The 71,200-nt window shown below is 49.3% G+C and overlaps 2 long non-coding RNA genes across 3 annotated transcripts in view; both read right to left on the bottom strand.

The window, feature by feature from the left end:
- LOC309608280 overlaps positions 1 to 14,106 on the bottom strand; it is an 18,134-nt gene extending 4,028 nt beyond the window's left edge. Inside the window, exons 1-2 of the long non-coding RNA XR_014232780.1 lie at positions 9,224 to 14,106; positions 1 to 2,617 (exon numbers count right to left, since the gene is read on the bottom strand). The exon at positions 1 to 2,617 is cut by the window's left edge and continues 4,028 nt beyond it. This is a non-coding gene — a long non-coding RNA (uncharacterized lncRNA). The remainder of the gene's footprint in view (positions 2,618 to 9,223) is intronic.
- Positions 14,107 to 52,604: 38,498 nt separating this feature from the next.
- LOC309607513 lies at positions 52,605 to 67,285 on the bottom strand. Of its 2 annotated transcripts, XR_014232433.1 has the most exons (3): positions 66,604 to 67,285; positions 55,033 to 55,202; positions 52,605 to 53,249 (listed from the first exon to the last, which is right to left on the bottom strand). It is a non-coding gene; the product is annotated as an uncharacterized lncRNA (long non-coding RNA). The 2 variants fall into 2 exon arrangements; XR_014232434.1 differs by lacking the exons at positions 52,605 to 53,249; positions 55,033 to 55,202 and adding an exon at positions 64,531 to 64,873.
- Between the last annotated feature and the right edge of the window lie 3,915 nt (positions 67,286 to 71,200).

The raw sequence follows: 71,200 nt of genomic DNA, 5'->3' as shown, positions 1-71,200 counted from the left end.
GGGAAGTCTGGAAGCCCCCAAGGAGCATGGGTAAATGCAGGGCATTGTGAAAAGGCCTGGCTGGTAGGAGCACGGCCAAGAGTGCCTGTGTGCATCTTGAGGTCAGGGAAAGGGTGTTGGAGGGGCAGTTTTTAGGGTTGGAGGCAGAGGATCTAAAGCTCTAAAGCAGGGGTTCTCCATCCTGGCTGCAACTTGGAATGGCGTGGGTAACTTTAAAAAATGCCAACGCTTGGGCTCTCCCCCAATCCACTAAGATTCTCCCTGGGCCAAGGCCTGGGAATCAGTACTTTTTAAAAGGCCCCAGGTGATTGTACTGGGCAGTCAGGGCTGAGCGCCACTGTCCAGAGGTAGGGTGGGGACAGGTTTGCTTGTCTTGCTCAGAAATGGAACCGCAGCCCTGTAGGAAGGTGCCTCTCTCCCCTCCCTCACTGGACTCAGACTCCTGAAAGGAAAGTCTTCTAACATCAGGCAGGGGAAGAAGAGAGCTGCCAAAATGTTCCTTTGTCGGTATTTTTTTCCTTTGTTCATTGTTCCTTTTCTGCCAGGGCGGTCCACTTCTCCCTTGACCTTTGGCACCCTGGGGCCTGAGACCAGCTGTGCTGACAGCTGGCAGGAAATTTCTCAGCCTCTGGAGGCTCCAGAGACAGGGCTGATGCCAACCTCTGTTCCTGATTACTTACCAGGTATAAGGAGGCCCATCTCCACCCAGAAGTGCTCCCCGGCCTCGCTCAGTGCACAACTTCCTCCTCCAGACAGCATGTCCCGCCTTGTGCCCCAGAGCCCCTCAGACCAGTTGCTGGCAGAACGCATGCCTGTAAAATTGACTAATACTGTACACCCTGCATTTGGTTTTTATTCAACAGGTATATCCTGGTTCTCCCATTTGTCAGACCCTGCCACCCTGGGACAACGTCCCTTTTCTCCTTCTGCCGAAGCTTCCCTGGGCGATTTGCCTTCTCTCATCACTCTGAACATGTTCCAGGATGCAGACTCATTTTACTACCAGCCTACAGTGAATTTGCTGCAGGAACAGTTGTGGAGCGCGTTCAAAAGCCAAGGAGGAGTTTTGTCTGCATTTGCTGTCGGGGGTGGCACACAGCAGTATCTCAGTATCCGGGGCCTCCTCTGGAATTTAGTCACTGGTCTTGCCTGTGGCAGGGAGGGGGCAAGGCTTTAGTTCTGAGGCACTGCCACTGATTCTGCCCTCTTGGGTTGCACCTCTTTCTCAGTTTGGGTTTCCAGGTTTTGAAAGGTCTTTGTCCCTGCATTTATCCATTCACTCATTCATTTAACACATATACTGAGTGTCTACCTCCTATGCGTCTGCCCAGTGCTATGAGCTGGGCATGCAGAGGCAAATGGGTCAGATACTCAAGGAGTTTACAGTCTAGTGGGGGCTGTGACATGGTGAAACCAGCACTAACTACCTGTGTGCAGTTTGGTTACCTTACGTCTTGAGTGAAGGTCACCCCCAATGGAAACTAGGACAGTGGCTTTTCAAACTGGGTTCTTTGGAGCTTCTGCAGTCACTGCAGAAGACAAGGGACTGCGGAGTGAGTGGGCTTTGGTCCTCTCCTTCTTCAACTCTGATGGGTTCTCTTGTATCTATTTTATACACTGGAGTTTTGTATGAGGTCTTGTGATGGTTAAGATTATGTATCAGCTTGGCTGGACCACAGTGCCCTGATATTTGCTCAAACGTTCTGCATGTTTCTGTGAGAGTATTTTTTGGATGAGATTAACATTGAAATTGGTAGACTTTGAGTAAAGCAGATTGTCCTCCATAATGTGGGTGGGCCTCATCCAATCAGTTGAAGGCCTTACTAGAACAAAGACTGACCTTCCCCGAGCACCCAAGCAAGAAGGAATTTAGCCAAGAGAAGGCCTTCAAACTTGAATTGAATCTCCATCCTGAGGGCCTACCCTGCAGATTTTGGAAATGCCAGCTTCCATAATCATGTGAGCCAGTTCCTTAAAACAAATCTTTCTCTCTCTCTCTCTTCCACTAGTTTGCGATGCCAGGTGTCCTTGTCCTGGCTCTAACCCACTGCCCTGCCTCAGCTCTGATATCCTTCCTGGTTCCACCTGTCTCCCTGGTTTCGGCCTTGGTTGTCTGGGTCCTGACTTAATAGCAACTGCAATTTAAATGTGTCTAGAGATTTACTGTTTTCAAAGTGTGTTGCAGACATGATCTCATTTAAGTTTCATACTACCTTTTTACAGATGAGAATGTTGAAGTTAGGATGCTTTAAATGGCTTGCCCAAGGTCGCACAGTTAGTAAAGAGCAGACACAGGGGTTAAATGTCTTTGGACTCAAAAATCCCAGGTACTTCCCTCTATACCATGCTGTCAGCCATTTGATCTGTTACACCAGAGAACGCAAGTCATTTAATATTTTTCCAGCAGAAGGGAGCTGGAGATTCCACCCCCAGGGAGAATGACTTGCTCCCTGATTTCCAGAATGAGCAGGTGAAAGACCCTTGCAGTAGTGAAAGGTGACCTCAGGCGAACTGCAGCAGCTGCTTTTCAAGCTGGCACCCTCTGGAGTTGGTCATGTTTTCTGGCTCTCGCTGGCAGAGTGTCCATGATTCATGGCAATGTGGGGACTTTACGAGCCTGTGATAAAACAGTAATCATCAGCTGTGAGGTTGACACAAGATTATGGAGCTGCACAGTTGAATTGAGTTACTGCACTTTCCCGGGGGCTGTTCATGCGAGGGCAGTGTTGATCTAAGAGGTATCAGTGGGTGTAGGGCTCAGGGTGGAACCTCACCCAGATACTTTTCCTGGAACGGGAATGGGGGTGGGGGGCGGCCAGGGTTGACCAGATCTTGCCTCTGACTCTCTGACTCTGCTCGTGACTTCAGGAGCCGTGTGTGTTGCTGCTGTGTGCGTGTGAGTGTGCAGAGGGGACCTCAGGCGCAGAGGGTTGAGTTAGCCATCCTCCTCAGTTCACGGAGATGCTGCCTTGCTCTCACAGGCCACATCCAACCTGTCGGCAAATCCTTCAAACCACACCCAGACTCAGTGGGCTCCCTTCTCACCAGCCACTCTGCTACCACTGGTCAGAGCCGCTTCATCACTCTTTGCCTTACCTCCTATCAGGCCTCTCCACTCACTCCTCATTCCCACAGTCTACTCTCAACACAACAGCAAAGGTGATCCTGTTAAAAGTTCAGTCTCCTTTCTGCTCAAAATCCTGCCATGGCTCCCCATTTCCCTGAGCGGGAAAGCCGAAGTCCTCACAGTGGCCTGCAGGGCCTGGCGTGATAGGGTCCCCGTCACTTCCTGGCCCTCCTCTCCTGGCACTCGTCCCCTCCACTCACCCGTGGCCACGGTGGCCTCCTTGCTGTTCTCAAACACATTAAGCCCACCACCCCGCTTCCAGGGCTCTGCACAGTCTGTTCCCTCTGCTTGAAAGCTCTTCCCCCAGATTTCCACGGGGCTTGTCCTGCACCTCCTGTGCTCCATGAGGCCGACCCTGCCTACTTCACTTAAAGTTGAGACACCCTCTCCACTCCACCGCATCTCCCTTACACTGTCTAATTTTTCTCTTTTCCCATGGTTATTTTTCAGCTTCTAACACACCAGAAAATGTATTTATTATACTAATTATTATCTATCTCCCTAATAGAATGTAATCTCCAAGAAAGCAGGGATCATTTTTGTTTGGCCACTGATATATATCAAGTGTAGAGTAGGTGCTCAATTAATGTTTGTGGAATGAATAAACAGGGGCTGTGTTTTTCTGTCAGATCAGGGACTCTTCAAGGGCTGGAACTGTATCGTCTCCATTAGATTGGAAGACCCCCTAAGGCAGAGACAGTGTCTTCCCCTCGAAGAATCTCCCTACTCCATTATACTTACTTCCCTTGGCCCTGCCCTAGATCTAAGACTTTGCAAACCACAGTCAGAGAGTGGGGTGAAGGGAGGCAAGGCTCCTGCAGGTGGGGCGTGGAGGTCCAGCCGTGAACACTGGATCCCTGGGCACTTCTCCTTGTTGAGATGATGCTCTCCACCAGCCTGCGGGCCTAATGTGCTAGGTGTGTGGCTCATGTGTCCCTCACCCCTCTGACCTCTCTTGACTTCCAGGTGGGCCAGGTCTAAAGCCTGGATCCCTGCTTAGTTTCTCTCCCCTGGTTTTCTGTAGTCCTATCTAGCAACCAGCACATTCTCAGAGAAGTCTTCCATCCCAGTCAGTGACTGGGGACTCCAGTTCCTGTCTACCCCATCCACCCTGCCCTTCTTCCTCCCTAACCCTGGCTGGGTCCTACTTCCTTCCACTCTGTTCACCCAAAGGTCAACGCCTCCCATGGCCAGCTCTCAAACACTGCCTGCAAATCGCTTGATGTGGGAATTGATGTCCCTCAGCTGCCTCATCCTTGCCAGTCCCTGGTGTCAAACCCATCTGAACCCAAGGAGGCCATGTGGCACGGTGGAAGGAGAGCACTGAAGGGCTGGCTATGGAAATGCACCTCCCAGATCTCTGGCTGTGGGGAGCATGCATGACCCACGGCTCCTGCCTGAAATCACCGTGTTCCCATCTGGTGTCTGAGCATGGCAGGCCTACTCCTGAGATGTGGGACCCCTCTGATGGGCCACTTTGGCTCAAGGACTCTGGCAGCCTTGCTGGACCCTTTCCCGACTGTACTGCAGCCTAAGATGCTCCCACGCAACCTTCTTTCCTGGCTGCTCTGGTTCACTCCAGGGTCAGACCTGCACCTGGGCCGGGTCGGGCAGCTCTCCCAGCCTCCCCCAGCGGTCTCTGCATGCTTCCCATTACAGGCACTGCCCTTCATAAATCTCGTGCACGTTTAGTCCCATCTTGGAGTCTGCCTCTTGGAGGACCCAGTCTAACAGCCATTGGAGCCAGGCAGACCTGGTCTCAAATTGTGACTTCTCAGAGCTGTAGCTTCTGCACCTATAAATTGAAGCAAATAATTCCAACTGCACGAGCTGATGGTGGGAGGATTAACTGTGATCTGAGCTGGGTCCTCTTGACCCTAGTGGCCTGTCTGGTCCTGGCTCATTCACCACTTGGGGTTCTCATTCACCCTGGGCCAGAGTCTATGGAATCCCAGCCATGCAGGTCCTGAGGACAGTGAATCTCCCCCAGGCCCCTGAGCTTTGGCTGTGGCGTCCACTCAGGACCGCAGCCCATCAGCTCGTTGCTGCTTAAGCAGAAGCAGCACGTTTGCCCACATTGCTGCCCCACCCCCTCCCACTAATGGGTGTTTTAGAGGAGCTTTTCCACTCGAAGGCTTTTTTTTTAAATCCTAAAAAGGGAAATTGCTTGCTTAATTTAATTTGTTTAATATTCCTGTTAAAAAATGAGGTTCAATTAAGATACCCAGAAAAACCATAATGTTCATTTAACAGAAGAATGGAATTTGAGTTCCACAAATACATTTTTTTTCCCTTCTTCAGTTTTTTTTTTTAATGCAAATCCAGCTAAGTGAATTACTGATCTTTATTAGATGCTTTAATTACAGGTTGTTAATGGAAATATTACCGAAATTAAACTCAAGTGTGTTCACCAAGGAAAAAGCTTTATGTGTCGCTTTTTAAAATAACCACATTTCAAGACTTTGTGGATACGGTCAATTGAAAAAGCAGCTGAGAAATTAGCCCCTTAATTGTGATAGAGTGACAGGCTTTCTATGTAAAGCTGGTTTCTCTGAGGCTTGTGGGGAAGAGATGCCACCCTCATAAGACAAAGACTTCACATATATGGACCAAGTCTGCACGCATGCGTGGGCGGGTCCCAAACCTTCAGGGTGAGTCAGCTCTACAAACATCTCCGCAAGCCCTCTATGCATAAGGGCACAAATGCAACGCAAACACATATACTCTGTAAACTCTGCTGACTTTGTAGATTCTCTAGGTGAAAATTCAGAATCTCTCCACGCATTGATGCATCAAAACCTCCCCACCTTTCCTCTCCTTGAACACACCTTGACATGTCACATATGCACGAGCGGGCTTTGGTGAAGCCATCCAGGCGCTTTCAGGAGTTTCCTCTGCGTTCAGGGATGCCCACTTCCCAAGGGATTGGTGAGGGTGTGCTCCGTAGCCCTTTTCCTTTCTGCTTCCCTCTGGGAGTCTCTTTCAAAGTGGCAACTCGCACAGCCCAATAGCTATCTGGGAAACAATGAGTTTACTCCAGGGTGAGGCCTCTTAGGAAATGAACTAAGCACCATATACTACTGGGTCTCCTATCTGAAGCCAGCTTGACTCACTTGCCGTGAACTTGGGTCTTTTTTTCGCTCTGACTAGCTGACCAGCTCACTCTTCACCCTGTCCCTAGGGGCCGTCCTGCCCTTTCAAATTGGGCTTCAAGTATGACTTGTAAATTTCTAAGGCAAACTACCTTGGACGGGGCTGCCTGAGTGGCTGTTACAGAAGATGCTTGTATTAGGTTTGCCGAAAAGTTTGTTTGGGTTTTTTCCGTAAGGAGTTAGAGAAAAACCCGAACGAACTTTTTGGCCAACCCAATAGTCTGATGATTTTCAAGCCAGCAGGCCTGGCCTGGAATGCCTGTGCCCCCGCTTACTGTCAGTGTGGCCTTGGGAAGATCGTTAACCTCCCTGAACCCCGGTTTCCTTAGCTCTAAGGGGGGGATGATTACAACTCTCCATCTCTCTGAGTTCTCTCCCTCAGCTCGTAAATCTGCTCAGTGCTCTCCTTTCCTAAAAGTATTCTTCTTTGACCCAATACTCTACCGTCTTTCTTTCCTTTCCCTCTTTTTCCTAAAAGTTTAGTCTGCCTTCCTATGCCCATGTCCTCACTTCCCACTCTCTCCTCATCAGTCAGTGTTCTAGTAACAAGTAACAGAACGCACTCTAGCTAGTTTAAGCAGAAAAGAGATAAATGAAGGGGTCCCAAGGACCTTCCAGAAGCTCTGGGAAGGCCAGAGAAAACCTGGATCCTGCACACGGGGAGCAGTACCCACAGCCCACCACTGTCTACACTGGAGGCTCTGCTAACCCCAGCTGCCGTGTCCCTGATGATTGATTCTGGAAGCTGAAAAGTCTGGAACTGCCGACCCCAAAGCCGTCCTCACCTGAAAATGGATTCCATGTAATACCTGTTTCCACCCCTTGTTCCCTCCTTCATCCAGCGGCTCCCTGGTGTGACTGATTGGTGGAGCCTGGGTCACATGACTGTACCCCAGCTGCAAGGGAGGCTGGGAAAGAGAGGCTTCTGGTCCACGGGTGAGAAATTGACCACTCACAGGAAGGACGTTCAGGGGATGCTGGCAGGCAAGACAAACACTCGCCACATGCTCCCCCGCTGGAGGCCCCTGGGTCTCCAGCCTCTTCTGTTGCTCCACTGAAGAGCTCTGGGGAGACCTCCATGCTGGGCATCTCTCTGTCCCTCCATATTCACTGTCTACCCTCCTCCAGAGGCTGACCTGGAGGACCTGCATCTGTCCATTGCCTCACTTGCCTACAGTTGGGTGTTTCCAACAGGGAGCCTTGGTTGCAGACTGAAAGAGGAAGTGAAGTCAGGGAATATCTCCCCAGCTCCTTATCTGTGGGGTCTCAACAGGCTTGCTGTGACCCTTTGCCCACTTCACAAGCCTGTCAGATAGCCCTCTCCACTCAGCCCTCCCCGCCTTCAGGTTTGTTAACCTCTCTCTCTTCTTGGTCCCTCTCCTCAGGGTGGTACCCACTCATGCTGTTCCCTATTATGCCTCCCAGGGCCCAGCATCCTCCTTGAGGCTCTCCCTACATCACGCCCACTGTTGTCAAAACCCTTTATTAAACTGTCCTGAAGTCACCAAACTTAAGAGTGCCATCTGTCTCCTGCCAGGACCCTGTAAAACCGCCACAGTGACCTCCACTTTGCCAAGGCCAGTGGACACTTTTCAGTCTTGATCTTCCTCAACCTCTTGTATGCCTTTGACGTTGGCGCTGCTTCTTCCTTGATACCCTCTGTTCCCTTGGATTCCATCTTTCTGGCTGTGTCTGCTTAGTCTCCTTCTGAGTGTCTCCTCTTCTGTCCATCTCCTGAGCATGGCTGTTCCCCGGGGGTTCTGTTTATGGATTTTTCCCTCTTTTCTCTTGACATGATCTCCATAGTTGAGCTCACCCACTCTCTTGGTTTTAACCCCATCTCTTTGCTGATGTCTCCCAATGTTATACCTCAGTATTTCACCTGAGTTTGATTCCAGGTCTCTACTGGAAGCATCCATCTGGATGTCACTTTAAGAATCATCAACTCAAAAAAGCCCATACTGATTCATCATCCGCTCTCACTGTTCAGTCACCCAAGTCAGCAGCCATCAGGCTCTTCCTTCTTGCGCCTTGGGATTTTCCATCTCTTTCCCTACTTAATCGTTTCTGGACCCAATCCTGTCTTCTCCAACCCTACTACCTGTGTCTTGATCTGAGACCTCATCATATCCTGGGTGAAATATAGCAGTCTCCTCCTTCCCAGCCTCCTAGGCTTCCATCTTACCCAGTGAAAGCCACTGTCCTCCTTTTAGCCAAGGTTATGTTTGTAAAATGTGAACTGACTATGTTAGACTCTGCTGCCAGCCCTTCAGTCTTCTGAAGGATTGAGTCCAAGCTCCTTAGCCAGGCCCACAAAACCTTTTATGGCTTCATTCCTGCCTACCTCTTCAGCCTCATCACATGCCACTCCCTGTGTCCAAGGCCATGCTCTAATAAATCGATTGGCTTATAATTTCAAACACAAAACGTCCTGTTCCCCATGACCTTGCTTATGTGATTTCCTCTAACCCGGGGTGCCATTCCCCCTTTCTTCCCCTATCACCTCCTCAGCCTTCAAGTCTTGACTCCTGTGTCCTTTCCTCCCAGGCTGATGTTCCAAGTGTGGGGACCATGCATTCTGACTTTTTTCTTTGTGTCTATCACTCCCACCAGACTATAATCTTCCTAATGGCAAGGATCGTCCCTTAATCATTTCTAACACTTTGTGTCTGGCACATAAATGTTTATCGATCTGAATTGAGTGAGTCGAAAGTATTGGATCAGCTGGGTCGCAGAGTCTCTAAAAGCCCCAATACCCTGAAGTTCTTGGGGACAGGATCTACAAGGAGACTTTTCTGCTCGTACCCAAAGGTGGTCTGGGCTTCCCAGAGGGGGTCCTGGGAAATCAAAGAACCCCAAAGCCCCTCCCCTCCAATGAAGAGCTCTTAGGGCTGCAGACAGTAGCACACACCTCTTAGAAAAGAGTCAAGTTCTTACCACTGACCTGGCAATTAACTCCAGCCAGAGTTAGACCTGCTGACACTGCCCATCTTCTTGGTGCTCTGTCTCTCTAGGAATGTTCTTAGTTTTTCTCCTTGGAAATTTTACATGTTTTCAAGGTTGGAGGAGGCCATAAAGCATTAAGATCCAGAGCAAGGGCTTAGGAGTCAGGCCCAGCTTAAAATCTTCATACCAGCATTGTGACCTTGGCAGTTCCCTGAAGCCCCTGAGCGGTTTCCTCATCTCTAAGATGGGGGTGATGATGATAATACCCAGATCATGGGTTGGTTGTAAGGATTAAATGAGACTGAGATGGACGTCATGCACTTAGCTCATAGCCTGGCACAGAGGCTCTCACGAAGGCTTAGTCCAAATCTTGCCTCCTCTGAGAAATCGCTGGTGACTCAGAACCAGCCCACAAATAGTTTCCCTCTTCTGAAGGGTGTGATTCGAGTCCCAAACACTCATCCTGGCATTTAACCATTCACCACTTCTGCGTGTACATCACCCCCACGTGCTAACCATGTCTATCTATGTTGTCTGTCTTGTCTCCCCCACTAGATTTTAAACCACTAGAGGACAAAGATCAGGAAGCAAATACAGGCACACCTCAGAGATGCTGCGGGTTCAGTTCCAGACCACCACAATAAAGCAAATACTTCAATAAAGCGAGTCACGTCAAGTTTTTAGTTCCCCAGTGCCTATAAAAGTTATGATTATACTATACTGTAGTCTATTGAGTGTGCAATAGCGCTGTGTCTAAAAAACAATGTATGTGCCTTAATTGAAAAATATTTCATTGCTAAAAAATGCCAACCATCATCTGACAATGCAAGGTTGCCACAAATATTCAATTTGTAAAAAACTGAACATCTGCTAAGTGCAATAAATCAAAGCACAATAAAACGAGGTATGCCTGTACTTTATTGAGACATTGCATGTACGAAGGTGGGTGCCTCCCCTTCTCTCCTTTAATCAAACATCTTTCGGTACCCAGTTCAAGGCTGGGGTGGGCAGGGCTGCTTATTGAGGAGACCTGAGCGTCTTGAACTGGGTGCGGGAGGGAGGTGCAGGGGAAGGAGGAGGGACACCCTACAGTGTCCATTTGTGGGGATGTTAACTCATCCTCTTCTGTTAACACTGGGTAAGCAGGGTGGCCTCCTACTTCTGGCATCTGAAAAATGATGCCCTGATAGAGCCCAGCTCCCAGAGAGGAGGCGCCAGCAGCTAACCGTTTATCCCAGAATGGTGCCGAGAAAATGCTGGCAGTTTAATGAGTTGGGATCCAGGGAGCTAAAGATAGGTAGGTCCTCTTTGGAGAAAACCAGAATCTGGGGAGGCCTCCACCAACACCTGCGTGTGGGTGCAGGCACGAGCCCCTGTGTGTTTCTGCCGTACTAGGTCCTAACTCGAGCTGGAGGGGGACACTTAATAAGCCTCCCTCATTGGAACGGGTGTTCCCCCACCCCTACCCGGGCTGATAAAATCCGAGCCTGGAGGAAAGCGGGGGTCTGTTTCAGCAAGAGAGATGGGAGGAGGGGTCAACACCTGCCCACGTGGCCACATGGACTTGTGCTCCCACTGTCCCTGGGCCAGAGGCAGTGCCCTCCTATTCTTCCTGATGCCCCTTTCTGGCTTGGACCCAGGGGGACAGGGCGGAGCTTGGAAGCTCAACCTCCTCCACATCCTCCCGAAGCTTAGGGCTCCTCCTGCTCTGGGTGGTGGGTCATCAGAGCCCCCATTCCCCCAACAGTCACAGCTGCGCTTGTGACACCGGCGGCGGACAGAGCCTGCCACGCACCTTAACTGGATGTGAAAAGTTAATTCAGGTATAAACGTGAAGACTTAATGAGAGGAGAGCGCTGTGGATTAATTATGCCCCTTTTTGCCAAGGTAACGGCAGGCTCTCCTGCAGCCCGCCCCCGCCACCCCTTGGCCCTGGCCCTTCCCCCCCGCGCCTTCTTTGGTAAAAGGCCGGCATGTGTTTTCCCTGCCTAAGTGGTGATAGTGACCGAGGACAGGGACAGGACTGGGGCAGAAGAAGCGAGTATTAATTATGGCGTTTGGAAGAAGAAATCTGCAGGGTAGGTGTACGGGGATGTATGCATGTGCTGTACTCTGGCGGCAGGGAGTCAGGCCCCTCCCCTGTAGCTCTGCAAACCTTCCGGTCTTCTTCTTTGACCTCAGCTGTGCGCCGAGGGGATTTAAAGAGCTCTAAGACATGCTCCTACCCTCAAGATGCTGAAGAACAATTGCGACTTGTGAATATCATCATCATTAACTTACTGAGCACATCCTATGGCAAGGCACTGTACTAAAGGCACGCTGGATTATTTAATTGCATCTTGTTAGTAATCCTAGGGAGGAGGTTTTCTCGTCCCCATTTTACAGCTGAGGAAATAGAGGCCCGAAGAGGTAATAGTAAACTGTCCATGGTTGCACAGCTAGAAATGAGCAAAACTGGGCTTTGATCCCTGTTCTTTCTGATTCTGAGCTGTTGTGCTGCCCCCCCATTAGCTGCCCTTTAGAAAGGCACAGCCCTAGGGATGGAAATAACCAGCCCCACATCTTAGACAGGAGTGTGTAATTCTGCACTGCAAATGGCATGTGATGCTTGGAAATTCTAAGTAGGAAGATTGCAGCAGGCTCGGGTGGGCAGGAAGCACGTCCTGCTTTGAGGTAGTTTATTAAAAATCTTGGAGCTGGCTTCCTTATTTCCCCACCTCCAGGGTCAGCGAAGTTTTCCTCCTCACCCTCTCCATCATGAGCCCATCCTAGGAATTCACATTTCTTCTGTGATAGAAGAAGGTGGTCCAGGCAGTTCCCAGCACCTGCGGAAGGAGTCGTCAACCAATAAGCTGTTTTCCCACCCAGGTGGGGTGCCCCATCATAGGTGACATGACTGTCATGCCATGATTGAGCAGAAATGAACTCCATGCCCTCTGTCCCCCTCCCAGAACTGATGGAACAGAGATAAGGCCCACGAGCCTGACTGGCTCTGCAGGCTGTGTCGGGGGGCCCAAGCTTCTGTGTCTGTTAGAATAGGAATTCTCCAGGGGCTGTCAAATCAAAGGAATTTTCTCTCCACAGCTGCATTTGTGTGCTTTGCTTTTATCCAAAGAGCATCCAGGGCTGGCTGCCGCTGGTCAGACACTGCATGGACGTTTCAAGGGCAGCTGCCACAGTCACCAAAGTGACCTTCTAAACTGAAGAGCCACAGACTGCACAGGGAGGTGGGGGGAGGGCAGCTGGTGGGGGTCAGGGGCTCAGAGAGGTCCAGAGACAAGCTCAAGGTCACAGAGTAAATCAGGAAGAGCAAACCCCCAAATCTGCATTTCTGGGTTCCCAGGGCAGGCCTTGCTCCTCAGAGCTCCTGCTGACCTCCACACTTGCCCTCCCTGGGTGTGACTTCAGCCCAAAGAGCCTGAGAGCAGGACGGGGGAGCAGGGGGCCTCCCCTGCGACAGTGAATGTGTCCAGTACTGATCACCTAGGCTTGCTGAGTGCTTACTAGGTGCCCAGCGCTGGGCAAAGTGAATGCTCTCTCTTAGTCCACACGACAACTTCGTGAATAGATTACTGACATCATCTCCATTTTAAAGATGTGGAAACTGAGGCTTAGAAAGATAGGTTGACTTGCTCAAGACGACCCAGCTAGTAAGTGGCAGGACCTATACTGGGAATGTGAGGAGAAGAGGGTGCATGTGGGAAGGGGTAGATCAGGTTTCATCCAAAAAATATTTCTGGGGCAGCAACTGTGTGCCAGGCAGCCCACTGATCCACTGGGGACACAGCAGTGAACAAGACAGACAGGGTCCCAGCCTCGTGGTGTCCACAGTTTAATGGGGCGGTTGAGTGTGTCTCCCACGAGACCCACATGCGTTTTGTCCAGCTCCGAGTTCCCACAGCACCGGTTCTGCGCTCGGCTGCAAGACAGGCTGACCTGGGGAGTTACTGGAATCAGCAATGCCAAGACCTCACTCCAGACCAATGGAACCCGACCTCTGGGGAGGAGTCTGGGCGTCTGTATGTTCCACAAACTCTCCGGGTGATTGTAACTGACCACAGGTGAAGGACCGCCACTGAACAGCAACTATGACAGCACTTGGACAAAGCCAGCCCGGAACATGTGTCTTAAAGAAAGGAATCTGGGGAGAGTGGTGACCATCAAGAGTCCACCTTTGGAGGAGCAGTGCCCCTCCGGGGGGCAGGAGTGGAAGGCAGAAAGCACTGCTGGGGGAACCCCAGACACACGCCCTCAAGGCTGACGCAGATGACAGAATAGTGGTGGTAGAGTGACAGGTTAATAGGAATTATCTCAAGGTTCCTGGTTGTCATCTGCCTGGCAAGATTTTATTTATTTATTCCAATTTCTAAAGAGGGGCTTTTTGCTAGAGTGCCTTGAGATTTAGGTGTAAAATTTAAAGCACTAATTAAAATACATAAAACATGGCATGGAGCAATTAGAGTGGCAGGAAGTGGCACGGAGAAACCTCATCAGTCCTGAGTGTTTGTGAAGTGGGAAGAGTCCAATTTCCTGGGCAGTAAATGCCTTGTCCCAAATATTGAAGGTCAAGAGTAAAGGGGCAGGGCTTCCCTGGTGGCGCAGTGGTTGAGAATCTACCTGCCAACGCAGGGGACACGGGTTCGAGCCCTGGTCTGGGAAGACCCCACATGCTGCAGAGCAACTAGGCCCGTGAGCCACAACTACTGAGCCTGCGCGTCTGGAGCCTGTGCTCCGCAACAAGAGAGGCCGCGATAATGAGAGGCCCGCGCACCGCGATGAAGAGTGGCCCCCGCTCGCCGCAACTGGAGAAAGCCCTCGCACAGAAACGAAGACCCAACACAGCCAAAAATAGATAAATAAATAAATTAATTAAAAAAAAAAAAAGAGTAAAGGGGCAGTGGGTGTCAGAGCCCTCACCCCATCCCCTGTCTCCAAGTTGGATGTTAATAGATGGTCTATTATCACATGGAGCCCCTGTCTGAGGGGAAACACAGCCCTGCCTTCAGGGAGCCCCAGTCTAAGGGTATTACTGAACCAAACTTGGGTCTGTGTGGGGCTCCACGCAAGGATTGAAGGCTCTAGGCCACCTTCAATAACAGTAAAGTGAGAATAATAATACCTACTGGAGCAGACATTAGCAGCTAATATTGCTTGAGTGCTTCCCATGTGCCACGTGCTATGTGCTTCACATCACAGTGACCCTGTACTGCTGATGCTATCATTATCCTCTTTTTAAGATGAGGAAACTAAGACTTAGGGAGATTTTGGGGAGGGGGGAGCACTTTCCAAGGTCACCAGCCAGTGAGTACCATCGCTGGCAAGTGGCATCTCAGAGGTGTGTGGACACTGCGCTTTTATGGGGAACTTTTCCAAGGAGGCTGGTTTGCAGAGAGGGGGGCGGAGCAGATGCACAGAGAGAGACCAAGAGATGAGAAAGAGAAAGGTTTCTGGGTGCCTTTCCAGGCCTCTTGAGACCTCCCCTCTCTACCTGATGGAGGATCCAAGCTCTTCAGCCGTGTCTTTGTAATAAAACCCCTCTACTTAAGCTAACTTGGTGGGTTTCTGATGCTTACAGCGAATTATTCCTTAAAATACTTGCCCTGACTTCCCTGTAAAGTTTTTAGGATCAAATCAGATCATGTATTTGAAAGGGCTCAGTGACCTGGAAGGAACTGCAGCAATTAGGAAATATCTGGAAAACAGTTCTAAGCTTAAATATAATCAATGGATTGCTGCAAGGCGAACTCGGAGGCAGGAGGACTTACTGCGGGGAGAGTTTAATTAAAGGAGCTCTACAGAGGCAGTGGTTGTACACAGAGATTTGCGGAAGGTTTATGATCTGGATGGCAAGAGAGAGAAGGAAGACCCTTCAGGCAGGGGAAACAGCATGAGTAACTGTGTGAAGAAGGTGTGCGTATGGGGGTTGGGGGGATGGTGGGATGGCAAGGGGGCTACTGGGGCTGCTGTCTAGCAGGGATAAATTGGGGAACTCCTGTGAGTGGATGTTTTCTGTATATGCTGGGCACTAGGAAGTCTTTGGAGGTTAAAGACAAAAGGAATCTGATGGATTGGTTGGAGGTGGGAAGGGAGAGACTAATAAAGGAGCCAGTGTAGTTTCGGGGAGTCTGGAAAAGCATCCAGAAAGAGAGCTTTCATGAATGAAGAGTAACCAGGATTAAGTCACAGGTTGGACGTGAGTCACTCATTCATTCACTCAACAAGCTTTGATGAGCACCTACTATGCTGACACTGTTCCAAGCAGAGGTGATTTGGCGGGAATGAAAAAGGTGTGGCTCCTGCCTTCTCGCAGCTTGCAGTCTGGTTAGGGGGATAGACATTCATACAACAATGATACTAATCATTATGAGATTACAAACGGTGAGGAGAACCTGCTACAGGGGCTTGACCAAATTGGGAAGAGGATGGAGGTGCAACAGGGAAGGCTTCCCAGAGAAAGTGAGGCTTTCCCTGAGATGCAAAGCCTGAGTAGTTTTCTAGGTGGAGAGTAAGTGGAGAGACACTCCAAGTTGTGAGAACAAAGGCCCCGAAGTGGTTGGAACACAGAGAGAGCAAGGGTTGGGGAGCGCCTTGGTGAGGGAAGGGGCTGGGAAGGCAGGTGGGGCCTTCCAGGCCTTATGAAAGATTTTGGTCTTTATCCTAAAAGCAGTAGGAAGCCACGGGAGCCTGTGAGCAGGGAGGAACATGATTGGATTTGTGATTTTTGAAGTTCTCTCTGCATGAAATGTGGGAAACAGACAGGAGGGGATCAAAAGAGAGTTCTGGGAAGCTGGTTAAGAGGCTTTGGCCGTAAGCATTGGAAACCAACCCTGATTATCTCAGGCACAAACAGGCTGATTGGAACTAGTTAGGGGACTCACAGAATCGAGGAGAGGCTCTGGGGACCTTGGTGATGGGTTCGGGTTTAAGCCCCCAAGGCTCTATTTCCCCTTCTCGTCCTGTCCTCAGGGCTTTCACATGCAGGGGACATGGCTGACAGCTGGTTGGGGATCAAATCTTTACATTTACTACCAGGAAAAAGAGAAAAGTCAGGAAAGGCTCTGATTGGGTGACTTGCGTGCATCGGGGTCTAATTGCTGCGACTTGGAGACACACTGGAGCAGGAGTCCTGGGGTTGACAGCCCTACAAAAAGCAGGTGGAGTCTGGGAAGAGCAAATCCCTAAAGGAAGTGGTGAAGGACAGAGAGATCTGCTGCCAGAAAACGGCGGAACAGAGGTGGTACGGACTGAAGGGGAAATAGATGCTTACTGCAGATGCTATTGCAATTATCTGGATGCGGAAAAGCCCCAAGCATAGTTTTATCTTTGAAGGCGGATGGGAAGTAAAGGAAGGGAACTTGGAATTTTTAAGTTACCATGTGCCAAATAGTTAGGTCATTTTCCTTGTCGTCTCAAGAGCCCCGTGATCTAAGACATTTCACAGATGGGAAAACTGAGGCTCAAGAGAGGTAGGGCTGCTTGCCTGAGATCACACAGGCATTTGGTGACACAGCTGAGTTGATCCCAGGACTTTTGGGTTGATCCACCCATACCTTCTTATATCCCATGTGTAGTCTTCCTGGGAAGTGAGTTTGGGAGAAGAAGATAACATTGGGCGTCGACCCTGACTTTTTAATCATGGGGAGGCCAAACAAAGAGATCAACTTTGGAGACAGCTTGAAATCCAGGCTGCCAGAGAAAGCGAGGGGTTCAGGCCAGATGTGGAGGTGAGAGGGCATCTCTGAAGACCCCAAGGCACATGGGTCTCCCTTTAACATGGGTGTCTGTGGGCCTTCTCTCTCAGTTCTCTTCCCTTCCCCTCTGGATGTGCATACCTGACTGGTCCATCCTTTGCTGATCTTCTAATTAACAAAGAGCCAATTGTTTGATTTATTTTTTTAAATTCATATTTTAGGAAAGGAAGCAGATGATTTTGCACGGGTTTGTCTGATTGCTGGATTAGCAGGCACCTTCCGATTTCTTAATCCTTATTTAATTTCTAGATCAGCCTGGTTCAGCTCAACACAGCCTGCACCTAGGAAATTCAGGAGAAAAGCTGCGTTTTCAGGAGTTAAGCACTGGCATTGTATTTATTCTTCAATGTGACCAGATGGTGCCTGCGTCTGTAATGAGAGGGACAGGCTCACAAGAAAGTGAGCTGCCAGGTACAGAACTCAAAAAGCAGAGTCTGAATCTTGGAAATAATGCCTTGGAGAGATGAAGCGGGGCATGGGCTCAGGAATGGAGCCAGGATGAGAGTGAGTGGATTAAGTGCCCCGAGACCTGGGATCCCCAAGTTGAAGCAGAAACTCACATCACATCCAGGGTCCAGGCAGGAAACAAATGTCACATTCAAATTGGGTAATGTGAAAGAGAGTTTAATAAAGGGTCCATTTAGAGGTGAGGACAGAGTGCAGAGAAACCACAAGGGATGATGCAGTATCCGGGGCTAGTGACAGCAGGGTCCTCCCCACTCCTAGATCTGAAGGGTCAGCGGGCGGTCACAGTCACCGGGACCCAGAGGCAGAGCTAGCCGTGTGGAGAAGATGGCCTGCCAGGAACTGTGACCCCACTGGGTGGAGCCTAAGGAATGAGCACCCCGATCTCATTTTCTCCCTCCCCTGATGTCTTGCTGGTGTTCTTCACTGACCAGACCCAACTGGAAGCCAGAGGCGGGGGTCCCATTGAAGGGTCCCACATAGAGCAGCCTCTTGGGGTGCAGACAGGGGAGGTAGGTGGGGAGCAGAAACAGAGGGGCAACAGAAGATGCCCAGCACGGCTGTGTGCCGTCATCCTCTTGGCCTCTCTTTGTCTACACTTGGTTCTAGACTGTGAGGAGCAATGGATGGCTGGGGTGAGCAACTACATCAGCCCCAGTCTCTGCTGTCTGAGCCTGGCCTCCCTGTTTCCTGCCCTTTCCTGGTCAGCCACGTCTTCATGGCCTTTCCTTCTTTCCTTACCTTCATCAAAGCTTATTTGTGTCTTGGGGCTTATTAAGTAAGCGGAACTAGTCTGACAGATTGAACCTGGTTTAAATGTGTTTCTCCTTCATGTTCATACAGAGAAGAAGCAATGCGCAGCCTCTCAGACCTGCCTCAGACCTCAGAGGAGTTTGGACGAAACTCCTCTGAGGATGGGGAGAATCCAATGTTTCAGTTGCATCAGGCCTGCCCCATCTTGGCTCTCATCTTTTCCAGGATCTGGACATGCTACTCCCTCACTCTTGACTCTTTCACAGTTTAGTGGATTCTTGTCCTTCCCTGCCCCTTTCTTCCACGAAGCCTTCCCTGATTACCCCACCTGCATCATTTGCCTCTGTTCTGCAGCCCCTCATCATTCACAGGTTCAGGTTGTTCCCAGATATGGCTCCGGCAGTGTGGGTTCTAGGCCCCCTGGACCGTGATGACTCCCAAGGACAGTCTCTTGGGAATCTCCCCCAGCTCTCCCTCTACTATCTGTACCAGCTCAGCCAACGTCTCTGGGAAACGTGTGTAGTTGGGGGAAGGCAGGATGATCTGTAGAATCATCTACCCAGACTCCAGAGAAACACTGCTGAGAAGTTAAGTGTAATATATACCCATGGCTCTGGGAACAGAGAGAGAGCATTGAACCAGGGTCCTGTTCTTCAGATTTTGGAAACTGAGGTTGTTAGACTTGGAAGGAAGCAAAGAAATCACCTAGCCCCATGCTTTGCACTAATTTTTAGCTACAGTATCTTTTATTTACCACAAACATAACCTTTTATTTCCCACAAACCTTCCAATAGAGAACAGGTAAACAGCAGCTGCTTTGATTGAAGAGGTGTAGGGATTGGGGCTCCACTCACAGAGCCTTGGATGGTCCTGAGGCCCAAGAATCAAGGACTCCACATGACACAGGACAAAACCCTGAGCTTGTCCAACCCCGTGTGAACACTGAGGCTGCAGAGGGGGTGCCTCGCTTGAGCCGGTTACTGGCAAAGGAGAGGCTGGACTTCCCAGGCTGATGTCCTTTCCCTCTCAACGTCCTCACAAGTCACTGCCCCAGGGTCAAGATTGTCTCCCTCAGTCATTATTGGCTGGCCCTCTTCCCTGCCCATCAGACATGCCCCGAGAAGCCAGGTCTGTGGGGTGCAGAGCACAGCCCGTGAAGCTGGGCCAGGCCGGTGGGCAGTGCTGGACATCTGGCATCTCTTGACTTACCCCAGCCCATTCAACCCCCAACTGCCAAGCAATCCAGTTGCCAGGTGCCCCAGGGCTTTGGGGTCACAAAGGGCTTGGACCAGTTCCTCTCCCGTCCTTAGATGGGCACCTTCCTCCCTCCCTCCTCCCGGGAGCTTCATGGTGACCTGGTTGCTTGCTTGGGCCCCTCTGCTCTCCCGCTGCTCCTGTGTGAAGTTCCATTAGCATGCGGGGCCCGTGCTGGCTGGCTCCTCATATTATTTGCACAGGTTAAGTATTCCTGATAAGGCTTCTCAAATCAGATCGCTGAAATGAACTTAATTAGAACTCGGAATATACTCGAGGTAGAGATAAAAGGCAGCGCATCCAGGTCTCTGAAGCAACAAACTGGGGGTGGGGAAAGGAGCATGGGAGAGAAAAAAGGAACAGGCGAGGGAACCTGGTCCCACGGCACGATGAAACCCTTTCTTGTGCAGAAAAGGAGGAGACCGGAGCTGCGCTGTGCTCTTCACACAACCTTCTTCCGTCAGCAGACTCGGCCTCAGACCGTCTCCCTACAACGTGGGTGGAGAGTCCATACCTGGGGCACAAGCAGCCCAGGTGTGAGGGGAGGCGCTGGGCTGCGTGGCAGGAGGAGGAAAGGGAATTCGATCTTTACTACAATTCGGAAGGACCAACAATCTCCGTCTCCTTCCAGCGCTCATGATTTCCTCCAGTTTGGGGGAGGGAGTGCGGTCATTAGACGTGGCGGACTTACACGGGGATGAGAGGGTGGGGCAAGGAATTCTCTTGAATTCTTTCAGATTCTCAAGTTAGGTCTATCCTGTACACTATAATCTTAGTGGAAGGAATATACATTATTTTCTGTAGGATTCATTAAAGTTGTTTTCATTTTGAATTAAAAACACACAGTTTCTGAATATTTAGTCTGAAATGGCCCTGTGCAAAAAGAAAGGTTCTTCACCAGTCTTATAATTTGAAAACCAAGAAAATGGACCAAGGAAGGCTGTGCCTTTCCCAGGCCCACTGGCTGGTTAGAAAAATCCATTCATTCTGCAGGACCTTCATGGGCAGGGGCTCTGGCCAGGCACTGTGCTGGGTGTGGGTGTGCTTTGGTCAGCCCAAATGGACATGACCCTGCTGACATGGAGCTGTCAGTCTCATGGGGCTGGGACATGAGTGGAATAGTCGCACTATGACAGAAAAAGGTGTGTTTCTCTAAGAATTAAAGCAGTGGCGCTAGTGGAGGTGGGTGATGGAGAGAGAAAGAACCCAGAGAAAGGATGCTTGAGCTGAGGTCTGAGACATTATCTGGGAGAAAAAAAGGAAGGAGAGCCTCTCAGAGGAGACAGCATATGCAAAGGTCCTGTGGTCCGAGGTGGTACGTGATGGCTTTGAGGAAGTGAAAGGAGGACCTTATGGCCACAGTGTGGAGAGTGAGATGTGGAATGGAGAGAAACGAGGCTGCAAAGGTGGGCAGGGAGAGGCCACCGGGTCTAATATGCATGTGAGTCAAGAGTGGAATCCAAGTCTTTCTCATTTTTTCTTCATAATATCCAAAATTGTATTATGAAAAAAAGTTAAACATACAGATAAAATGCACAGTGGAGGCCACATACCCACCACTTTGATTCTACTCTAGCATTTTGCTCCATTTGTTTTTTTCACATACCTTTCCACTTATTCATCCCTTATCCATCTTTTTTTTTTGATAACTGTTAATATTTTATTATATATGCCTTAGTTTTTTCTAATGGAAAAAAATAAAACTTTACAGATAAAATTCTATTTGAGCCCTAACCCCAGTCACAATCTCCTTCTACTTTAGCCAGTGGGGAGCCCCAGTATGAGATCAGAGGGAGGGAGGAAAGAGAGGATGATATTGCTTTATCCATCTTTTAATCCACCTTATTTTTATGCACTTCAAAGTGGCAGACATCAGCTCGAAACACTTCAGCCTGCATATCATATCACTGACACATGTATACAGCTGAGTAACCCAAATCCTTATCAAGATACAAAACATTCCATCACTCCAGAAATTTCCTTTGTTCCCCTTCAGTTAATCCCTGCCTCAAACTCCTAGGCAACCACTGTTCTGATATTTTACATTATACATTAATTTTGCCTATTCTAGAACTTCATATAAATGGAGTCATTCAATATAACCCTTTTTTAGCAATGCTTCTTTCACACAGCATATTTTTGAGATTCATTCATGTTGTTGCATGAATCAACAGTTAATTCCTTTTTATTGTTGAATAGCATCCAGAGTATGTACGTTTCACAATTTGGTTATCTGCTCTATTGTTAATAAACATTTGGGTTGCTTCCAGTTTTGAGTGATTATGAATAACAGTGCTATGAGTGTTTCTGTACAAGTCTTTTTGAGGATACGTGTTTTCATTTATCCTGGGTAAATACCTAGGAGAGAAATTGTTGGGTCATAGGGTTTGATGTATGTTTCATTTTACAAGAGACTTGTAGACCTTTCCCAAAGAGGCTGTACATTTTGCACTCCCACCCACGTGTAAGAGAGTTCCGGTTGCTCCACATCCTCATCAGCACTTCGTGTTGTTAGTCTCTTCAATGGTTTAATCAGTGGGTGTGTAATGATGATTCATTATGGCTTTAATTCATATTTCTCCCGTGGTTAACGATGCTGAGCACTTTTTCCATGTGCTCATTGGTCATTGCGTTGCCTTTTGGTGAACTGTTTGTTAAAATCTTTTGCCTCTTTTTTAAAAAGGAGATTGTTTATCTCCTAATTATTGAGTTTTAGTTCTTTGTATACATCCTGAATATACGTCCTTTGTCAAATATAACAATAATTATTCAAGAAATATTTATGTGCCACCACTACAGGCCAGGCAGTGTGCTGAACTAGACAGCGTGGGGTCTGCCTCATGGAAAGCCACAGTCTGGGTCTCCTGACTACCAAGTCCAGTGCTCTTCCTACTAAACTCAGCTCTTCCTTCAGGGGACAACTCTGGATTCCATATGTCCCCAGGATCCTGAGCTAGCAGGAAGGGCCTCAGACTGGGCATCAGATGACCTGGTTTTGAAACCCATCTCTGCCACTTACTTGCTGTGTGACTGGGGGCAAGTCACCTAACTTCTCTGAGCCTCAGGTTACTCACCTAGAAGAACAGAATTTCAGAAACCCCTGCCTCTTGGATTTACCGTGAAGATTAAAGGAGGAAAAAACACCAGGCATTCAGTAGGTCCTCAGCCATCGTCAGTTTCCTTTCTTTCCCTTCCTTGGGGACAAGAGACTGTCCTATCTCTAAGGTGACTTCAGCAAGGTGTGTTTTGTCCTTGCAGGGCTCCAATGGAGAAAAAGTATTTAGTTTAAAAATCAGATGTTATGGAGAGTTCCCTTGTGGCCTAGTGGTTAGGATTTTGGGCTTTCACTGACATGGCCTGTGTTCAATCCCTGGTCTAGGAACTGAAATCCTGCAAGCTGCGCAGTGCGACCAGAAAAAAAAAAAAAAAAAAGAGAGAGATGTTATGATGGTGCTAACGAAGTGGTGAGAACTTATTCTCTCCGGGGCTGCGCTCAATGGCCCCTGCTTTCCAGAACTGATGAGGTTTCCTGAGTTAGCTAATGGAGTGTGTTTTTAATGAGCTTCCTGATTTTCCTCCATCACCAAAGGGCTGAGGGAGAAGCACAGTGGTCTGAGGTCTGAGAGTGAGAAGACTCAGTTCTGGCCTGGCTGGGTCTCTAACTAGCCATGTGCCCCTGGGCAAGTTCTCTCACCCACCTCCCGCACACCCTTCCTTGTAAAATGAGGGGGTGGGACAAGGGGATTTCTAAGGTCTCTTCCAGCCCAAATATTCTGTGCTTGCAAGTTTCTTTTGTCCCTGACAGATGCTGGACCACAGCTGGAAGACACATTTTCAAACAGAATCGGCCATCCGGTCAGCAAGCATGAACTAAGCGTTTTTGTATGTTCTTATGTTTTGAGGAGATCCAAGGGAAGTCCGAGATGCTACATCACAACTCAAAGAGTCTCAATCACACCTACATTTTAAAAAAGGAAAAGTGTCGATAGGAAAGATATTAGTCCTTAAAAAAGCAAAAGCAAAACAGCTGCACGTCCAGTTACATAGATATCTCTGTGCTCATTCTCCTTCAACCAACTTCTTAACCATTGAGAACTGATGATTCTTTTGATTTATCCAATTGATTAAAACATTGGGGCTGTTTCAACTTCCCCTTTTACCTCTGCCTAATTAGAAAACATATCTCTGTTGACTGACACACCTTCCCTGTGAGGGTTTTTGGAAGCTTTTTTCCAAGAGTCTATATGGGTGAGATGAAAGCCGCACCTCTTCTCTAACTTATTAATTCGACAAATCCAAAGCTTCATGGGAAAGATTTGCGCAAACTGGGGTTGAACAGGAAGCAGACACATGGGAGCAACAGGAAATGGGCTGTCAGTGCTAAGAGGGGCCAGGCTGGGGAGCCCTTCAGTCACCAGCTACGTAGGTCAGTCCTAGGAGGCCACTTTCCGCAGTGCCTCAGGGCTGCCAGGAGACCTGGGGCGCGTTGCTTAACCTCTCTGGGCCTCAGTTTCCTCATCTGTAAAATGGACGTGGTGACAGCGCCAACCCTACCCAGACTGTTTGAGAGCTTAATGGGTGGTGAGTGTGAACCACTCAGTGTAGGGTCCTGTATGTCGCAGTCTCCATGTCCCCGTTAACCGTTTGGATTACCATTCACGCCTCACAGGCTAGGGAACTGTCTTGGAAACCACAGACAGAGGGAGGTCCCCAGCTTCTGACTACCTGGACCTTGGCAAGGGTCCCCCCTGCTTAGACACACAAGAGCCAGCCTCAGGAGCCTTCTTTCAGTCCTTTTCTCTTGGGATGCTTCTCTTCTGGATTTTCCCGGAGACAATTTCCCTAACACCTTTTCCTTCTGAAGCTCCTGGTCTCTGTTTATATGTAAATTGGACGTCTGAGTTCATGAGGCCACAGAGTTTGTTGGATCTGGCTTTTATATTTCAAAGGAGGCAGAAGAAATACCACCAAGGAGAGGGATGCAGTTTTCTACCCAGAATAAATCTTCCTCTTGCCAGCCCCCCACCGTGTCCCATTAGAAGGTTCTAGGAGCAGGGGCAGAGAATTTTCTGTTCCAAAGGGTCTCCCCAAGACTGTTCCTCAGGGGGCTCGTGTAACAGGGCCCTTGTCATCTTCCATCAACTCCTCTCAAGGGCTGGCACTTTTTACCTCTTTAAGCTTTTTTATACCTGCAGCCAATGCTTCAAAACAACAGGGGCAGGGTACAGGCCCAACTGGGTGCCCATTCCCATAACACTGCCCTTCTCTTCCTCCTGCAGGTCTTGCAGGCTCCCAGACCAGTGCTGTCCTGAGCTAGAGGGGGCAGTGGAAGAGGAAAGCCTGATAACTGATAATACAATATAACAGCAGGTTGGATGTCAGGCCATTGGCCAACGTGCTTCACCTGCATTATCTCATTTAATTCTCAAGAACCCTTGGAGGAGGTGTCATTATTAGTCAGGTTGCCCGATCTGGAAGCTGACGCTCAGAAGGGATAACCGATTTGCCTGAGGCGTGCCCAGTGTCAGAGGGCAGCTAGAACTGGAGCCAGGCGTTCTGACTCCCCAGAGCAGCCTGCCATCCTCTGCTGTGGTGGTGACCCTCAGGGGGGTGACAAAACTGGGATTTGACCCCCAACCTGTGTGACTTCTAAGCCCTGCTTCCACTGAGGACCGACTCACTTTAAGTATCACACAACGAGTTTTCAAATATAAATAAGATGCAGCAAAACGTAGAGAACATCATCTCTCTTCTGGATGCAATTTAATGTACCTTAGGGATTCCAGGAAGCATACTGGGTTCATTCAGGAATGCAGGACCATCGCAGATATGTTGATTACACAGAAGATGGGCAGAGCTAGTGATCAGCTAAGGCTTTTGGGAAAGGGAACCAGGTAAGGGAAATGCTCCCTGCACTGTCCCAGTTTATCTGCTTATGAAAATGGTGATGGATTTCAGAATCAGAGCTGGGCGAAGCTCGTAGAGGACTTTTTGGATGTGAGGACAGTTTGATCCCAGCTACCAGAGAGGCAAATAATAACAAATGATAATAGCTACCACTGGATTTATATGCTAAGCAGTTTTTAGATACACATACACAGTTAACATAGTATCTCATTAAAGCTTATAATCCTGTGAGTTGGGCATTTCCCCTGTTTTACGGACGAGGAGATGGCCTCCCAGAAACGTTAAGTAGCCCAAGGTCACACAAATGGGAATTGCAGGGTTTGCACCCAGGAAGGAAGCCTGGCTGCAGAATATGTGCTTCAATCATGCTTTGTGTTCTGTAGCTATTTACTGAGCCCCTGATGGGTGCCTGGCAGGATGCGAGGTGCCTTGCAAGTGGGGACTCAGTCTATGCTCACACCCCTGTTATGTGGGGCCTGTCCGCACTGGCCGAAGGTCACACTGCGAGTCAGCTCTTACTCCTACCTTCAGGAATATTGGCCAACACTGATAATTAAACAAGTTCACTCGTGGGTATCACATCAGAAGGGAGGAAGGTGAATGCCACAGGAAAGGAAAAAGCAAAACACTCAGGCTTCAGAGGAAGGAGTGAGCCTTCATCTGATTGGAGGTGGGCGCGTTGTGCAGAGCCGGCTTCAGAAGCAGGTGCTACTGGAGAGAAAATGGCCTTCTCTCCACTCCGGGCCTTTGCACATGTTCTTGCCATCAACATTCTCCTCCTCCGTCCCCACTCCACTTCCCCTGGCCAATACCAACTCATCTCCTCCCGTCTCCACTGAAGGATTTCTTCCTTGGGGACTTGACTGAACCCCTGGGTCAGGATAACTACTCCTTCCATGAGTCCCCAGGCCCTACAGATCTCCTCCATACCAGACATCACATGGGGATTGTCCTGGCTTCTTACCTGAGGGCTTACAAGCTCCACGGGGCAGGGGATCCCCAGCTTGCTCTGCTCCATACTCAGCTCCCAGTAGAGGGTCAGGCACTCAGCACCAACTGAGAGACTGCAGTGCTCCAACATGTCCCTCTCGACCAGCAGGATGAGCTCTGAGCCTAAAGCCTGGGGCTGCAAGAAGGCCTGGGGTTGGACCATGTGTGGTTGAGAGTGGAGCCTCCAGGGAAGAGAAAAGGCTCCTCTGTTCCAGTGAGTCCCTGGAGCACGTGTAACGGCAGTGGCGCGTCAGAAATGCAGACCCGCCAGGTCCACCCCAGCCTTGCTAATCCAAATTAACAACATCCCCAAGTAATTCTTTGTGTAAACCTGAAGATGTGAGCAGCCCTGGTGTCAGGAACGGTAAACAGGATGCTTGAGGCTGCTCTGCAGCTCTAATTAGCTGGCTGGCTCCACAGGTGTAGTGTGCAAGGGTCAAGTTCAGGGAGATCCTCTCCGAGAATTCTGTACCCTAAATCCCGGGGGTCAGTGGCCAGGGGTGGGAAAGTCGGAACCCACACCCAGAATTGCATGTGGTCCAGTGACAAAGGTTGTTTGCCTCCTTCTCCTCCTCTACTTACCTGGGTCTGGACAGCCCTGGCCTCCCTGGTTAGGGGTAGCCAGGCGTGCGAGGGTTAATCCACGGGGTCTGAAGTCACTTTCCCGGGAGAATCAGAGCTCAGTACACATGCCTGCATCATGTGTAACCTTAGAGTCTGGCCATACATAGTATTCTTTTTTTCACACGCCAAACACCCAGCAGAACACAGTTCTCTACTCCAGGCCCTCTCCACTTACACTAGACTTATTATTATTTAAATTTCGTTCATTAGTGGTTCTATATTTAATTTTTTAAATCGAATGAATTATTAATCTATTAATAAATGATAAAGTTAACAGCTCTTAATGAGCATTCAAAATAGATAAATTATTTCATTCTGTAACACCATACCAATATTTACCCATGAAACAGAAAGGTTGTCCCAATAAGACGCTCTACTCTTTTGACCTGGTTCTCTTTACTGTTAGCTAATATGAATTAATTAATTTATTATGTGGCATAAATAAGAAAGGGAAGGGGAAATGGAGTTTACTCATGTGCTGCAAACACATATGTGTCTCTTCTGGGCTCCCTCCCATTTGCCAAAACCAGGGGAGGTGAGGAATAGTCCAGGAGGGTTGCCATTGTCTCCATGGTTCCATAAGCTGGTCAAATAAATTGTCCATCCCTCTCTTTCCAGATGTTTTGCTACAGGTGTTGCCAGCGGAGACTCTTGTAGAACCAGGAAAAGTGTGGTTGGTGGGGGGCAGGGAGCTACAAGCTGAATAAGAAAAGCATCCATGAGAACACTGTGACTTTTATTACACAGAGAGTATAAAAGGCATGTAAATACAAATATTTTATTCTGCAATTTGAACATTAAATTTCATCACCATACCCCATGTGCTTCGCTATGCAGACTGGCGTCTGCTAAGAATGAGATTCTGGAATTGCCTTTCCAGCTGGTGTAATTCTGAGAGGTTCTGGTATAGTGTTTTGGAGCTACCCCTCACACCAAAAGCTAATAGATGTGTGTCCATACTGTGTGTGTGTGTGTGTGCGATGTGTGTGTGTGTTAGGTGCGTGTGTGTGTTAGGTGTGTGTTATGTAAACACGTGTAGTGAAGATATACAGATATCTGTGCACATGTATGCACTCATCCAGTCATTTAACCACTTATTAAAATGCCTACTAAGAGCTGTTGTAGGTGCTGAGGATTCAGCAATGTACCAAAACAGACATAATCTCTGTCTTCATGGAGCTTAGCTTCTCATGGGGGAGAAAGAAAATATCTGAACAAAGAAACAAGTATGAATCAATAAAGAAAACCAAAGCAAGGTGAGAGATGAGAGTGGTCAGGGTGCTTCCCAGGATAAGGGTCAGAGGAAAGGCCTCTCTGAGGGGTAACATCTAAGCAGAGACCAGAGTGAAGGGAGGGAGCCAGGCGTGTGGGGATCTGCAGGGACAGCAGTCCAGGTGGAGGGCCTGGCACAGGCAAAGGTGAGGACACAGGGACTTACCTGGAGTGTGCGTGTGGGACACTAAAGAGGCCGGTGTGGAGAACAGTGGAGAACAGAGGGAATCTTGCGTACTGGATAATAAACTCCTTAAACCAGGGAGCACGGAACCACCATCCATAGGGAGGTAGGACTCCAGAGCCTACCCAGCCCAGCCCCCATTTTCTGGTCAAGTTAGAGACAGAACTGGGATTTTTGATTTATGTCTTCCAACCACCAGTCTGCTGCTTCCCATCCCACAACCTCTGTTCTTCTATTTCACTCACCTTGCCCAGTAGAGGCCTGAGTGGAAAACAAAATAGAGCTGCTCCCTATTTGAGGGCTGACTGATCTTGGCTCTGACTCCCTGATTCAGCCCAACTCAGGACCGGGGTCCCCTCTGGCATTTCCTTAACCTTCTCTCTTCATCTCCGATCTTTCAGAACACGGCTGACCACCCCTGTGTCCCGCAGACTGAGATGGAACGGTGGTACGGTTCAGCATCCGTACCTCAGACTCTTTATGTCTACAAACTGCCTCAGGAGACTTAATGACGGTCTCACCAGGGAGGGAGGTGGAGAGACCGCTGGAACAGCCTCAGGGCGGATGTGGAGGAGATGGCAGGGTTTATGGTGGGAAAGTCTGAGGCCTAGGAGCAATGGAGCGTTTTCCTGGAAGGCAGTGATGCGCGCAGGCTCTGATTCGTGATGAAGGGTCTCACATGCCAGTGGGGGTCCCAGCTCACCTCAGCTCAGCTCTGCTCCCAGGGGTCAAGGAAGCTTGACATCTTCTATTTTTGGAGACCTGCTGTATCTATTAGTATGAGGTTTGGTTGCATGCCAGAAAACCCAAATACTGAGTAGGCTGCTGGTCTAAATAAATTAGGGTTTGCTTTTCTCTTATGTGAAAGAAGACACAGGGGTCAGAAATCCAGACCTATCAAGAGGGCTCCTTGGTGCTATTAATGTCCCAGCTTCCATTCATCTTTCTATTCCTCAAGGTCACCTCATAACCTAAGGGGGCTGCTAGAATTCTAGCCATCATATAGGAGTTCCAGGCAGGAAGCAGGAGGAATTGGGGAGGGCAAAGGAGAACCTATCAGCCGAGGAATCCCCCTGTTAACATTTATCTATTTCATTTCTTCTAGCTTTATTGAGGTAAAATTGACAAAATGGCAATATATTTAAAGTGTACAAAGTGATGATTTGATACACATACACATTATGAAATGATTCCCACAATCAAGTTAATTAGCATATCCATCACCTTACATAATTACCTGTTTTGTTCTGTTTTGTTTTGGTTTTTGTATCTTTGTTTTTTGTTTTTGTCAGAATGCTTAAGATCTCTTCTCTTAGCAAATTACAGGTATATGATACAGTATTATTAACTATAATTACCACACTGTACATTAGATCCTCAGAAGTTACTCAGCTTCTAACTGAAACTTTGTACCCTTTTACCAACCTCTCTCTGTTTCCCTACCCCCCAACCCCTGCGAACCACCAATCTACTCTCTATATCTGTGAGTTTGACTTTTTCTTTTTTTTTCTTTTTTGAGATTTACATATAAGTGATACCAGGCAGTATTGGTCTTTCTCTGTCTGGCTTATTTCACTTAACATAATGCCCTTTGGTTTCATCCATGTTGTTGCAAATGGCAGAATTTCCTTATTTTTAATGGCTGGATAATATTCCATTGTATATTTTATACCACATTTTCTTTATCCATTTATCTGTTAACAGATGCTTAGTTTGTTTCCATAGCTCGGCTGTTGTGAATAAGGCTGTAAGAAACATGGGGGTGCAGATATCTCTTTAAGATAGTGATTTCATTTCCTTTGGATATATACACAGAAGTGGGATTGCTAGATCCATCACATGGTAGTTCTATTTGTAATTTTTTGAGGAGCCTCTGTACAATTTGCCTTAAAGGCTGTGCCAGTGTACCTTTCCACCAACACTGCACAAGGGCCCTTTTCTCCACACGAGAAACCCCTTTAAAAACCTTTTCCAAAAGCCCCACCCAATGACTTCCCCTTATATTTTATTAGCCATCCTGATCTGCAAGGAAGTCTGAGAACTGTCAGTTTGTTTGTCTGTTTGCTTAAGTGGCATATTTCCACTCTAAATAAATTATGATTCTGATAGAGGAAGCACAGAATATTTGGTATTAAATCTCTGTCCCTTATGCAAAGGCACAAATCAGCTCGGGCATCTGTCCCAGGTTCAATGACTTGGGTGGAGGATGGCAGAGAACAGGGGGTCCCTTGAGGTCTGGGCTGTTTGGATAGAAGAAAGGAACACCTGTTCTTAGGTCTCTTGCATTCCAGATAGAATTTGTGTCAGAAGGCTTACGGAGGGTAGGGAAGAGGGATATAGACGGAGGTCATTCTTGGGGTCATTTCAGGGTGGTCCCCCCTCAGCCTTGGATTTCTGTAACATCTTCATATGAGTGCTTCGATCCCTGGAAAAGTTTTCATGCTTCCCTTTTTTATAAAATATGGACAATAGTATGGTTCATCAGGCCACAGGGAAAAATAACAGAGGAAATTAATACAAATCCCTTAGCAAAATACCTGGCACATTGTAAGTACTCAAATATAGTAGCAGCTAATTATTATTATTATTATTGGTGAGCCACGGTCTAGTGCATGTCTATGCATGTGCACAGGTGCTACAGAGACGTGTGTGTGTATGTGCATATGTACATGATTGCCCATGAAGGAGATGGCAGGAAAGACAGAACGAGAGACTGACGGGCTGTGGGGCTGTGCGTGCCTGTAGCTTTGATTCCTTGCATACACGCACTGCTCTGTCACCCAGCGGGGTGGAGCAGGGCACAGCCGGGTAGGGATAGGTTGGCCTCTCACAGCACTGAGTTTCCATGGGAGGTGCTTTAACACTAAAAGTTCCGCAGTCCAATTTTGAGGGTAACAGGCAGAGAGAAGCTGGGTTGCCAAGCAACCAGCCATTAACAGGAAATTAGCCACTCATCTCTGAATGTCCTGTCCCACTTCTATTCCATTCTCTCCCTGTTCTGCCAAACAGAAATACACACACAGGCACATATACAGACATACAGACATACGGACACACACATAGAGCAATATAACTGAGTGCCACCAGAAACTTCTAGAGAGAGAATCCACATTGCTGGGCTCACACCAGCTTGAGCAGGTAGGCCAGAGAATCCTCCAGCCCTGCTGTTCTCTACTCTCCTCCAGAGGCTTCCTCCCTCTGCCCATCCTCTCCACTCATAGATCAGTCCTGCTTATCTGCTGGGCCCCGACGTCCTGTTTGTGTATGTGCCTTCTGTCTCCTGGTCGGACTGGGAGCTTCATGAGGCTGGGAACTCCCTGCGAGCAGTGGTAGCCAGCCTCTCAAATCTAACCCTAACCTGAGCTCTCTAATCTTATTCAAACTTTATCCTGAACCCCAACCTCAGACCTGATTTTTGGCCCAGTTTTCTTGCTGCAGTACTGAGTTGGGCTGCACCTGTTGTCAGAGGGGAGGGGCCATCTCAACACCTACTCAGGGTGTGTGAGTCTCCGATGACCCACGCTGGGGAAGGAGAGGAGGGCAGAACAGTTTTGCTCATCTCCCAGCGACGGCAAGTACAGGTGAGTGTCTGGGGTCTTAGGCCAGGGGCTGCTTCTGTCTCAACCCCGACCCAACAGAAAAGGATGAAGCAGGGGCCCTCTTAGGTCACCTTAGAGGCCCTCTTAAGGTAGCTCCCTCCTCTGAAACATGTCTTTCCCTGGATCTATCCTGCCCTGGTTGAATTTATTGGGTGACGCTTGGGGTCCTCACAGATACAAAGATACCTGGAGAGAAAACCCAATACACAGGGTCATCGTCCCCAGTCAGAGCAATATTTCTAGAAAGTTGACCTTGAATTCTGAGGATGGTTCTCAAACTATCCCTCCCCTCCACAGTCCACTGACATGGACAACTGATATTCAATTAGTAATGCCAGTTGAACCAAACACTGATAGACTCTACTGTGATTCCCCACCCCCAACCCCCAGAAGGAGATCATGGCTCTGGGAAAGAAGCGGGCATGTAACTAGTCGACTCCAGTTGTTACATGCCCAAATAGAGTCATATGAAATGCTATGGAGACCCGAGAAAGGAGTGATTCAATCTGTAGATGTTGGGTGGGAATGAAGAGAGGAATCAAGGAACAGGTGACATTTCAACAGGGCTTTGGAGTATGAATAGAAGTTTGCCAGAGAGAAATGTTTGGGAGAGGGTGGGCAAGAAGGAGCTCCAAGCAGAGGTAACAGCCTGGACACAGGGCCTGAGTATTTGTAAAAATAATCACCTTTCAGAATTCAAGGAAGTGTCTTGCTGCGTCCTGTAAGTTAACATTTACAGAACACTGGGGTGACGAAGAGGAGCTTTGGGCCCCAGCTCTGCCCCTGATCGGCTGTGCACCTTCAGCCAAGTTATGTCACCAGTTGGGGCTTCAGTTTCCTCATGTGTAAAATAAGGGGTTTGGGTGATCTCTGAGGTTCTTTCTAACTCTGATGACCCACGCTTTTGTATGTATAGTGTTCCTCTGATCAAAGGAGAGAAGGAGGCTCAGGTGGGCATGTGCAGGGGCTGGTGGGGAGCTGGGCCTGCAGGCTAGGAGGCCTTCCTCCTCACGTCTTCCTCCTCCCCTCCCCGGCCCTCTAGGACTGACTCCAATACTTCCCAGGGGTCACCACGCAGCGCAGACCACGCTGAGAGTTGCAGTGACCTTTGCAGAAAATTGCTCAATTCAGAAGATTTAACTGTATTTAAAATCAATGTGGGAGGCTTTTGAGCAGGGACTGGCAGGTCTCCTGTTGTAGGACTGGCGGAGAAGTGTCCTGGAGACAAACAGGTAGTTCTGAGGCCACCCCTGCCTGAGGAACACTGAGCTGGGAGAGCAGACTTAAGACTGAGCAGTAACGTTTTATTTCTCTGAAGTGCTGGCCTGTACGTAGCATTGTTAACACTCAGGAGAGGAAGGCGACGAGCTGGGTGGAGGCAGGGCTTGTCTGCATCTCCAGGGTCTCCAGCCTCCCGTATATCAGCCCAGCTTATGTATCAGCAGAGCAGAGCGCTGCCTCGGTGCCTCTCCTGTCCCAGCAGTGTGTTCCTTCTCTTGATTGCAGGGATGTCCCAGAAAGATGAGAAAGGTCATATCATTCACATAGGAGGGGGTTAGCCTGACAGACTCTTGGGAGGCCACTATAAAGGAAAGAGCAAGGAGGTGCCCGAAAGAGAGATGAGAGACCCCCAAGATGGGCTGATGCCGTAAGACCTGTGGGCAGCCCTCCCATCGCCAGGCAACCAGCCTCGTGGGACCCGCTGACCTTGTCTCAGCCTCCCAAGATCACAACTTTCAATGCCCTTCAAGGCCTCAGGGACGGGGACACTCCTGCAGCGACAGGAGCAGGGAGAGGAGCCCCTGACCTGCTGCCCTGTCCCCCAGGGTGGTCACTGCTTCCGGGGCCCGAGGCTCTGAATCTTCAAAGCCTTTCCTTTAATGGGAAAGAAATGTAATTTATTTGTCAAATCAAAGGCTCTTTAGCTGTGCAGAGGATGCTCAGCCCAGCACCCTTGCCTTGGGCAGAGCAGGGGCCTGATGACTTGCCATGGGTGTGCTTGTGCATATTTAATTTAATTTGTACTTATGGAGCGCTGGGCTGGCTGCCTGTGCAGAAGCCTGTGTGCTCGAGTGCTCTCTTTGCGGGCACTTCTGTCTGCAGGGAGACAGGCGTGCGTGTGTGTGTGTTTGGCATATGTCCACATGCTGATGGACTCCAGCCTGTGTTCACACCTCGTGTGCAGGCCTGGCTGGCTACTTCTGGGTGGTACGCGCCTGTGTGAAGATGCAAAGGGGATGCAAGGGTGGGATGAGATCCATCAAAAGTCTGTGCGTGGGAGCATGTCTTGCAAAGTGCCCAGACCACACCAGGATCTCAGAGAAGCTGTTGAAGGCTGGGGCCGCAGGACACAGAGGGCAAGAAAGGCCCAGGTCTATGGCCATCCAGCTTCACCAGTCTTGGGGGACTTCAAGAGACCAGGGTGTCTCTCTGCCCTCGAGCTGGCAAAGGATTTCCCATTGCAGCCCCTTATCCCCTGACCATGAATCGTACAAGCAGTTCCAGCCTCCTTTCTGCACTTGAGCAGTGGCTGGCAGCTGGCTGGGGAGGAAGGAAGCAGGTGTGGATATGGGGGCTTCCTGGGCACCTGGGCAGAGGAGAGGCTGAGGGAAATGGGGGCCTTACCCAAGAGGGGAGCAGACAGCAGTGGTTGGAGCCCTTGCATTATCTTCCCACCTGACTTGGAGACCTGATCTGAAGACAGATCTTAGCCGGAGGGTCTGGGGATGTGGAGCGCAGAGATGAGGTGGACTGAAGGGCCAGGTGTAAAGGGATGAGTCTCATCACCCAGAGGGGAGTTGCGTTCTCAGTTTTTATAGGGCCCTTGAAGAGAAGAGTCAGGTTTTTCTACTCGGACATGTCTGGTAACCCAGCACTTGTTTAAAGGTTAAGGGAAGGTGATGATAAATTTGAAAGGATGCGTGGGGTGACGTTGGGGAGGGGCTGCTGCATCTCAGGACAGAAGAGGTAGAAGGGGATTAATCCCTGTAAAAGGTGGGGTGGAGTGGGGGGGAAGCCGAGGGGTCTCCCATCTCTTCGGTCTCTCTTCTCCCTCCCTCCTGAGGATCCTCTTCCTTGGGCCCTTCCTCTCCCCGGTTTCTCCCTCCAGACTCTCCTCAGCCCAGTTGGCCAGCCTCTCTCCTGGCTCTGTGGTCCTCGAGGGATGCTGACCGCCATGAGGGACACTGTCGTGCTCCAATCTCTGTGATCCTCCAAAAGGTTCTGCTGCTTCCCTTCCTCGGGAAGGGCAGGGAGGTGCTACGTGCTGCATGCAGGTTCCCTCCATGCCTCCCAGCTTCCCCTTTCAGGGAACCAGCAAGCTTTCAGGATTGTTGAAGATCAGCTTGTAATTAACATTCTGGGCTGGTCTGTGGGCAGGTACCACAGGACTCTGGGAACTGGGGGAGATCACCTAGACGGCATTTCCTTCCTCTCTCCCCAGTTTGTGTGGGTTCGCGTGTGTACATCTTTTCTGCATCTGTCTCTTTCCCCTGTTATTTATCTCCCTTCTCTACTCCCATCTCTTGGCCCCGGACTCTTGTCTCCTTCCTGCTCTTCTGGACTCCAGCTGCCTCTCAGGCTTTCACTGTTATGTGTTTTTTCACTTCCTGTTTCTCCTCCTGGTATCTGCCTGCCTCTCTCTCTCTGAGTGTTCTGATCTTGCCTTCAGTTCCTCTCCCTTTAGGTCTCTCCCTCTGTAGGCCTGTCTCTATCGCTCTCTCCCCACACCTCACACCCTCCCTTTCTGACTGTAAATGTTCAAATAAGTGAAAAAGCCCGAGCCCCATGTGCCTGGCAGCAGAAAGTAACTTTGCAACCCCAGAAGTGTGGCAGAGACTGTGTACAACAAAAGATTCTCCATTACTGCCTCTCAGTGCTGGGTTTACTGCGCTAAAAAAGGAGGAATTCCAGGCAGGAGAGGAAGAGGGGCCTTCGTGAAGCTGTGGCAGGCAGCAGTGGGTGTGGAAGGGCTCTGACCATTTTATCAGCCCCGAGACACTCCACGGGTTATTTCACCTCTCTCCTTGTCTGAGGCCAGGTGCCAAACCTCTCCATCTGGGTCCCCCATGCATGTTGATGCTTACGCCCACTGGGCCTGCCCCCCACACACCTAGACCATCACAATCCCCACAGATCCCCCGGCCATGGCTCGGTCAGTCATGGACAGGTGTCAGGGAGACCCCCTCTCAGGCTCCAAATTTCCTTCTGATCTCAATGAGAACCTGGCGCCCAGGAACCAACCTTCCCGAAAGTACAATGTCACCTTTCGTGTTTACAGGGACCACCTCTGTGAGGTATGAGAAAAGCTGGTATGGATCTTAGGATTGGAAGTGCAGAGTCCAAATCCAGCGCCCCCCACCTTGAGACTTTGGGCAAGTTATTTAATATCTCAGACCCTCAGTTTCTTCACGTGTTAGATGTGGGCTTAATCGTATCTGTCTTGCAGATAATAATAAGGATAACAATACCTATCTAATGAGTAACACGTATCTCAAGGATCCACTTATTAGGAACAAGTGTGGTTGGAGATCTGCCAGGACATGAACTCAGTGGGCGAATGTTTGAAACAAGTAACATAATTCGGATGTACGCCCATTTCACAGTCTCACCCTTGAGTTCATCCAGGAGGTCCAGGTGGATTTCAGCCGGTCCTGATGGTCTAGTTATACCCATTTCTGAATGAAATGCAGAATTTGTGCAGCATGCAGAGCAGGTGCTACCAGTGCCCTCCACGTCCCATCAGCCCTTAACATTTTCCTGCGCTGGCCCAGATGCCAAGTGTCAGCACCTGCGCCTGGGCCTGCGGGTCTCTCTGGAGTCTGCTGGGGCAGGACAGAGGTGCTGGGAATTAAGGCCCCTGGGAGCAGCCCTCCATGGCCTCCCAAAGCTGGTGGATAAACACCCCAGCTCCCTTGCCCTCTGGGTGCAAACTCTGAAGATCAGTGCCACCCTGTGACCCGAGGTCCCCGCAGGACTGAGCTCCAACTTCCTCAGTGTTAACCAACTTGACGACACATCCCACATTGGTTCTCGCCTTCTCTGACCCTACCAGCACTTCCTTCACCTCCCAACTAAACTACATGTGCCCGCATCCTTGCCTCGGGTGTCTGCTTCTGCAGGAAACCAAACCAAGATGGCATGGTATCACGCTAAGCCTTTGGGTCTTAGGGTCAGAGCCCTGGGCTCTCAATTCAACATAGGTTTAACTTAGCTGAGGGTTCTTGCCTCTTTACCAGTTTTGATCCTAATTTTCCCACCCTCGAAATGGGGCTACTAAAGATTCCTTTCTTACCCATCCTAGAGGCTGATGTGCGGATCAAATGAGAGGATGCAAGTGAAAGGAAATGGTAAACCATAAAGCCATGTAAAGAGTTACCCTCATCATGAGGATTTCTTCTTGTCCGTGTAATCTCAGCATCGAGGGCTATTTGGGGGTGGGGGTCTCCAGGCCATCCTCTCTGGCACAGAGTCTGCTGAGCCCGTCTGCCGGCCTCTTTCATCCTGGGAGTGCCTTCTGCACTGTGATCCCTCATATTCTCCCCCTGCGTCCCTGACTTTGAAGTATTTAAAGGAGCTCTTGTTACCGGCTTTGGAATTCCTCACGAGGGGCTTCTCACATTGTTTTCCTGGACGTGTGACTTCAAGTTTTGCATCTGACTTTTCCCTGTGATTAATAATTAATAATAAAATGTAAATATGTGAATGGATTATATACATGTAACTGATGTTTTCCCCTTGGCATGACCTCTTTTTCTTGCTAGTTAGCCACGCAGAGGGTTTTTTTCCCCTCCTTTCTAGAAACTAGTCTTTTTGATCCTTAGCACACATTTTTGCAAGCTTTCAGGGAGGCTTCTCTTTATTTTTTTTTTTCAATAGTGTATAGGTTTCTTATGATTTAAAATGTTTTTTTTACCTTTCTTTTAACCATTTCTTTCGATTTTTCGCCTTTAACACATGGTCTCATTTCTTGTTTTTCTATGAGACATGATTGGCGGCATGATGGGTATTTTGGGCTTTCCCACCAGGGGGCTGAACCTCAAGGTGCTGGGGTCTGAAGGAGCCAGAGCTTCACCCACAAGTGCTTTGTTCCTATCTTCCCTCCAGAAGAAACCTGCCCCCTTCCCGCCACCGAATGCAGCAAGCCCTGTGCATGTGGGTGATGGGCACCCCTAATCTCCATCACCACTGGGGACTGGCTTTGCGATGCCACTTTATCACTCGCACCAGCTGCCTGCACTTGCACACCTCGCCCTTAATTAATTACACCCTGTGCGCAAGGAGCCACCTCCCTCCCAATGACAGCCTTCAAGCCCCATCAGATGAAGAAGCAAAACCCTTTCATCTCTCCTGATGGCTCCTCTCTTTCTGCACCATTTTTTTTCTATCCTGCCAACTGTGGCTCCTCAGCATGTTGGTTTGTGCTCCTGGTCCAAAGCCATCCCATGGGGCTTGGACTCTGCAATGAAATCAAGCTCCAGGAAGCAGGTTGTAGGGTCCCATCATGTGGGGCAGGAAGCAGAGGCTCGGGAGGTGGGGTTGGTCTTAGGAGGCCCCAGAAGCCGGTGATCCAAAATAGTCAGAGGGTATTTCAGGGCATGGGAGCACGAGATGATGTACAAGTCTGGGCTGGGGGGAGCGGTGGTCGCCAGAGATCAGAGATGGGCTTTCCGTAGGGTTGTGGTGACCTATGCCGAATTTGTACATGTGGTGCCAGGGTCTGCTATTGTGTCATAGATAGTGAGAGGCTCTGCAAACAGAGGCACAGACAGCAATGGGGTCTGCAAACCACAACGCAGACAGCGACACGACAGTGATAAGTCTCAGTGGAGGGCAGCACTGAGCGATTGGCTCCGCATCCGTGGCACCCACAGTGCAGACACCATAACTCCAGTCGTGACGGACTCTGCAAACAGGGCAAGGAGGGGCTCTGCCGACAACGCCTGTGATGGTGACAGACTCTGGATATCCAGAGACAGTGGCATCAACACTGAGGGGCTCAGCAAACAGAGGAGCTGGAGGAATGGGCTAAGTCAACACCGTGACACCAACAGAGACCGTGACAAGTACTGCTAACAGCAACAGGAACAGCGCCCGCCTCTCCCAATAACGCTGAGCTCTGCAAATAAAACCAAACTCCACGAATAACAAACAGTGCCGCGCTCTGCGAATGGTGACGCAGGGGGTGACAAGCTCTGCAAACAGCTCCAAGCTCTGCAACTAATGACGCACGGTGCCAGGCTCTGCACACAGCCAGTGTAGCAGCAACTAGGGTGTGGCCAGCAGGTTGGAGGTCATGGCCGGTTATTTCAGACACAGGCCCTGAGAGCACCGATTCTCCTCTCACCTTCTCCGGCATTCCCTGCCTCGCCCTCACTCCCTCCACTTTAATTTGAACTCTCCTTTAATTTGAACACCCTTCCTTGGCTCTCACTTCCTCTTCTCTGTCAGTTCCCTTTCTTTTGGGGCTAAGCCTCTCGAATGAAGAACCATGGCCCCATGCCTTCTGGAACCCGCTCCTCTCAGTGGTGACCTCCTCATAGAAAGTCGCTCCCGCCACTCAGGCGCATCAGCTTATGCTCTGGCTCCCCGTGTTTCTGTGGCTGAGCTGCCCGCCGCTCCTCAGATTGTCACTCGTTTCACATGGAACATGTCTCGGAAGAGGGACGCCTGGAAGAGGGACGGGGAGGGAACAATGACCCACAGATCGTATAAGCCCCATATGCGTCTTCTCTGCTTCACACTTCACTGTAACCCTGTGAGGAGGGGGATACGAGGAAACAGAAGATTTAAGGGAGATAAATGAGATCATGCCTGTGAAGGGGACACAGGTCTTTCTTTGGGGTCAGCACCTCACTCCCTCCTTATGAGGGGGTGTCTCAGTGGTGGCAGAGCCCTGCCAGGCCAGTGGTTAGGACTCTGCGCTTTCACTGCTGAGGGCACAGGTTCAATCTCTGGTTGGGGAACTAAGATCCGGCAAGTCGCGTGGTGCAGCCAAAAAAAAAAAAAAAAGTTTGCAGCATTAGCATCGCCTGGATCTTCGTTAGAAATGGAGATTCTCAAGCCCCTCCTGGACCCACTGAGTCAGGAACAGCAGGGTTTCGGCAGCTGTCTGTTGAACACAACCTCTAAGCACCACTGATGTACCTTAAAGTACGAGAGCCCCTGGCTTAACACCTGTGAAGCACTTAGAATAACACCTGGGACATAGTAAGTGTTTAATAAATGTGAACAGCTTATTATTATTATTATTATTAGCCGGGGCATTCATTATCCCCAGCTCTGGGAGGGGAAGTTTGGCCCAGCTCTGGAGGAGAAAAGGCTGAGCACCATTTTCATGTTCAATAAATGTCCTGGGTTGCTGTGGACTGGTCTGTTTTGGTTTGTCCAACTGTAGAATTTCCAGCTCCCAGAACAGTGCTTGGGACACAGCCTGAAACTGACAATTATTATTATTTTTTTTTTTAAAATTATTTATTTATTTATTTATTATTTATTTATGGCTGTGTTGGGTCTTCGTTTCTGTGCGAGGGCTTTCTCTAGTTGTGGCAAGCAGGGGCCACTCTTCATCGTGGTGCGCGGGCCTCTTCACTCTCGCGGCCTCTCTTGTTGCGGGGCACAGGCTCCAGACGCGCAGGCTCAGTAATTGTGGCTCACGGGACCAGTTGCTCCGCGGCATGTGGGATCTTCCCAGACCAGGGCTCGAACCCGTGTCCCCTGCATTGGCAGGCAGATTCTCAACCACTGTGCCACCAGGGAAGCCCGAAACTGACAATCATTTACTGTATGAACGTGGTGTTCACCTTCTCACTCTGTCTCATCTGTTCGTCTGGCCTTGAGAAGAGGAGAGGACATCAGGGCTGAGGAGTGGACTTGAACCCCACACGAAACACCCGTCTCTCGGGAGCATTTTCTGCCTACCTAGGGCTTGGTTTCCATGCCGCCTTGTTTCTGTGAGTTAATTATAGAGTGTGGCGTGTGTGTGATTGTGTGTGTGGCAGGGGTATTACCAGGTCCTTGTGTTTACATCACAATGTATCAATAAGAAAAAGACAGACAATTTAAGAGAAAAAAATGGATAAAAACCTTGCTCCTGTCTCAAAAAAGGATAGCTGCATGGCCAAAAAACATGAAAAGGAGTTCAACATCATTGGTCTGTAGGGAAATACATACTAAAACCACAATGTGATGCCACCACACATCTGGATAAGGAAAAGATGGGAAATCCTGGGAGGAAGATGTGGAGTAATTGAACTCTCATACATACATGGCGAGTGTGAGAATCAATGGATAAAGCCACTTTGGACAGCTGTTTGGAAATTTTGGTATTTCCACTCCTGGGTATAATATACGTGACAGAAATACATCCATATACTCTTCCGAAAGACACGTAGTAGAAAGTTCATAGAAGCACTGTTTTTCATGGACCCCAACTGGAAACGACCCAAACAAAACTTTGTGAAGAGTGGAATGAATAGATCAAGTGTAGTATATTCACACAGTAGAATACTACACAGCAATGAGAATTAACAATCTATAATTACACTCAACAGCCTGGAAGAATCTGATGAACATACTCCTAAGGGGAAGAAACCAGACATGAGAGAATATGTACATACATTTGATTGCACTTATCCAAAGTTCAGTAACAGACAAAACTAAAGTAGTGGTTACCCTTGGGAAAGTAGTAACCAGAAGGCAGCCTCAGGGGGCTTCTGAGGCGCTGATAGGATATGTTGGTTGGAATGCTGGTCACAGAGATATGTTCAGTTTGTGAAAACTCATTGCAATGTACAGTTCTTATGAGTACACTTCTCCACATGATTATTTCCACAAAAAGTTAAACAACGTAAACGATCATGGAATGTCAGGTGGTTTGTGTATTTTACAGTTCCTGAGGGGGCAGCCCACTAGAGGGGAAAGGCAGTCCAGAATCTAAGACCTGGACCCTGAGCTCAGGCCACTTAAGCATTCCAGGAATTTGTGTCCTTATCAGTAGATGACAAGGGAATCCAGACTTAAGAGAAGGAAATTGCCCAAAGTTCATATGCGGTGGCTGGCACAGCCAGTGACCTTTCCTTGGCCACATGCATGAAGGTAACCGAGGCCTGGGCCACCTGATTTTAGAATCCATGAGATGATGTGTGCAGAGGGGCCTGTACAAGGTGGCACAGCAGGGCCGTGCGGACTGCCATTGCCAGCATTCTCTGAGCCAGAGATACATCCATCTATTTCTCCATTACCTCCCAACTTCATGCTCATTCTTTCCAATGACACACTCTCGTTCTTTCTTGAAAGTGATTACAATTCCTAAATGAACACACAAAAATAAATCTCTTCATTAACCAGAGAAAAAAAATGTACCACCTGAGTGGAACTTGCACCAGAATGCAGTAGAAGCACAGCATCATATTCCGGACTAATCACCCCTGTCTCTGCAGATGGATGTGTTCAGCACAGTGGTTGGGTGATGAGGGGGGGTGAAGGGAAGCTGCCTTGTTTAGGGCAGCTTTTCCAAAGGTGTTCTTCAGAATGCTAGTCCCATGAAATGTTAAGTGGGGTCATGAGGTGACAATTCCATCCTCAAATGTATTTGGGGAACTGCTAGGTGAAATGTTATAAGGTGCATGTTTTTGCTGCAGGACTTCTCAGAGCCTTTACTATGCTAGTGGGCATAATGAATCACCAAGATGGGGATCAAGTAGATAGCATTTCTCTAACTTATTTGATTTCTCACCCCTTTTTGATTGGAAGGGCACCTTGTGAAAAGTGTTCCCTGGCACCCAAAATGAAAAACATTGACACAGACACAACCTCGTTCCAAGAGTTAGGGGATCTAGCTTACAGATTCATCTTAGTTATCAATCAGCAGGACACCTTGGGCAAGTCCCTGTTTTCTTGGAGCCTCAGTTAATTGGAAGGAAAGGGCTTGAAAACCAAGGATATGGATTTGCTAGAGAGAGGGGTGTGGTGCTCTAACCATTATCTTACCACTTTTTTAACTTTGTTGCATTTAATACTGTGGCATTAGGCAATGGACTTGATTATTTATGAATGGGGCAAATGCTGTTGACAAGTAACCCCAATAGCTGTTACCTTCATTTCTTGCTAAAAGAATCCTGATTTTTCCCCTCTGGCATTGAGCACTGTGATAGGGTGAATCCCTTTCTTTTCTGTTTAAAAGTGGTCATGTGAGGATGTGATGGTTGGAGCTGTGGCAGCCATATTTTGAGCATAAGACAACAAGGATGAAAAACAGAAAGCTGAGGAGGCATAGAGTTAGGAGGGAAAGAGCCTGGGTCCTTGATGTCATCATTGAACTGCTGAACTAATATTTAAACTATATTCCTCTAACTTCTTGTCAAATAAACAATAAGTGCCTGCATAGTTTTAGTTACCATCAGTTTGATTTGCTTTTACTTGTACTCATACCTAAACTTACTGATAATATTTATGTCTTTTTACCTTTTATTATTCTATTTTCTCATTTGTAAGTGATCCTCAGTTGTAAGATGCATTCATGATTAATTTATTAGTAAAGATGAGATCGGAGGCTCTGGTGTAATAACAGACAAAACCCTGAAATCTTAGTGACTTCACCCAACAGTAGCTATTCCTCACTCCATCACAGTCTAATATGAGTTAGGTAACCCCATCTCAACTAGCAGCTATATTATCTGGAACACATGGTATATTAGGTTAAGCTAGGTTGCAATAACAATCCCTGAAATTTCAGTGGCTTAATACATAAAGGTTTATTTTTGGTTCACGTGAAGTCTGCTCTTGGGCCATTGGCTCTCAGGAGCAGTTCTCTTCCAAGGGGTGACTCAGGGATCCAGGCTGCACCTTACAGATACAGACTCCAGAATAGGTGATTTCCTGGTTGTTGAAGCCAGAAAGTAGAGTGTTGAGGGTCATGCACCAACCCTTAAATATTTTGGCCTGGAAGTGACATCACTTCTCTTTACAGTGCATTGTCCCAACTTAACTTCAAGGGAAGCTGGGAGATGCAGAGATGCATATAGGTATTTGGTGAGTGTTAATCGTCCCTGGCACAGTGTAGTAACAGCTTGTTTAATAACCTTGTCTCTGCCTGAGAGCCTGAAATATGTTCAGTGGAGGCTGGGGGCAGGGAGAGGGGGAGAGTGATGCTTTCCTGATCCCACTGAATCCAGCTTCCAGAGGCCAGGCCAGGCACTAGGTTAAATGTAGCACAAGGAAAGAGCCAGCTTAAGACCCAGAAGTTTGGTTCTAGTCTTTGTGTTCCTATCAACTTTGGGCAATCCACTTTCCTATGGGCTTGTCTAATCTGAAAAATAAGGATTTTGACCTTGTTCTAGTCACCATGGATGTGTAATGTCATCCCCAAACAACAAACATTTACTATTGTTCATGGTTTCCCTGGGTCAGGATTGCAGGAGTGGCTGGCTGGGTGCTTCTGCCTCAGGCTCTCTTATCCAGTCATTGGAAGGCTTGACTGGGCTGAGGATCCGTTTCCGTGGCGGCTCACTCACGCAGCTGGCAACGTGGTGCTGGGTGCTGGCCCGAGGTCTCAGTCCCTCTCCACATGGGCCTCTCCACAGGTCTGCTTGGGCTTCCGCTTGGCCTGCGGCTGGCTTCCCCCAGACCAAATGATCCCACCCACCACGATGGAAGCTTCATGCCTTTAAGACCTGGCTTCGGAAGTCATACATGAACACTCCACCACATTCTGTGTGTCACACAGGCCCACCTTGACTCAGTTGTCAGAGGGGACTACACTAGGGGTGGATACCAGGAGGTGAAATAGTGGAGAACCATCAGGAAGGCTGGCTTCCCAAACCCTACCTCTAAATTCTGACATTCTTTGTCTATGATGCAGCAATACCCTTCCCTGCAAGGAAAGTGCAGATAAGACCAGATCCTCCTGAGGTCTCCTAAAATGCTCCTGGCGTTCTAGGATGAGACAGTTTCTGGAAGAAAAACTTCAAGAGTAAACGCATTTTCTACTTAATTCTTTCAAGAACTCTGAAACTGATGCTATATTTATCATCCCCATTTCACAGATTGGGACACTGAGGCCCAGAGAGGTTGAACTTGCCTAAGGTCATGGTCAGCATATGCTGAGTCAGATTTCACACCCAGAGCCTGTGTTATCAATACCCCCTGGAGCCAGGCTTAGCCCCAGAGTAGTGGACAGTGGCCCTGACTCTCCCCCCACCGCCCCCAGCCTTGATCCCAAGTTTCCCTCTGTAGCCTGGAGGTAGGGCACTAATGTAGCCTCTCTGGGGAAGCACTTGGCAGTGTCCAGGCAGCTGCCCTTCCCCGCTCCGCATAGCGTCCACTTCTTCCTGCAGGGCTCCCACCCCGTCTGGAAGGACTTGCACCCCAAGAACTTGCTTGGAAACTGGAAGTCCCTTCAACCTTTTAATATTTCTCATGCACGTTGAGCTAATGGTGTTAGTGCCAGAACAAAACAGTGTGTCCCTGATTAGGGGAGTGACAATGGAGTCTGATAAGTCAGAACAAGGAGTGATTTCGTTGTGAGCTGACACATTAGGGCTTAGCTGTGTAACTGCCTTTTTCTTTAACTGCCAGCAGCAAGTAAAAAAGCTCCTGACCACAGGTTTATTAAATGTTGTGGACTTAGATAAGATGATTTAAAGTTCATGCTTCTGTTCCTGATCTGCCTATTGCCAAGAAGCCTGATCAAAGACTTAACCCATCTCAGCAATTTGCCTGCCCTTGAATGAGATGAATGAGCCATTTCTCAGGCTTTGGGCTCTGAGGACAAGAGGGGGACCCATGAGCCTGGAGCAGCATCCAAAGGCGCTGCCATTCCCTGGGGGTGGGGGGAGGTGGGGACCAGGAGAAACTCCGGATGCCCTGATTCGCTGCGTGTCCCCGGAGGGCTTGGTGTGATCAGTCTTGGGTGTGTCTGTGTGTGTGTTTACCACGAGTGGTGTATGGGACACCATACGTGTGGGACCATGTACCCGGGGGTGGCGTGTGTAACGGTGGGCAGCCGGGAAGGTCATGGTTGAGAGTACAGGCCCCGAAGACTCGCTAGACGATTGGCTCTACATGTACAGCTGGGACCCTCAGTGGGTTTCCTCATCTGTGAAATCAAGTCGATAACAACAAGGGCACCTACCTGCAAGGTTCTTGTGAGGATTAAATGGGGTAACACCTGCAGGGTCCTCTGAACACTGCCTAACATACGGTAAGCACTTACAATGACGCCTACTTTTATTTCCTGTGTTTTGGGTGTGCATCTGTGTGGACTCCCGTCTGGGATACGTGTGTTTATGTGCATCTGTGTTCAGTGTGTGTGTGTGTGTGTACATAAGGGCACCCCAGGGAGGTGTGCATGGAACCTCTGGAGTTAAAGGCAGTGAACTCCCCCTTCCCAGGCAGAATGCGGAACCCACACCTTTCAGTTGAAGAGCCCACCTGACCCTGGGGGGCTAAGGAAAGTTCTCCCATCGCTGCAGAGGCCTCCTTTGCCAGGGGCTGGGGAGGGGAGGACAGGCGGGTAACTGGATGACCTGAAAGTTGGAGGCAGAGAATCAAAGTCTTTCCGTCAGTGAAATTAAACTCATATAGCTTAATGGAGCTCCAAGGAGCCAGCGTTAACTCTGGCTGATTTTACTCTAATTTTTGTACATTAGCAAACTGGGAGGGTTTGCTAGTTCAGCACACTGCAAGCCCCTCTTCACCTACCACCCGTCCCCCGCCACCGGCTCTGTGCCATCAGTGCTCCCTGGGGCCTGGGCACTTCAGGGACGCAGAGTCAGCCAAGCATAATGGTGCGGGGACTGCCCTGGGCCACCCGCCTGGCTGCCGTGTCTGACTTATGGCCCTATGAGCAAGCTGCCAATTCAGCCCCATGAAAGGATTCAGGCTACATTTCGCAGATAAGTGGGATGACTTAATCAGGGCCCTGGGCTCAGCCTTTCCCCTTTGGGGTTACAGTTGAGTGTGCCAGGGCGTGGCTTCATGGAAGGGAACACTACCTGACAGTCCCAGTAACACTCACCCAGCAGGGACGGTGTCAGGAGTGTTCCCATGTCCCCACTTCTGCACCTGGCTTCACGCCCCTCACAGCAATTCAGCCATGGCTTCTTCCACGCGTCCAGCTGTCTTTATCCTCTACACCTGGGAGTGACACACTGCCCCTCATCTACCTGTGAGAACCTATCCTCCCAGCAGTGGGGTTGGAGCATCACATATCCTGGGCCCCTTATAACTGATGTCCTACTTTTGAGATGAGGCAGACAGCTGGGAAAGCCAAGAAGGGTGATGTCAACTGGGCCGTGACCCTGGCAGCTTGGTATACTGGAAGGGACCTGGCCCGGAGTGGGAGCTGGGGGTGAGGCCCTGTTTCTTCACCTGCAGATGGAAGGGCTTCAGCTAGATCAGTGGTTCAGAGACTTTGGAGAGCACGACATTCACCCAGAGTACGTGTTACAGGTTCACCCCCAGACGCTGACGTTCTAGTTCAGAAGGTGTGGGCTGGGCTGGACTCGTCTGTAGCGGGCATCTCAGGTGATTTCATGCATGTGTCCTATAGATGGTGACTAAGGTCCCTCCCTGCCCTTACACTCAGGGGCCTTCCAGCCTTTGGTGGACCAGAGCACAAGGGCCATCTCTCGCTTGGGGACGTGTGAGGGTGGTGGTTTTTACTGTGCTACTGAAGGCAGATGACGTCACGTGCCGCATCCCCTCCCAGGGTGTGCAGTTCTGGGAAGATTAAACAGCTACAGATCTGCCCCTTCCTGTCGAAAGCACATCAGGGTGGATAGCTGACCCTCCAGGAGCTCAGGCAAAAATTTTGGCACAATCTCAACTCACCTTTTTTTACATCCCACACCCAGTCTGTCAGTAAATCCTGCCAGCTCCACTTTAATGTGACGGCATCCCACTGCCTGTGGCTGCCTGACTGTCTCTTTTTTGGACAACAGCTTCCTAACTGGTCTCCCTTTCTGGTCTATTGCCCACACAGCAGCCAGAGGGATCCTTTTAAAGCATGTCACTCATCTGTGCAAAATCTTCCAGGGGCTTCATACCACACCCCAAATAAAATCCCGAGTCTTTATCTTGCTTACATCAGCTGGCCCCCACTACCTGCCCGACCTCGTCTCCTACCACTCTCCTCTTTACTCCCTCTGTTCCAGTCACGGACTCCTCGGTCTCCTCGCTGTTCCTTGAATACACCGAACCTGCTCCCACCTCAGGGCCTTTGCACTTGCTGTTCCCTCTGCCTGGAATGCTCTATCCCCATATGTCTGCATGGTTTGCTCCCTTGCTTCATTCAGGTCTATCTCAAATGGCAATCAGAGAGTTCTGGTCTTCTTTGATGAATCTTTGTAAACTAATATCCCCTGCAGGTGTTATTCCCTCAAGCAGCTTTATTTTATGTGTGTGTGTGTGCGTTTACTGGTTTATTTGCTTAAAGCATCTTACCATCCAGGAGAATGTAAGTTCCTTGAAGGCAGAGAGGTGGATTGTTTTCTTCTCTGTTCCCAAAGCCTAAAACAGCACCCAGCAGGCAGTAGGCTCTCAGAATACTCATGATGAATAAATGAAATGAGTGAGTGGATGGCTGAGTGAAGTGACAGTGCCTCAGGCATAACCCTAAACCTTGTCTGATTTTTTAAACAAGCAAATTAGTCATGAACTTTGTAATTTCCAATATATTATTAACAAGTTATGAGCAATATACTCACCCTTGGCCTCAGTGATTGGCATGAGCTGGTTGCTGCTGGGTGCTCATGTGACATCAGCGTGGGTAGCTGGGGCCGTGCAAATGCTCAGTCTCTGATTTGAAGGGAGTGCCTGAAATAGCACCTTCCTGTTCAGGATGGATTCATTCTCCCCACACAGCAGGCGTGACTCCCCAGCCCTGACCAGGGCCTGGCGATGTGGGATTCTCCACTTAGACATCCTGCGTTGTGCGGTGGGGAAGTGACACGTTGCCTTCCGAAGGTACCTCGCATTTCAAAGATCTATCATATCTACTGTATTAGTTTGTTAGGGCTACCGTAACAACGTACCACAGACTAGGTGACTTAAATAACAGACAATTCTGGAGGCTGGAAGTCTGAGATCAAGGTGTCAGCAGGGCTGGTATCTTCTAAACCTCTCTCCTTGGCTTATAGATGGCCAGTGTCTCCCTGTGTCTTTACATGGTCTTCCTACTCTGCGTGTCTGCGTCCTAATTACCTCTTCTTATCAGGCCACCAGTCAGATTGGATTAGGGTCCACCCCAAAGACCTCATTGTAATTAATTACCTCTTATAAGACCCTATTTCCACATACAGTCACGGTCTGAAGTACTGGGGGTTAGGGTTTCAACATATGAATTTTTTGCGGGAGGGTGCAAATTCAGTTTATAACAACATTATAACATTTAACTATTTCCTTTTAACTCTTTACAGAAATTTCCTAAATAATCAATTTTAAAGTAAGTTGCTAACATGGGTTTAATAGCTTCTCAAGATGCATATGATTGTCATTCCCATTTTACAGAAGAGGGGACTGAGAGGGTAGGTGCCTTGGGCCGAGGCCACACAGTGAGGTTAGCGATGGGACCAGGACTGGACCCCAGCACAGTGTTCCTTTCAGCGCCCAGTCACCTCCTGTCCTTGGGATAAAAGGCAGCAAATCGACATGAAGTATTAATTAATGAACCCAGTGCTGCCATTTTCCAACTTGTGCTCTAGAACCCTCTGGAGGAGACAGCTGGAAGGGAGGGGTCTTTTGTGCTCTTGAATCCCTAATGAGGCTAATTGCTCTGCTTGGCACGCTGTGTGCCTCTAGTTGGTTTACTACAGAGCGGGGCAGTGAGAGGAAGGTGGGGTAAATAATCAGCAGAGTAACTAAGCTGGTAACCTCCCAAGGGCACGGTTCTGTTCCCAGAGATTCCATCTCCAGCGCTGGAGGGAAGCTGGAGTGCCACCAGGAGGGAGAGGACACTTCAGGAATGGAATCCTCCCACCCGCCCACTACCGTTTCCATCTGGTGAGGGACAACGATTCCACACTAGGGATGAGCACACACCTGCACAGGTGATCCTTTGGAAACCTGAGCTGGGCGAGCAGCAAGTTGCAAGAGGGTGAGGCCAGCAGTCCAAAAGGCTGAATGTACTTCTGCAGGCCTACCTGCTCCTCCTGGGTAGATGGGACCAACCTTCTGGATGTGTCATGTCCCTACGGCGTTTTCCCTGACACCAGACGATTCTACCCTCTCCTGACCCCCTTTCCTCCTTCCTTGAATGAGACTGTCATTCCTGGAGCCACAGGAGCCGTCTTGTGTCCATGAGACTCTAAGCAATAGGGATGAGAGCCAGCTCGTGCGGATGGTAGAAAAGGCCTGGGTCTCTGACGACATGATTGAGCAGCTAAGTCAATACCAGCAACACCTATCCCTGGATTACTTGATATTTAAGAAAAATAATCACCTTTTAATTTAATCTATCTGATTGGGTTGCCTGTTAATTGCAGCTGAATGCATTTCTAATGATGCATTTGGTGAGTCAAAAACAGGCTGTCTCTAAGGATCAGCCTATAAGAGCCATCGTATCTTCAGGGATTCCCCACCTGGTTATTAAGTGGAATGGATGGAAGTGGCTTCAAAGATGTGGCGTTTGAGCAGGTCCCTATCGGCCACAGGGCTTCTTTCCCTGTCCCTTCCTTTCTGTCAGGTGAGAGGTGGCCCTGGCCCTCAGGAAGCTGAGTATTCTTAGATTCTTGCCATCTTTACCCCACCTTGCCGAGCTCTGCCCTAGACTCAAGGGTTGATCTTTTCCCTCCATGGAAAAAGCGTGGGAAAGATCATTCCCCTGGACTCAACCCTTGGCATCTCTGCATTGTCTCCCATCTCTCCTCAGCATCACTTCTTTCCAGGTCATTCCTGGAAATATTAAACACACAATCAGCCCACCATACTGTGTGCAAGGGAAGACCCCAAAACAAAATGAACAAGAACCTCAGGAGAGAGAAATCTTGGAGCATGACCCATAGTAACAATTTTTCATATTTTCTAGTAATCCATTTATATCTTCCCAGCCAATCTCTGAAAGAGAGATTTTAATTCCATTTTGTGGGTGAGGACTTTACCTGGATGCAGTTGGCAAATCATGGGTACTGAGCAAAGCTTCAGAGCTGGGCTTTGTTGTTCTAACCATGCTCTTTGGTGACTCTAGGGTCTTTAGTGGGGAAGGAAGTGGGGGAGGCTATGAAGGAGGGGCTTCTTGGAACCCCATCCTGGCTGTAAACTGAGCAGCTCCTTTAATCTGTTTTTATACATTAGGAATGAGGTTTCTGGATGTTGACTGCACCCAGGGAACTCTCAGCTAAACAATAGTGGTAACTAAAACTGCAGGGCTCTTAACCATTCGTTATAAGCAATTCCACCTCCACATGAGTTTGGAGCAATAATCTTATTCTCCCCATTTTTTCTGGAAACCGAGGCTCAGAGAAGTGAGGTATCTTAACCAAAGTAACACAGCTTTCAAGTGGTAAAATGGGGTTCAATTGCAGGTCTTCTGTTCCAAGTCCCCTGGAGGTGATGGCTCCCCCTTGTGGAGCCCCCAGGATATGACAGCCATAGAGATCTTGGACTTGGGAAGCACTGGGCCAGATGGGAGAGGGACAATCTGAAAGGGGGGAGACCCAAGCCCTACTCTGGGGGAGTCCAGGGACTTCTGAAAGGGTCAAAGAGACCAGAAAGTCCCTCAGAAAGAAAGGGATGTTGCATCAGGAAAGGCTGTGCCTGTGGCAGCCCTGTGCAGCTGCTTGCCCGAAACAGAATGCTCGTGGCAGAGGTGGGACAGTCACCCTGACAGCTTCCTGAATGAGGTGAGCCTGGCCAGTTTTTGAGAGAGGGGAGAAAATAGAGAACAGCATCCGGGGGGTGGAAGGAGGGCTAGGAATAAAGATTTCTGCCCAAGAAGAGTTCTGGAGAAGTTTGCCCCTGGCGGGCCACTTGCTCCCGCTGCAGAGTTCTGCTACGTTTGGAGCTCTGCTTCCCCACAGCTCTTCTCCTGGCAGCATGAGAGCTGGCCGTCCATCCCCGGAGCCAGCCCAACCTTAGGCTCAGTGGAGCGAAGACAAAGACAAGCACCAAGCCACCTGTGTCCATCACAGCTGCACGGCCAGCTCCAGCTGGCTGCGGAGGACACCTTGGCAGGGAGTGCAGAGGGCTGGGCAGAAGCTGGGATTACGGCTGGACTCCTAGCTCCCCCATCACTTGGGAGCCCTGTCTCCCCCATCAGACTGGGAGCTCCCTGGGGGCAGGGGCTGTGTCTCCCCCATCAGGACAAGGATTCTCTGGGCACAGAGTGGTGGGAAGGGTGGCCTTGTCAGTCTGGGCTTTGCAGTGCCTCCACCATGCTGTGGTTTAAGGCAGTGGTCCCCAACCTTTTTTGGCACCAGGGACTGGTTTCATGGAAGACAATTTTTCCACGCACGGGGGGGATGGGGGGGGATGGTTCAGAACTAATATGAGAGATGGGGAGCGGCAGATGAAGCTTCGCTTGCTCGCCTGCCCGTGGCTCACATCCTGCTGTGTGGCCCAGTTGTGGCGGGGGGCGGCGGGGGGGGGTCGGGGACCCCTGGTTTAAGGGACTAGCTGCCGGCAGACTGTTTTTGCTCAAGTCTTCTTTCCTAAAAACAGTCTTAGAAAAACCCAACATATTCATCTTCCCTTCCTCGCTCCCGCTCTGAATTTCTTGGTGGGACGGGTGGGAACAACATCCTCAGTCTCATGCTCTAATTGGCCTATTAGCATGGGCTACTGCCAGTCAATGAAAGCCAGGGGTCAGCCCAGGTTCAGCCGCAGGGGTTCTGGGTAATGTAGTTCCCTGCCTCTTCCCTGCCTCCACTAGAGGGAGATGGTTTCAAATCTCAAAGTAGCTTCTGTGAGGAGGAAAGCCTTCTCCTTTCTTCAGAATTGGTGGGAGTAGTTAGGAACCATTTTTCTTTATAGCCTGGCACCGTTTTAGTGATTTTCTGAAAGAGCAGGCTGCTTTGATACAGACCTGCAGTGCTGTTTTTGATAAGACTCTGTCCCCTCTCTGCTGGCAGAAGTTGCAGTTTCCCTGTTGGGTGGGGCGGGGGCAGGGTGGGCGAGTGGGATTTAAAGTGGCTGCTGGTGCTTTAGTGCTACAAAGTCACACCACAGGGCTTGGTTCCCACATAGCGGTCCAGGCTGGTGCTTATTCATTCATGATCAAGTTTTACCAGCCTGCAAAGAAATGAGAAAATAAGAAATATGTAACTTGTTTGTCGTAAAGTTTAATGTATTTAAAGGATCGTCTTTTGGCTTAATTGTTTTTCTACTTTTTGATGTAAAAACGTGTGGGGACGTGGTGATGGCTCAGTGGGGAGGGGAAGAGGCCTCCCCTGTGATTGCTTATGTATTTGAGATATTCATAAATGCAGTGTTCATAAGTCAAGATATGCTGTTAGTTATCTGCAAATTCTTAATTATCTTTGCTGAAGAAAGGGAGAGGTGGGGATAATATAGGGAGTCATTCAATAATGGAAGTGAAGCAAGGAAGGGAAATAATGTTTATTGAGGACTAATTCAGAAAGGATAATTGACTTGCCCAGGGTCACCCTGATAGTTAATGTGGGTCTGGGACTAGAATCTGCATCTCCTAATGCCTAGTCTAGTGCTTTTTCAAGGGCACTATATGGGTCATAGTAACACCAACTATGATGATAGTGAACAACCGCAGAGCACATAGTAAGCCCTTCACATGCAGTATCTCCCTTCGTTCTCACGGCAGCCCTGAGAGTTCGCCTATTTACAGATGGATGATTCAACGCTGTTTTTAGTTCAATTTAAGACACATTCACCAAGTGCCCACTAAGTTCCATCCCAGGTACTGAACTAGGGACAGGAAATTGAACATTAATAAGACAGATCCTGTCCGTAAACAGTTCAATGGGGCAACATGCATAACGGGATGATTTCAGTAAAACGTGGCAAGTCCCAGGAGAGATTTATACTTAAGGGGAATGTGAAAGCCCATAGAGGCAGGAGGCCAGACTTCAGAGGTGGGGAGGGGACAGGGAGCTGTTCATGGAGGGCTTCCTGGAGGAGATGCTAGCTGAGCCATGTCTTCCACAGGGAGGAATTGAGGGCCAGAAGGAGAAGAGGGAGTGGAGATGGGGGGGGGGTGCTCTGGCATAAGGACTGGCGAGGCCAAGCCCATGCAGTGTGGCAGCAGTACCATGGGCAGAGGCATGGGAAGTAGGAGGACCCAGCAGAGGTGGGGAGGATGGTTAAACAGGCTTGAGTGTCATCCTACGGAGAGTGGGGAGCCATGGAAGGTTTTTAAACAGGGAAGTGACATGATTCCATTCATAAATTACCAGGTGCTCTGTGGCAGCAGAGGAGGAATTAGAAGGAAGGGGCAGTGAGGGCACACTGGGGTCAGGGAGAGCTGACAGGGACCTTCCCATTCCAGACCAGCAGTGATGCGCCCTGGGACCCTGGGGATGGAGAGGGGGCAGGTTCAGGGATGCTTAGGAAATGGGATCGCAGGAACCGGGGTACTGGTTGGTTGTGGGGAGGAGGGGTTGGCTGGGGGGTCTAGGTTTCTCATCTGGATAACTGGATGGTTGGTAGGGCTGAGATGGGACTTCATAGGAGATTGGGTGGGTGCTCAGGGTGGACATGATGAATTTGAGTAGCTTCTAGAACCCATCACACACACACACACACACACACACCCCCAACTTCTGTAAGTCCAGCTCTGCTTCCTGCTCTACAGCCATGCATGTGGGTCAGAGAAGGGGCAGATGGGTGTGCCTCTGGGACCTGGGGAGCCCATGAAGAGTGGAGCCCGTGGGGTATTACCAGGGACCTAGGTATTTGGGGGCAAAAGGTGGACCTTGCCTCTGCCCTGAGCCCTGGCCCAAAGGACAGTGAAGAGATGTCTGACTCCCACTCCCTCCATGTGGACAGAGCCTCATGAAGGGCCCTAACAAAAGATACTTTTCCTGGCCTTATTTCTCACCTGCGTGGGAGACAGCGGGGAAGTGGGTCATTTCATGCCTGCGTCAGGCTTTGGGGGCCTTTTTCTCTCTCCTGTGGTGACTCAGTAGAGTGGTATTTGAAATAATCATGACATGTCATTCATTGTTTTTGCCAGTGAATGCGTCGTTTATCCTTGTCCTCTGTGCGGTGCTAGACAAAAAACATACAGAGACTCATGAGACAGGCCCTGCCCTCAAGGATCTCACAGGCCTTCAGGGGAGACGAGCGAGTGACGACCTCTGTGATCAGGTGGGCATTGCTCCTGTAGAGGTACCTTCAGATACTCACTTCATGGGTGTTCTTGAGGTGGATGGGGTCTTGAAGTGTGCTAAAAAGTACAGGCTCTGAAACCACATGGCTGTGGTTGGATACCGGCTCCTCTCCACTCACCAGCTGTGTGACCTTGGGCAAATTACTTAACCTCTCTGGGCCCTTCTCCATCTACAAAATGGGGATAATATAGCCCCCACCTCCTAGGGTCTTTGTGAGGATTAAAGTTGTTAATGCATGAGAAAATCTTTGAACATTGCCTGGCACAGAGTGAGCACTCCACAGTGTTAGCTGATATTATTTGATTATCATCATCTTCTTCATTGCAGACTCAGGAGTCTGCAGTGGAGGAGTTAGCATAGAGGAGAAGCTGCTGGGGGAAGCTTCATAGAGCATCTGACATTTCAGTGGGGCAGGAAAGTTGACATTTTGCTGAGGGGAAAAAAACCAAGCACAGGAAAGCCCACCCAAGCAGAGAGAGCAGGAGCTGGAGCAAAGGCGAAGTGTGAAAATGCAAGGCACGTTTGGGAGAACAGCCAGGTCTCCAGCTCCCGGGAGTGTGGAGGATGTGGGAGAGGGAGGCCCTGGGAGAGCAGGTCGGCCGACTTGGGAGAGGCTGGAATGTAAAATCATGGAATCTGGGCTTTATCCCAAAAGCAAACAGCGTCTAGGCCAAGTTACTTTAAAAAGTGACATGACCAGATTTGCCTTTGAGAAGGATTGTGGTGGCAGCTGCATGGAAGATGGGTCAGAGACAGGGGCTGCCCAGCTGGGTTAGGTGAGAGACGGCAAGGGTTTGAGCTCAGGCCGTGCAGGGGATGGCGGGGAAGATGCTTAGGGAGCTGGCCAAGCACTCAGTTACTGTAAGGCTGCAGGGATGGAGGGGAAGCTGGATCCCAGCCCCCCTTAATAACCAGAAAATACGTTAGAAGCCTGAGGTGAGATGACTGGGCCTCGAGGTGCCCCAAGCAAAGGCCTCCGACAGGTGGAACCAGACCCTTGGGATTCCTCCACCCAGCATCATTGGCTTTAGAGCTGCCCCTTTGCTCGCTATCAGGGAGCTGTGGCCCGTGTCTGGCCCTGTGCAGCGCCCTGGTGTTGGCTTTGGGCCCACGGGACAGGGCACAGATGTCACTGCAAAGGTGATGGATTTTGGAGGCAGACAGACCTGGTTTCCAAGCCTGGCTTGGCTACTCACACCTAGCTGTATGACCCTTGCAAGTCTCTTTACTTCTCTGAGCCTTGGTTTCCCTCCTTTGTAAAATGGAGACAATAGTAGCTACTTCAGAGGGTTATTTTAAAGATGAAATGCATGGTGAATAAAAGTGCCTCATGTTGCTCATGGAGCCTGGGACAGGCTCAGTAAGTGGTAAGTGTCTGCTGTTCTCACATCCCCGGCAGCACTGACCTTGCGCTCCCCTCACTCCACCCCACCCGCTACCCCACTGTTCAGAACTCCCTCTGCCCTACCCATTCCTCACCACACCATGTGCGGATCCAGTTTCCAAGATGACTTCTCGCTGGCATGGGGAGAGGGGTCTGCCCTCCCCTGCGCTGGTCTAGATTCCCCTTTTATTTAATCCTCTCCCCTGCCTGAGCCATGTGTGGCCTGCAGTTTACCCTTTGAAGCATCTCATTACCTGGGTAGAGTCAACAGAATCTGTCTGGGCTGGAATCTTTGAAGTTCTTCTTGGAGGCAGAGGGATGGACAAATTGACCCCAAGAACCCCCGACCCTGAGCCTTTTCCTAAATGTCTCACTGCCCTCCCCTCTTTCTTTGCTGGCTCTTGGCTGGGCTCTGGAAACAGATTCTGCTGCACATGGTGAGAAAGCCGCTGCTGTGTGTCGCCCTCGTGCTTACTTCCAATCAGCGTACGGGCTGGGGAAGGCGTGGCCGAATGCTCTGCCTCTGCAGCTGGTCTCCTGCTGCTACACAGATCCTCAGAGCTGATTGAAATGTGATGCGTGGGCTCAGGAAGGAGGGAGGGAAAACAGCAGCTCAGACCACAGCCGTCGTCCTGGGTCAGTGCCTGTGCTTCCCTCCCTCTACCTGGCACTCCACCCCCCTCCCACGCTAGGCTGCCAAACCATGCCCGGCCTCTCCACTCGGCCCACATCTGGGAACAAAGCCAGGCAGCCGGGCCTCTTCCTGTTTCTGCACCCTCACCTAACTCGAGCAAAACTGGGTTGTAGGGCAGCCCCCAGAGGCTCAGATCACCGGGAAGGGGAGATTCCTCAAGGATCTTCCTGTTCACGAGGCTCTCTCCAGATCCACACCCCGTGGAGACAGGAGGAAGCTCCTCACAGGATCCATGATCCTAGCCCCAGCTAGAATTCCACCACCCCGCTTTGTGTGGGTCCCTGCACCTTGTAACTGTCTGCCCCCTCTAGCCAACAGCCCTGGCTGAGCCTGCCACCCAGGAGATATGCTGTGGAAATGGGAAGTCTGGGTGGGTAGGGATCTTCCGATGGTTTACTCTGTATTACTTCTACTTACTTGATGAAGTAAAGCAAAGGGGAAACCTGCAGGGGAAGGACAAAGCAGTAGGGATGATTTTCTTGGAGAAAGGAGGTTTGCAAGACTGAGAAAGACTTAACAGCCAGTGAGAAGGATGGGCAAGAAACTCAGCATGAAATGTATGGGTTCATTCATTCACTCCCTCACATGTTAATTAGATAGTCACTGTGTCCAGGCAATGTTTTAGGGATACAGTGGGGTACAAAGGCTAGCCAGCAGACGTGGTCCCTGAGCTCATGAAGCACTCCCGTTAGGGGAGAATAGACACAAGCAAACTGGCCCTTAGAGTTCAGGATGAATGGGGACAGGTTAGGGAAGTGCAGTGAGCTGTACTACGGGGAAGGTCTATGTGAGTTGCGTGGAACCAGGAAAACCAAAGTCACTTAAGGTATTTATAACTGAAGTTCAGTAATTTAATAGAGAAAAAATGGCTGACAGGTGATGGAAGGGGTCAGCAGACTTGGAAATTAACAACAGCGGAAGCAGCTACCACTCCGGGCTACAGGGGTAAAGGTGGAGGCAGTGTGATGAGATCCCGCTAGGGTCCTGAGTGGAAAGGGGGCACTGCTGCCCAGATCCCTTCATCAGAGAGGGAGGAAAGAAATGCCCTTCCTTTCCCTTTCTCCTGCCCCCCACTTGCCTGCCAGAGGAGCCAGGTGATGGGGGAGGCCTGCGGGGGTCAGCCTCACTTCCCCGCCCCCTGCAACACAGAGCAGACCAGGGCAGGGCAAAGGGGCTCAGCTCAAACCAGACTAGGGGGAAGGTCTAGGAACGTTTCCCACAAGAAGTGGTTTCTAAGCCTGAAATAGGTATAGAGGAAGAGAGGGAAAGATCAGGTAACATGGGAGACTCGATTGGAGGCTCAAAGGTCTGGGGGCTCAAGAGAGCGTGTTGGCTGGAGGAAGTGAGGGGAGTGGCTTCGTGGAACGTGGAGATTGGGGGCTGGGGGATCAGGGGAAACATGTTGAGAGAGGCTTTCAGGGGAAGTAGGAGTAAGGTCATGAAGGACCTTGAAAGAAAGTCAGGAAGATCAGGCATTAATACAAAAGCCATGGGGGTGTCACCACTGGTTCTGAGCAGTGCCGTGACTGGATCTGGGTTTCTGGAAGATTGTTCTGGCTTCAGGGAATATAGAGGGGAGGAGTAGGGAGCGGAGATTAGAGGCAGGCAGATGAATAAGGAGACCATGGTAGTGATCTCAGCAAGCAAGGATGGTGGAGGGAGGGGCCAGGAGAAATGCAGGATTTCGGGAGTATTTAGGGGAGAGATTGACAGGACTTGGTGAATGACTGGTTAGGAAGGGGAGGGGAGGGAGGGGTTAAGGGTGACACCCAGGACTGTGGGTTGGACCACTGGGCAAGTGGAAATACTTTCTGTTGAGAGGGAAAGCACAGAATGAAGAGCATCTGGGGGCAAGATGAGCTGATGTGGGTGTGAGATGCTCTAATAGATGCGGCTGCAGTAGAATTGTTTTTTCCTAGATGTGTCTGAGTTTATCTGGCTCTCCATGAGGAGGCCTTCCACTGCAGCCCAGGACTCCAAGAGCCATCTTTTGGGGGTAGACCAAGAGTGTTTTCATCCTAAAGTCTTATGTTCTTTTTCTGTTCCTTCCCATTTTTAGCTCCCTGTGCAGCCTCAGCGTTTACTGAGAACCCAGCCTCTGTGAAGCCATAGTTCGGGCTGTGTCTTCCCAATCCATTTCTCATCCAGTTTGAGTTGCACCCAAGCCTCTCAGCACTTCTTTTAATCTCCTGTGTGAGTTGGGATGCTGAAAGTATCTGACCGTATCCTTTTCGTACTTTGCCTCTTGTCAGCCTTTGCTTAGCAATATGCCCGGCATGAGCTAGAATCACGTAGCAAAGTGGGTAAGACCCCACACGTGGAGCGATTACATACTTGTAGGAGGAGACACACCAGCCTCACTTTTCTCATGTTCCAAATGTGTGTTTTAGACTTGATGATCTAATAATCACCCCCTCTTCTTATAGTCTGTAAGAGCCTGGGTTTGTCCCGGAAGCAAGGAACTCAACCCCCATGATGAACCATGATTGACCATGGCAAAGCCAAGCTCATTTCACCAATGGTGATTTGCCAATAGTTGAGGGGGTGTGACTCAGTTCCGGCCAATGAGGCATGCGTTAGTTTCCTAGGGCTGCCACAACAGACTACCACAAACTGGGTGACTTACAATGACAGAAATTTATTCTCTCACAGTTCTGGAGACTAGTCTAAAATCAGGGTGTCATCAGGGCCATGTTGTCTTGAAGGCTGTAGGGGAGAATCTGTTCCTTGCCTTTCTCTTAACTTCTGGTGTCACTGGCAATCCCAGGTGTTCCTTGGCTTGGCACGGCATCACTCCAATCTCTGCCTCCATCATGGTGTTCTCCCTGTACTTCTCTGTCTTCACATGGCCATTTCTCCTCTGTGACTTTTTCCTCTTCTTATTAGGATATTAGTCATATTGGATTAGGGGTCCACACTGCTCCAGTATGACCTCATATTAACTCATTGTATCTGCAATGACCTTATTTCCAAATCAGGGCACATCCTGAGGTTCTTTGGCATATCTTTTGGGGGGTAAAATTCAACCCATAATAAGACATGAGGAATAATCATAATAATAAGACATAAGTCTTTGCAAAAGGTCTTCTCCTTAGTAATGCAGCAGCATCCAGGAGAACACACCATTCTGCCTACCTCCTGTGTTTGACTTCATCACAGGGAGATGTGATGCCAAAAGCTGTGGCCATCTCAGGCCCCTGAGGGGGGGACATGTCTCACTGGAGTTGGCAGTGAAGGATGATGGGAAAGTGACATTGCTGAACCAGTGCTCCAACCCTGAAACCTCTTATCTCTCTACTGACTGAGATAAATGTACAGAAGCCACATTTTATTGGGGGTTCAGTTACTTATAGCCAAACACATCCTCTCTCATCTAGTGACCCCTAATTTCCCTGATCACTTTAGGGAAATGTCAGAACCATAGGATTTGGAAGCTGGAAGAGATTTTGGTGGTCATCTAGTCCAACCTCTTCATTGACAGAATGAGGAAACTGAGGTTCAGCAGGGAAAGGGACTCCCTCAGGACCACACCGCAGGCAAGGGGCACAGCAGGACCCACACTAGGTCCTCCAGACTCCCCATCCGCCGCTGTGTTTCTCGGGCTCCTTGTATTCATGTAGCACTCTCTCTGTAGGGAAAAGAGGGTGTTGTTTGAAAGGGACTGCCTGCTGGGTGGGCTTCAGCTGAGCTGTTGAGGGAGGAAAGGAATGGTGGGACAAGAGATAAGAAGGATTCCGAGGGGAGCACAGGGGCCCGCCATGCCGCAGAGCTGTGTTCAGCCCCAGGGACACACATTTTTTCTAATCATATGCTCTGTACAGAGTTTGCTGCTCTGAGTTATGCACCTCAAAAGGACCTTTCATCTCACCCAGGGTTTGATGCTGGCCTGCCTGGCTGATTGTACTGGGCAGTGATTTAGCCTCCAGAGAAATTCAGGGCAAGGAGGTGGGGAAGGCAAATGGCAACACCTGGGACCTTTCCTTTGCTGAGGACTCTGCTCGCCCACTTCCTTCCTTCCCACAAGGCTGTGTGTGGGATGGGGCAGCATGGGTGGTGGGAGGGAGGCAGTGATCCACCCCTCACCTGGTTAGGCTGGGAGCCTGGAAGGGACTCATGTGATCTTGGCAGCTTTCCAAGAATGCAGAACACGCTAACATTATTAGCTTGGTTGAATCAAGATCTGTTAAATTCAAAGAACCTAGAACCCCAGAATGTCGGATGGAGGGCACCTGAGGCATCTCCTAGTCAAAGCTGCTCATTTTATAGGAGTGGACACCAAGGCCCCAAAACGGTTCAAAGAGGCTTGCCCTAGAGGCGGAGCTAGTTAGAACGCTACACATCAGCTTCTCCCCCTTCCTTACTTTCACCTGAAGCAGAGCTGGCTCTTGAGTTCAGTTAACAAGTGTGTGTGAGCCTGGGGTCAGCAGCTTCTGACATGGGCCCCCTGATCCTCCCCTTGAGTGTGGGTTGGACCTAGTAATTGCTTCTAACAAATAGAATATGGCAAAAGAGATCAATGTTGCTTCTGTGGTTAAGTTACAGAAGACGTTGACTTCTACCTTACTAACTCTCTCTCTCTTTTCCTGGCTCCTCTTCTCATGAACTTGTTCTGATAAAGAGAGTTGGAGAGGCCCTCATGGCAAGAAGCTGAGGGTCACCACCTGCCAATAGCCAGCAAGGGATTGAGGCCCTTGGTCCAACAGCCATGGGAGAACTGAATCTTGCCAATAACCACAGAGTGAACTTAGAAGCAGATCCGTCCCCAGTAGAGCCTTCAGATAAGACCACGGCCCTGGATGATGTGTCTACAATGGCTCACAAGTCTACAATGTGAGAGATCATGAAACAGAAGACCCAGTTAAGCAATGCCTGGATTCCTAACCCACAGAAACTGTTGGGAAATGAATATGCATTGTTTTAAGCTGCTAAGCTTTGTTATGTAGAAATAGACAACTAAAATAATCCCCTATTCTAGGATAATATTTAGAAACGTGTGCCTAAAACATTTTAGGTAGTGTCAAGAATGAAAAGAAATGGTTAATGTGTATTTACAGATGCTAACACTTTGATGAGCTAAGATATAGCATGTGAAATAACAATTATATTTATTGAGAATTTCCCTGTGCCAGGGATTGTGTTACTCTTTACATATTTTAATTTCTTTAATTTCCTTAATCCTCACAACAACCCTATGAGGCTTATTATTAGCCCCACTTTACAGATGAGAAAATAGAGGTGCAAAGAGGTGAATATCTTGTCCAGGTTCACACAGCTAGTAAGTGCTGGGGCTGGAAATTGAACCCAGGCAGTTTGTTCTCAGAGGGAAACAAGACAGCATTCACTCATTTAGAAAGCACCTGAAGTTGCTGGGCTTATAAAGATATGCTCTGTTGTAAAGGAGCTGGTGGCTCTGTCCCTCACTAGTGGTGGCCTTGAGCAAGTTATATAATCTTGGTATCCTCATCTATAGAGGGGGATGAGGGGAACAACAACCCACACAGGGTTGAAAGAAGATGCAATGAGTTAGTATTTATAAAACACATGTGATAGTACCTGGGACATAGTGTTATGTTTGTTAAAGATAAATAAATAAATAGCCATGTTAGCAGACAGTGACCCCAGTGTGTAGGAATTGCAGGGACCTGTCTGCTGGGGGTTCAGTGGGAGTGCAGAGGGAGAGATGACCTTCACTTCCCATCTTTTGCACATGTCCATTTAAGTCCTGGGCTCATTGGTGGGCTTCCCATGCAGGCTGTGGCCTTTTCAATACTTCTTATCCCCTCATTAAGATAATCAGCAGTTCTAAGGGAGGTCTTCTCCAGCCAAGACCCCCAACTCTTAACTGGTGTTTACTTTTCAGCCTAAGCTTCTCAGGATGAGGGGCTTTTGAAAACAATCTTTCCAAGCCCCAGGGTTCCCTTGTCCCTTCAGCTCCCTTCCCTGCAATGCACAAAGGCTCAGAAGTCAAGGGGCCCACTCTCCAGGCTCCCATCCCTCCCACTTTTCTGATAAACTCTGTTGTCCAGACCAGCAATCCCTCTCAGTTCTTGGCCCAAAGTCCAGAAGATGAAATCATTTGCAAGAGAGGATATGTAAAGACTCTGAAAATGCTTAATGAACTGTAAGTGCCAAAATGCATCCCACAGATAATGAGAACTGTTGTTGGTCAGGCTGAGGGGATCAGTGCAGAAAGCAGTGGCCAAGGAGTGCTTCAAGGAGGAGATGGGATTCCAGCCAGGCCTTAAAGAGCAGTAAGGGAAGGGAGAATAGGGGGTTGGGGGAGGCATGCAGGGAGCAGTGAGCACTTCTAGCGTGCCATGAAAGGTGTGGTAGATGTCACTGGTGTTTACCCACATTGGGTTTTCCTCTCTTTAGGGCACAGGAGAGGATTATACCCACTGCCCCTTCCCCCACCCCAACTCCCACACTTGCTGTTATGTAAGGGTCATAAGACTAGATTTGGCCAGTGGGTTATGGGTGGAAGTGATACGTGTCTCTTACATGCTAAAGCATTAATGGAGGGTATAAGTGTCTTCAGCACTTTTTCCTCCTGCCATGGCAACTGTGGAAGCCTGTGTCGAGAGGGAGGAGTCACCAGGTTGAAGGAGCTGAGGACGCTGAGCTACCACACGGAGGACAGCTACCCTGGGGGGTTGCCTGGACCCACAGTGGACTTTGTATGAGTGATGAATAAATCTTTGTCATATTAAGCCACTGAAATTTTGGTGGTGCTTGTTCTTGCAATGACCTGGACTTCCCTGAGGTCCACAGAATGGCGTGTGTTGAGTAGCGGGACAGAAGGTTAGTTAAGGGGGACCAGAGGCGGCCTGGTATGGGGCACCAGAATCACCAGGGGAGACTTTAAACCACGACAAGAACTCCAATTCAGCTGGCCATGGGTATATTGTTTTTAAGTTGTCCAGGTGATCCCGAAGCGCCACCCAGGTGGAGAACCATGGATGTGCCCATCTTCACTCCTAATTAGAATGTCATCTTAAGTAAACTGTTTTCCTCTCCAAGCCCTTGTGCTTTTGCTTGTAAAAGGAGAAGAGTATTATTGGACAGATAGGACCCAATGCTGACATTTCACGTAATACATGTGAAAGGGCTTTGTAAACTACAAAGGGCTAGACAAAAGAAAAGTACTTTTATTCTTGATGACATTAAAGTCCTGAAAAGGCAGGAATTCAGACTCCGGCCAGTGGAGTGTTCACTTTGGGCATGTCTGTGGCTGATATTTGCAGTCTTGAGTTGGCTTCTCTGGTGGTTGCCTTGCTCCCTCCAGCCCAGTGTACGCTCAGGCGGGATGGGCTGTAGGGTTCTGAGTGTTCCTAAGCCAGAATGCGGCAACTATGGAGACAGTCCTGCTGGTCTCCTTCCTCTGATGTTGTTTTGATGACTTTATCCACTGATTGGCTTAACCAGCTGGTACCTGTTGTCCTCCAGATAGCAAAGGTCTGACAGCATCTTCCTTCCATTACAAAAATATTAATTTTTATGTTTATCCAAGTTTTACATATAAGTCGAATAGGTTATAATGTAAAGGAATAGTGACCAGCTACAACCTTCCCATCCAAAATCCCTCTCCTCAGGGGGAACCTTTCAACTCTTCAGTTATTTCCTCTGGTATTTACTTCCTCATTATTGGCTCTTTCTTGATTTTTTCCTTTGAAACATTATCTGGGAACTTCCTGATAAGGCGTTTGAGCACTTAGCACTCTGATAGTATTCCTCCTATCGCTCCCAGCAGAATCACTCTCCCCACCAGTCTTTCAATAGAGTTTTATCACAATTCGTGGCTAAAAGTAAGTATTCAATGCTTGCATTAGCATTTGTGATTATAGAAACACTGCTTAGAAAGAGCCATGTATGATAATAGTTTCCTTCCTAAACTAGTTTTAATTTTCTTACAGCTAATAATTGTTTCTATTTTCTTTATTCCTTTATTCACCCTTTTGACTTTGGGGAGGGATCAGAGCTAAGTGAATGTGTCTTTTCAGCCAAGTTCAGCTGGAAACTACAGCAGATTTTGCACACTGTGAAACTGTCAAATTTATATACGTGTCCTTAGATCCTCCCCCTCCACCCATACTTTAGGAAGAGCAGTCTGGATGTCTGTTGTACCTTTTCACCCTTGTCTTCTAGTTTCTGACTAAGATTGCTAGAAATCTCCTCTCTGTTGTACACAGGAAAAAATGTATATTTTCAGAGTCTAGGGGAGCAGGGTCTGTTTTTTTGTTTTTGTTTTTTCTTTATCTAGGAGCTCCCTGAGGGCAGAGGTTCTACCTTCTCATCAGCCTGAGCTCCCTGAGGGTGGGGCCGTGTCTCATCAGACTGGGGTCACATAGAGGCTGGCAGAGGCGGAGTGTCAGGGTCATTTACTCCCACACAGGCCAGGTCACCTTGTTACATTTTCTCACTAACCCCTGGCTTCTCTTCATAGCACAGACTCTAACTGTAATTCATCATCTACTTAATTATATGTTTAATTAACTAACCCTCCAAGGGCCTCTGTGGAGAAACCCAGTGTCACATGGGGGGAACGGCCAGGGCCGCCCTCCTTCGGGGATGCCATCTCCTAGGTCTGGTTTTCCCGTTTCCCTGGGGAAAGCTTCTCCCGCAGGCCGTCCGAGGCACAGCCGCAGCCAGCTCACCGTGATGGGAAGCTGCAGGGTGGCAAGCAGCTGGGAACAGGCCGGGCACCGGGAACTCAGTGCCCTCAGCGCCCTCAGCGCCAGGCAGCCTGGCTTTAACCAGCCCATTCTCCCTCCACAGAGAGGTTTCAGCGCCTCCTCACTGGTCCCCGTGAGGCTTAAAGGAGAGAAGACAGCCGAAAACAACCAGCCCGGAGCCTGGATCCCCGCAGACCCTCCTGCGATGTGGCCTTGCTCCCCGCTTCTCTCTCACGCCTCTGATCTCACGCTCTTTAGCAGACACGCTGCCTCTGATGCCACCGTAATTCCCTGGTTACATAACATGCGTCCTCACGGGGTGGCAAGTCACTCACTGGAGAGGCTCCAAATGAATAATCTATTATTCATGCCATCCACAGTGTCTCTCCACCGATGTCAATAAGAAGGAAAAGCTCTACGCGAAGGAAAAGAGAGGAAAGGGAAGGGGATCCTTGGCAGCAAGCAGGTACTGAGAACTGGCGTCTCTGAAAGGCTCAGCGCAGGACAGAGTCACAGTGTGGCCACTGACCTGGCAGAGCCCTTCCGGGTACCTCTATGGAAGTTGTTTTCTTTGCTTCCTGGAGGCCAAGGTCATCTGTAAAAGGGATGGAGAGGGAAGCAGCTCCTGGGCATTCACAGTACCATGCAGAGTCTCCAGCTCCCAAATGTAGAGCCACTCCTGAAACATGGAGGTGGAGCTGGACGGGGAGAGATGTAAAGAAGGCGGGAGACGCAGCCCCGCCCTCGGGGAGCCCCAGTCTGGGGGAGACACGGCCCCGTCCTCGGGGATCCCCGGTGTGAGGGGTATATGAAGCCCAAATCCCTGCTTGTATAATGAAAGGGGAGATACTCAGGGGCCTAATTCCGAGTACAGCTGAGGTCAGTGAGCAGGACAGAAGGGAAAGCAGAGTCTGTGGTCAAGGCTGAAGACGTCTTGTTCGATGGGCTCGGGCTGGCATTTAGGGGTCCTGTCCCGCAGAGGCCTAGTATACCCCAGGAGAGTCTGTTTTCAGTGACCCCGTGTTAAGCAGAACACAGGCAGAGGTAGAAGCAAGAGCAGGTACCCAGCAAGTTAAGTGACCCAGAGTGGGTACTAAATAAATTAGAGGCGTTATTCTGAGCGAGCGAGGGTCGCAATGTCAGTCAATAACACAGAGGAGCCCCGGAAACGTTAACTCTCCCCTCTGCTCCATTATCCAAGGTCCCATTGCAGGAGCTTCCAGAAAGATTTATCTCCATTTCAGTACCTGGCTCTTCAGAGTCGGAAATGAAAGTGAAACCGAGGAGCAGAACCCGGGGCTACGGCAGGCGATGCAGCGGTGTGGGGACGGGTGACTCAAAGGAAAGCTAAGCCCAGCTCAACCGCTGACTGAGAAGCTGAAGGATTTTTTTTTAAGAGAAGGAGTTGGGGGAAAATTTCTAATGAATCCTATCCAACCATAAAATCATGTAGAAAATGAATCCTATCTGACAATAAAATAAAAGTGAAACAAATTACTAGGTTCTTATATTCGTAGGAGAAATTAATTTCATGTTTAGAATACTAATTGCTCGCCAAAGGGTCTGTGGCCACGTGCTGCCTGGACTTAGCCTGAGCCTTATTTTGGAGGGGCCGCAGAGGAAGCGTAGGGGCGGCCTGGCCGGCAGTGCTCTGGCTGGACCCTGCCTTTGCCGCATCTTTCTCCAGTGCCCAGGGCTCAGTTGGTACAATGTTGCTTGGCATGTGTGAATTAGCTCTGATATTTTTTGTTTTCCTCAGACTGGGATGTGCCTGGAAACAGCAGGTGTATCTCCTCCATCACATGTGAGCTACCTCAGGGCAGGGCTATGTCTCCCCTGTCAGACTGGGGCTCCATGAGGGCAGAGTGGGGTGTCCCCCATCAAACTGGGACTCCCTGAGGGCAGGTGTGTTTCTACCCTCAGACTGGGGCTCCCTGAGGGCAGGGCTGTCTCCATTTCAGATTGAAGGCAGATGAATCTCCCACATCAGGCTGAGGGTTCCCCGAAGGAAGGGAGTCTTGAGGAAAACTACCAACTCTTTTCTCTGGAAAATGAACTGATACAAAACAACAACCTTTTAGGGATTCATAGACCCCATCCCGTGTCTTCATGGCTTACCTGCCAGATGGAGACAAAAAGCCTGGAGTACAGACATGATGTAAGAGATAGTTTCTTGCATATTGTAATATGAAGGACACATGATGTTTTCCTTTTGCTTTTTTCACCCTTAATGCCTCATGGTGGGAAATGTGAGTTAATTCCCAGTTACCCACATGCGAGTAATTAATTATAATCTAATTATATATTAGATTATCTGTGAAATGTTAAGAAAGAAGGAAAGAAAGAAAGAGAGAGAGAGAAAGAAAGAAAGAAAGAAAGAAGGAAAGAAAGAAAAAACAAACAACAAAACCAAAAGAAAGAAAGAGGAAAGAAAGAAAAAACAAACAACAAAACCAAAGTCTGTCTGCCCTGTTGTCCCAGAAACTCCTGGGTCACTGCCCCGGCTTGAGTGGCACCTGTTCAGAAGACACTTGGACTTGTCCTGGTGGCCAAGCTCGTGCTGTAATGATTCCTCTTGTTGATCTCCTGGGCCAGCACTGTACCAGCAGCTCTACATACATGTTAGTCCTTATACCTTCTGGGGATGATGATAGGCTTTATTGTGCCCATTTTACAAAGGAGGCAAACAAGACTCCAAAAACTTTACTAACTTACGCAAGCCTTCCCGACAACTAAGTGTTTGAGATGGAATTTGGATCCAGATCTGTTGAACTCTTCTCTCCCACATTAAGCTTCCAAACACCACACACCATTAGGAAAGTCAACCTGCCCCCACTCCACCCTTCACATTGTGCCAGGTGCTGGGCAGATGTGGAAGCTGATCTGACGGGTGTATTCTGTGGACAATCGCCCCTGTCTGACATCACCCCTTGAGGGGTATCTGTGGGGGCTTATCCTGGCTTTGGCCCTACTTCAGTTAAGACTTGCTGTGTGACTTTTGAAAGGTGTCGCACCCTCTCTGGGCTCAGTCTCCCAGCTATACAAGGAGACATTTAGACTAATCCAGAGGCCTGGAAGTCCTTTTGGGTGTGACCTGCTGGGACACGGACACCTCTGCGTGTCAGGGTGAGTGGTAGGTGTGATGGAGAAGAGACATCCTTTTCTGTTCACCTTTATGCTTCCCCCATGCATTTCATTCTGATGGTCTTTGCACCCTGAAAATGCAGAGCACATGGGTCTGCGTCTCAGGGAGACAAACGAGGGAGCAAGTGTGAGTGCAGGTGATATGCTGTTAGGATGTTCCCTGAGGCTGAGGACTGTGGATTTGCAGCTCTGGCCCCCAGTGCCTGATATAACGCCTGGCAAGTTGCTCATGTATAATAAACAGTTGATGAACGAATAAATAAATGGATGAATGAATAAATGTAAGTGATCAAGACTCACAGCCCCTCCAGAGGACCTCACTCCTGGTCTGATTCCTCCTTCCACGCTGCCCCATCCCCCACCGCAACCCCCTAATCTGGAAGGAAACAGCCTCTCCTTTTGTGTCAGCTGCTGGAAACCTTTTGCCAACAGTTACGCTCTGTCCCCATTCCCATGCCCGTGGCTGTTTCCACTGCTCCCATTTTCCTCATCATCACATTTTGCTCCCACTATCTCCCTCCTTCTCTGATTCATGCATTTCTTAATTGTGACGAAGCATTCTCAGACAGACAGAAAGGGTCTCTGGAGAAGGGAGCCCAGGCTGCCGCCTTGGCTCTGGGATCCGGAGGGAGACAGACACCTGAGCAGGTGTAGTGAACCAGGCCTCCGGGACACAGCCCATTGAAGCTGTGACTCCACTACAGAAAGTCTGGGCTAGAGCAGAATTATCTCCCCATTAATGTGTTAGTCTCTCATATACAGACTGAGCGCCTCTATTTTACTTTAAATAATTAGCTGCTGAGAGGACACAGAGTTCTGGGAAAGTCGCTGGGGCTGCAGGTGAGTGTTTAACGTTTTAATTAAAGCCTTTCTGATAAATGTTTACCTCTGCTTCTGATTCTGTCGGGGAAGACAAGAGGGAGGAAGAAGGTAAGATGAGAGCAAGAAGGAGAGGAAGGAAGGGGGAGAGAGGGAGGGAGAGGAAGAGGAAGGGAAGGGCATGCAGTGAGAAAAAGACCAGTAGAAGAGCAGGAAGAGGGAAGCCCTTCTGAAGTACCCCCATGAGCAAAGCCAGGCCCTCAGGGCACCTCACACTCTCCCAGGCCTGCGGAGCCCTAAACCTGATTTTGAAGAGAATACAAATCCTTCACCCCCTGCGGTGTGCTCCTGTGTTTCTGATTCTTGTCTTTCCCAGCCCGCCCACATCTTCTCGAGTCTCCAGTTCCCGAGTCCTCACCTCCCCATCCCGATCACCTCCCATCACCCCATCGTTGGAGACCCCTGTCCCCCAGGCAGCATGGGTCACATAGGCAGACCACCGGGTGTCCCGTTCCTGAACGAGGGGCTGTGGCTCTCCCCCTGAGGTGGGCGTCTCCTTGTCTTAAAGACTTGGTTCTTGGCCCTCCACGTGCTGGGTCAGCTGAGCCACAAGTGAAGAGCAGATGTGACTGCTGAAATGGCCATTTGATCACTAGGACAAGTCAGGCTGGAGACTTTATATCCAAAGTGGATTTGGACGGGCTGGGGGCTCTGAGCTGGGAACAGGAGCCTGAGCTCCTGAGCTGCCTTTTTACAACTCTTTTTTGGGGGGGCAATTCAACCATCAGCTCTGTTTAATCGCTAGCTGTGTGTGTGTGTGTGTGTGTGTGTGTGTGTGTGTGTGTGTATTTTCTCTCAGGTCCAGAGTCTCTGGTCTCCCCTCTCTGCTGCCACCCCTCTTTACTAGCCTTAATTACAGCAATTTAGGAGGCCTGCTTAAGATTGCAGAGTAAACCTATCAATATTTCACTTAAGAATGGATTTCTGTCAGTTGGTATCAGAGACCTGTACATGAGAAATATGAGACTTGTTTTCAGGTAGCCACACACACACACACACACACACACACACACACACACACACACCCCTCCCTCTGATGAATTATTAGCATGTGATTTCCTTTCTGTCTCAGGCACTGGCAACAGCTGAGGGCTTTGTTCCGG

Source organism: Balaenoptera borealis (genome assembly GCF_965194805.1).
Source record: "Balaenoptera borealis genome assembly, chromosome: 12".
Classification (NCBI taxonomy): domain Eukaryota; kingdom Metazoa; phylum Chordata; class Mammalia; order Artiodactyla; family Balaenopteridae; genus Balaenoptera; species Balaenoptera borealis.
Note: the sequence above shows the minus strand (reverse complement) of the source record. Positions and strands in the feature narration are given on the sequence as shown.